Here is a 72089-nt window from a genome sequence, read left to right on the forward strand (position 1 = left end):
TGTGTGTGTGTGTGTGTGTGTGTACCTGCTGGTAGGCCGTGTTCAGCAGCAGGTACCTCTCAGACCTCCTCATGGGCAGACACAGGCTGTACACCACGTGCACGGCAGCCAGGAAGAAGCTGAGCAGCCCCAGCTGCTTGCGGCTCTGCAGCCATCCCTCCAGCCAGCGGGGGAAGTGCCGGTACTTGGTCCCGTAGTACAGCTGGTGGGCGGCCGCCAGCTGGCCCGCCAGGTACACCAGGGCCAGGAGCGTGATGGCCACGGTGGGCAGGGTCCGGTTCACCATCTCCATGGGGATCTTGTAGAAGTCGCTCTGCTTGTGCTTCACGTACGGGTGGATGATATCGCGTACGAAAGAGTACGCGAAAAAGAAGATGGAGAGGGCGACGGCGGCCAGGACGGGACCCTTCCAGCCCGGGAACAGCTGGATGGGAATGTTCTCGATGTCCCGCGAGGAGGACAGGGGGCCCATGTCCACTGGCAGGAAGTTCAGCTGCCGGGCTAACTCCATGATCTGATGGCGAGCCTCCACCGAGTCACTGCAGATAAACACCTGCAGAGAGGAAGAGAGGAACAGTAGCAGAGAGGAACATAGGAAGAGAGGAAGAGCAGCAGAGAGGAACATATGAAGAGAGGAAGAGCAGCAGAGAGGAAGAGCAGCAGATAGGTAGAGTAGCAGAGAGGAAGAGAGGAAGAAAGGAAGAGCAGCAGAGAGGAAGAGTAGCAGAGAGGAAGAGGGGAAGAGCAGCAGAGAGGAAGAGTAGCAGAGAGGAAGAGCAGTGAGGACATTGTGGAAGAAGTGTCTCCTGTTTGAGGGACAGATGCAAAAACATGTTTCTGGCTGTTTTAATGACTACAGGTAGAAACAATAACTTGTTGTTAGTCATGACCCTGCATGGGATTGTTGAGAAGAAGATAACTATAGACTAACTCATATAAAAGCTACTGTCATGTCTTCTAACAGGTTGGCCTGTAGGTGCTGAACCGTTAGAAAGCAAAAGAGATGTTACAAGTTATCAGTATAGTATTATGATTACATGTATTAGTATAAAAGTTATGTACATTAACTATACATAACTTGTACCTGTTAGTGTATTAGTTGAGTAGTAGAGTACCCGTTAGTGTATTAGTTGAGTAGAGTACCTGTTAGTGTATTACTTTAGCAATAGAGTACCTGTTAGTGTATAAGTGAGTAGTACCTGTGTGCTGGCGTCTTTGGGGCAGCTCTGCTGCATGGCCCAGGCTGAGATGACATTGAAACCTTTGACAATGATGGAGTTTGGCAGCAGTGAAGCCAGATACTCGGCGTTGGACTCTGGGTACTGGTTCACCCTCCTGTTGTTACTCACATCCACCAGGACCTTTCCTGCAGGACAAGACTCATGATTTATATTCCTTCTTCCGAACGCCCCCTCCCACCACGCTCATCATTGGGGACTCCATCGTGAGGAACCTGAAGAGAAAAGCTACTTCTAGTTGTCTGGGTGCAAAGGTGTCGGACATACTTGAAAGGTTTCCAGCATCCTGGCCAAACACCCAGGGGCCCAGGACGTGGTCGTACATGTGATGCAATGACACTTCCAACCAGTCCTCTGAATTACTGAATTACTCCAGCATTCTCCTGGACTCCCTTGAGGTCCTTGGCAGACAGGTCTTCATCAGTGGACCTATCCACCCACACAACCTGATGGGCCGGGTCAGCCGCTCCCTGAGTCTCTATTCGTGGCTCAAGTCCACAGCGTGAAATGTGTTTTTATCCATAACTTTAATCTTTTTTGGAAACGTCCCGCCCTTTTCCGCCCTGATGGCGTCCACCCAAATGGCTTAGGGTCACACATATGTTCTATTCCCTCCTGACCTCACCGCGCATTGACTACCCCGCCCTGCGTTCCCTCAGCTGGTAGCCGGTCAACAAGCTCTCCCCTACAGTAACACTAGCGCCCCCTGGTGGGTCTCCTGCTACTACTCTCGCTCGTCTCCACTTCCTTTAAACATTCCGGTCAGGATCCCCGGCTCCAGCTCCCTTCTCTTGGTCGGGTTCACCGTGTTGCTTGAGTGTTTCGTCTAATCACAAGTAGCCCTGAAGCCTCCTGTGCTGATGACGACACATTTAGATGTGTCTGATTAATGCACCTCTGTAGCCAACAAGGCTCACTTTTAAAGTCATCATTTTGATTTTGTATTTCTGACTGAAACCTGGCAACGGGAAATGGAAAGCATCATCTAAATGAACTTTGCCCTGAGAACTGTTCTTTTATTGGGACCCCGTGCTTGACAGGCCGTGGCCCGTGGTGGAGGTCTCGCCGTGGTCTGGAAGAATCTGTTTTCCTGTCAAACGGGGAGCACAGAGTGTAAATGTGTGCTGCACCATCTTCATTGCAGTGTGTGTGTGTGTGTGTTGGTACATTGGAGTGGAGAGAGTGTGGGAACACAGTGTCTCAGTGAGATGCCGGTACCTACCCTCCAGTAGATGCTTGAGGTCCCACAGGACCGAGTAGTGCTCGCGGCGCAGAGCCAGGAACACGATGCTGGCCTTCCTCACGGCGTCTTCGTGGTGGGTCACGTCCACCACGTGAGGGAAAGACTGGGCCGCCAGCTTGGGGTGGCGGCTGCCCACCACCACGTGGAAGCCACCGCGCAGCAGGCGCAGCGTCAGGCACCGGGAGAAGTCGCCCGAGCCCAGGACGGCCACCGTGGAGCGGGCCGGCCGGCAGCCGGGCTCTGGGCCGCCAGCGCCGGCCTTTGTGCCATTGGGCAGGAAACCGGCCTGGTGGGAGGCCGGGGGGAACAGAGGGCTCCTGCTGCCGCCCGACACGGAGAGGGAGGCCATCTTCACCTCTTCTGTCCACTCAGGAGCTCCGGGGGTCTAGTCAGAGGAAGGGAAGAGCGGGTTGGTCTTCTGCGGTCCCACAGGCTGAAATAGCTCACTCAGCACTCTGATGAGCTCTCAGCTGGTGCTGCTCCTCTAGTGGAGACTGGAACCCGAACAGATCAGTAAGTGCTGCAGGAGTCACAGTCACTGTGTCTTTGAGAAGTTCTTGGTTCCATACATGAAATAATGTATGTGGATAACGCGCTTCACACATTTAAAACATGTCAGTAAATAATAGATTTACGAGTCTGAAAGGTGCCATATTGTAAAACTGGGGTTTTCCTATCGGCTTTATATAAAGAAGAAAGTGATATATAGATACTGTGAATACATTGAATTATAAATTAAATATATTACATATTCAGAAACTGTGCCTTAAAACCAACCGGCAGGTTTCCAATCATATTTTGATGTCACAACTACACGATACACCTTCACCGTTTATCTGTGGACCCAAACTGTTGCCTGGCAACGCATTTCCATTTAACGCACTAAAACGTTTCAGAATATGAGAATATTCTGACATGAGAAGAATAAAGAGGTTTTTAACATGAAAGTGTGTAAACATGTTCTACACAAGTGTGAACCTGTAAAAGACCCCCCCCCCCCCCCCCACACACACACACACACACACACACGAGGCCTACCAGCCAAGGACTCTCAGAGCCCACATGATGATGTCATGATGATGTCATGATGATGTCATGATTGGGTTATCTCAGCTTGAGCCTGGACTTGGAGACCACTTTTAGTGCAGAAGCCCAAACACTGTTTGGTGTAGAAGTTTAAAAGGAGGGTCTCGTGAGAAGAGTCCAGCTGCATTATGGGAAATGTAGGATCCAGTGTGTTGGGATCTCAACCTTTGATGGCATTACAACATCTCAGTTTCACTATCATCTCAGTTTAACTATCATCAACTATTTCTTATGTTAATAACTCAGCTATGCTCATAGATCATACTCATGTTTTAACTCAGTTATGCTCATAGATCATACTCATGTTTTAACTCAGTTATGCTCATAGATCATACTCATGTTATAACTCAGTTATGCTCATAGATCATACTCATGTTATAACTCAGTTATGCTCATAGATCATACTCATGTTATAACTCAGTTATGCTCGTAGATCATACTCATGTTAATAACTCAGTTATGCTCATAGATCATACTCATGTTATAACTCCGTTATGCTCTATAAGCATGTCGGGTTGCCAGGTCGTGGCGCTGAACAGGTAAAGCAGCTCGTGTCTTCCTCTGACCTTCTGTCTGCAGAGCGTCTTGTGAAGGACACGGTCGCGCGTGCGTGCGCGCGTGCGTATAGTGAGTGCACCTGTAGGGTGCAGCGCGCACGCTGCTCTGCAACACACAGCTAACGATGACAACACGCACACACACACATACACATACACACACATATATACAGACACTCACACACACGCACACGCACACACACGCGCGCGCGTGCACAGTGACGGCATGTTACAGACCTGGTGCTGCTCCTGGACAAGCTGCTAGCTGCCTCTTCATCCTCTCCTCTTCCTCACGCTCCTCTACCTCCTGTCTGCACACATGCTGCGTTCAGGTCCCGTGGGGAAGATCGGAGATAGCAGCTTCCGTTTTAAAATATCGCGTGGATAGTTTTTGCACAACCAGTAAACCGTTTTTTACTAACATAACTAACATTACAAAAGCGAAAGCACATGCAGGTCTGCAGTGTATCGGAGCAGAAACACATAATACAACACATAATAGAATACTTACTAATACATGTAATCATAATACTATACTAATACATGTACTCATAATACTATACTAATACATGTAATCATTATACTATACTAATACATGCTACTAATACATGTAATCATAATACTATACTAATACCTGCTACTAATACATTTAATCATACTAATACATGCTACTAATACATGTATCATAATACTTACTAATACATGCTACTAATACATTTAATCATACTAATACATGCTACTAATACATTTAATCATACTAATACATGCTACTAATACATTTAATCATAATACTATACTAATACATGTAATCATAATACTATACTAATACATGCTACTAATACATTTAATCATACTAATACATGCTACTAATACATTTAATCATAATACTATACTAATACATGTAATCATAATACTATACTAATACATGCTACTAATACATTTAATCATACTAATACATGCTACTAATACATTTAATCATAATACTATACTAATACATGTAAGCATAATACTATACTAATACATGCTACTAATACATGTAATCATAATACTATACTAATACATGCTACTAATACATTTAATCATACTAATACATGCTACTAATACATTTAATCATAATACTATACTAATACATGTAATCATAATACTATACTAATACATGCTACTAATACATTTAATCATACTAATACATGCTACTAATACATTTAATCATAATACTATACTAATACATGTAAGCATAATACTATACTAATACATGCTACTAATACATGTAATCATAATACTATACTAATACATGCTACTAATACATGCAATCATAATACTATACTAATACATGTAATCACAATACTATACTAATACATGCTACTAATACATGCAATCATAATACTATACTAATACATGTAATCATAATACTATACTAATACATGTAATCATAATACTATACTAATACATGCTACTAATACATGTAATCATAATACTATACTAATACATGCTACTAATACATGTAATCATAATTCTATAATAATACATGCTACTAATACATGTAATCATAATACTTACTAATACATGCTACTCACGTACATGTAATCATAGAAGAAGAAGAAGAAGAAGAAGAAGAAGAAGAAGAAGAAGAAGAAGAAGAAGAAGAAGAAGAAGAAGAAGAAGAAGGGACCAAAACCCATGAAATGATACGCAGACAAAAGGAAGATGTAACTCATACCATGAGCTCGGTCTAAAGCTAATAAATAATAACACAGCGTTCCTGCACATAGACACTGGTCGTTACGTCACGATGCTGTTACACAGTATTCATCACCTCTGAGAGACATGACCAAAACATAAAGATCTTGAATACATATTTCTATTCATGGGATCAAAAGGTGTCTTACATCACAGATGTAGACAGTTTGGACATTCACACCCTGAACATGAACATGATCGCTTAGTGAGATCTCATGATCGCTTAGTGAGATCTCATGATCTCTTAGTGAGATCTCATGATCTCTTAGTGAGATCTCATGATCTCTTAGTGAGATCTCATGATCTTTGAGGAACGTTGACCAAGCAGCAGAGTGTTCATCCTTTTGGTCGGAGAGAGAGATGACGCAGTTTATTATGCACATTTATTTGTTTTATTTCGGAATAATTTCCACATCATCATATCTAACATAGCATGTTGAAGATAAGCATGTTGAAGATAAACATGTTGCAAACCAAAACTCACTTCTGTTAAAGAACGCAACATAAATGACATAAACATGTCAGTTGTTCACACTCCAGCCTGGTGATGCACTGACATGAGAACTCTTCTAACCACAGATACCTGTAATCCCTTTGGAGTCCTCGCCTGGGTCTGTGATGGAGAAGATCCAGAGTAGATCCAAAGAAGATCCAGAGTAGATCCAGAGAAGATCCAGAGTATATCCAAAGAAGATCCAGAGTAGATCCAGAGAAGATCCAGAGTATATCCAAAGAAGATCCAGAGTAGATCCAGAGAAGATCCAGAGTATATCCAGAGAAGATACAGAGTATATCCAGAGAAGATCCAGAGAAGATTCAGAGTAGATCCAGAGTATATCCAGAGAAGATCCAGATTAGATCCAGAGAAGATCCATATAAGATACAGAGTAGATCCAGAGTATATCCAGAGAAGATCCAGAGTAGATCCAGAGAAGTTTCAGAGTAGATCCAGAGAAGATACAGAGTATATTCAGAGAAGATCCAGAGTAGATCCAGAGAAGATCCAGATAAGATAAAGAGGAGATCCAGAGTAGATCCAAGGCACTGCAGGCACTGTGGGTCCAGGATTCTGATCAGTTTAACCCTCTTCACAGGCTCCTCAGTGCTCTGATGCAGTACAGACAACAGACAACAAACAACAGACAACAAACAACCGACAACAAACAACAGACAACAAACAACAAACAACAGACAACAGCCTTCAGTGTTGGCACCTTTCTGAAAGTATAGCAGAGGATAAACTACAAACACAGAACACATGTTTGTAAGCTCAACATGACCATAAACATAGATTATGTATTTCTACCGTAGACGTTTATTTTCTATTAAACTGAGCTAATTGTATTAACAGCAACATTTGCTCAACACACGAGAGAATACAGAAGAGTGATATATCACCCAGACTGAACACTAGAGCTCAACACATGAGAGAATACAGAAGAGTGATATATCACACAGGCTGAACACTAGAGCTCAACACGCCTCAACGGTAGAGGAGCAGAACCTCTGCATCAAGAAGAGAGAAGAGAGGAAGAACAAGAGGCTGGTCATGAGGGTGAATCTGGACCAGTCTGTAGAAGTCCTGGACCAGTCTGTAGTAGTCCTGGACCAGTAGTCCTGGACCAACCTGTAGTAGTCCTGGACCAGTCTGTAGTAGTCCTGGACCAGTCTGTAGAAGTCCAGGACCAGTCTGTAGTAGTCCTGGACCAGTCTGTAGAAGTCCTGGACCAGTAGTCCTGGACCAGTCTGTAGTAGTCCTGAACCAGTAGTCCTGGACCAGTCTGTAGAAGTCCAGGACCAGTCTGTAGAAGTCCTGGAACAGTAGTCCTGGACCAGTCTGTAGTAGTCCTGGACCAGTCTGTAGAAGTCCTGGACCAGTCTGTAGTAGTCCTGAACCAGTAGTCCTGGACCAGTCTGTAGAAGTCCATGACCAGTCTGTAGAAGTCCTGGAACAGTAGTCCTGGACCAGTCTGTAGTAGTCCAGGACCAGTCTGTAGAAGTCCTGGAACAGTAGTCCTGGACCAGTCTGTAGAAGTCCTGGACCAGTCTGTAGTAGTCCTGGACCAGTCTGTAGAAGTCCTGGACCAGTCTGTAGTAGTCCTGGACCAGTCTGTAGTAGTCCCTGTCCTGGACCAGTCTGTAGAAGTCCTGGACCCGTCTGTAGTAGTCCTGGACCAGTCTGTAGAAGTCCTGGACCAGGCTGGTTCAGGTTTATAGTTAGGACTGGTTCAGGTTTATAGTTAGGGCTGGTTCAGGTCTATAGTTAGGACTGGTTCAGGTTTATAGTTAGGACTGGTTCAGGTTTATAGTTAGGGCTGGTTCAGGTCTATAGTTAGGACTGGTTCAGGTTTATAGTTAGGACTGGTTCAGGTTTATAGTTAGGGCTGGTTCAGGTCTACAGTTAGGACTGGTTCAGGTTTATAGTTAGGACTGGTTCAGGTATATAGTTAGGACTGGATCAGGTCTATAGTTAGGACTGGTTCAGGTATATAGTTAGGACTGGATCAGGTCTATAGTTTGGACTGACTGAGGTTTATAGTTAGGACTGGTTCAGGTCTATAGCTAGGACTGGCTTAGGTCTATAGATAGGGCTGGTTCAGGTTTATAGTTAGGCAGGGGTGGATTGGCCATAGGGAGTACCTGGAGTTTTCCCGGTGGGCCGGTCAGTAATGGGCCGGCAGTGGCTGACCTTTTTTTTTTATTTTCATGTAAAGACGCATAAGAGGCCCAGTGGCCCTATGACAGGCCCAGTAGTCCCGCCCACGCATTTTCCAGACCCCCCTCGTCCAATTACCTTTAATGATGAGCTAATGACACATCATTAGCAATCTGTGAGAGAGAAGAGAAAGCAAAAATGGAGAAAAAATGAAAAGGCGGTGCAGAAAAACTGAGGGAAAAGAAGAAAAAAACCTCTTGCAACTGATGCTGCTAAGAGCAGAAATATAATAAACATGTTTGCTTCTGCGGGGCCGGCGGCTGTGGCGTAGCCTCCGGCTCCGGGGCTTTGGCTGCGCCGGGCGCGGCGGGTCCCTCTCAGGTGTCGTCGGACAGTGAAAGTGAGGCTCCCGCTGCCATGGTGGCACAGTGACATGAAGGGGAACTTCTAATGAGGTCAAGACACGTCTGTATGAACGGACTCCCTCTACTGGTGAACTGCAGTATTACAACTGTTAAAGCATTGAGAACGCGCTCTTGCACCCGACATGTATATATTTTCCACACGTAACATTCAACATTAGTTAGCGTCAACAAGCACGTATCATTGTACTTTCTGCCTTCAAAGTAAAAGCACTTCCTGTTTCCATGCTCTTAACAATAAGAGTAAATAATGTAATAAAACAAGTTACAACATACAGGAGGGGGAGGAAGAGATTGGTTGATGTTGTGGATAAACACTCATTCACTAAATGTTCAGAAACGTTGTCTATGAACTTTACTTGAATAAATCTAGTTCTAAAGTGTTGGAAAATGATATACTATCCTGATTAATTAACCACTATTTTATGGTGCTGTGGTTTGAGCATGCAGATCTGCTTGTTCACATTTTTTGTAATTAAAAATCAGGTCACCAGAGTTAAAGTGTTTTAAGTATCAATATACTTTCTTTAAGCCCCAATTTGTTCAAATATGCTTTACCTATTTTTTCTGTCAGTGTTTATGGTTTATTGTCCATGCTTTTCTTTTTTTGGAACACTTATTTATGGAACTTTTCAGATTAAATTACATCAAATAAGAGACAAGGAGACAATGACCCATTTCAGTATAGTAGTGTTATTAAGGGCTTGTGTGATTATATGTACAGTACATCAAGGGACAGAGTTGGCATAGTATCTGCGCGCGGATTGTGTTGGGTCAGTCTGGACCAAAAAGTCCAGGGCCGAATTTTTGTCCCAGTCCAGTTCCTGTAGTTAGGACTTGCTCAGGTTTATAGTTAGGACTTGCTCAGGTTTATAGTTAGGGCTGGTTCAGGTTTATAGTTAGGGCTGGTTCAGGTTTATAGTTAGGGCTGGTTCAGGTTTGCCCTGGTGCACAGTAATGATTCATTATATGAATAATAATATAATAATATTCATGTAATGTGCTGTAACTCTGTCACGTTGTTCATTCTGGTCACGTGACATCTATCCTTCTTCATCCTGATGGAGGATCCTCCTCTCTTGCTCTCCTGAAGGTTTCTTCCTTTTTCTCCCTGTTAAAGGTTTTTTAAGAAAGTATGTTCCGTATCTATTTATGTCTCTGTGTCTGTGATGCTATAACTATGAAATATCTAGCTGGTGATCCAGCAACGTTCATCTTTCACAGTAAGTACTAACAAGGGAGAACGTTAATACCTCTTGAGGAGGATTCCGCTTGAAAGCCCGCACTCAGGGTGATAAAACCCTTTTGGTCCTCCGCAGCCACCGTAGCTGTCATGGCGGTCCTGGTCGGCGCTGTGTTCGCTCTCTCATTTGTGTGTTTGTCTTTTATTCTCCGGTTATACCATGTCGTGAAGACCGGCTCCACCTGTAAGCCTGGAGCCGCAGGTCCGGTCTCGGTTCTGGTGGTCGCAGGTTCAGGTACGATGTTATGACGAAGCCTAACTTTAATAAACTAAAGCTTAGCTTTAATAAATACAGCTTTATATTGTTACAGTGATCTCAATCAACCGGACTAACTTGAACCACACGGGATGTAACAGTTTAACAGAGTACTTTACTGTGAAGCACGTTGTTTACTAGTACGAGTATTACGGTAGAGCGTGTACTAGTATTACGGTAATACTGTGTACTAGTATTACGGTAATAGCGTGTACTAGCATTACAGTAACGACTAGTACACACTCTACACAGTAATGACTAGTACACACTCTACATCAATACTAGTTCACACTCTACACCAGGGGTATTCAACTAAAATTCTGCAAGGTCCAGTTCAAGAGAGTTTCCTCATGCAAAGGTCCGGAACATCACAATAATGTCAAATTTGTGCTATATGATTTTGTGCCATATGTATTGAATTAGCCAACAGTTGTATTAACGTCTGTATGTCAACAACTGACTGTCAAATTAAAGAAAGTTCAATTAATTAACATCTAAACAATATTTATTATTACAGATTTCTAATTTAAATGGAATAATAATAAATAATACATACTCTAATAATACACATTATCTTCTCTTATTTCGAGTAAAATAAAGGCTGGATTTAAAACAGAAAGCTTTTGAATAATGTGACTAAATAAATTAAATAAAGTCCTTAATTTTAGAAAAAATAATTTAACTGAATTGTCATGCAGCTTCAAATTCAGTTTATTCAGGCATCAAGTGATGTCAATCAAAAGAGCCAAGATGTTATATTCTTGTCATCTAAAAAAGATAAATGTGTGTTCAGGGACTTTACCTGATTATGAAACCACTTGTTTCAGCTCATTTCTCCTCTCTGTTCACATCATTGTTGGTCAGTTAATTCATGTGTTAGGGTCCTGATCATAATAATTCATGTGTTAGGGTCCTGATCACAATAATTCATGTGTTAGGGTTCTGATCATATTAATTCCCGTGTTAGGGTCCTGATCATATTGGCCTCTGAGGTTTATTTTTCTCTGCCTTAATTTCGGATGTGAGTCGGTCCGTTTGCTCTAAAGATGTGCCTTGTCTCGTAAGGTGTGCCTTGTCTCGTCATGGAGCTTCACATCGCTGCTTTTAATATGGCTGAACATGAGACATACTGCTTTCGAACTGGTTGTGGGAATAATAAACATATAATAGTCTGTCCAGGCTCTGGTTAAGCAGGCCGCATTTATATTTTTGGAGCGAAATAACTTCTCTGACTCACGTACTTTTTCCAACTATCTGGTCTCTCTCCTGTCGCTCGTGTGTGTGAATATATCACTCGAGTCGAGGGCGGGGCTTAACGGAATACACACAAGTGATTGGCCGAATAGGATCACGTGAGAGGCCTTACAAGGCGTGTGATTGGTTGGTGTGTCTCCAGGACTTCTGAACGAGAGCCGTGAAGACAGGTAAAGCTGCGCCGGTGAAATAGAAGCGATCCATCAACAGTTAATAATTCGGGAATAATAATTGGTTTTCGGTCTAGGGTCCAGAAACAACGGCGTCTGGGTCCGGACCAGCCTGTTAGTGACCCGTGCTCTACACAGTAATAACTAGTACACACTCTACAGTAATACTAGTACACACTCTACAGTAATACTAGCTCTCAGCAGAAGACACGTGATGTTGTGACGGGTTGTTAGACTCACTAAAGTAAAGTAAAGATACAAACCTCTACATTGTTCCAATACCTTCCACCTGAGAGTCTCAGTGTAGGAAGCTCATCCTCTTCCAGGTGACAGGTGGCATGTGACAGGTGGCAGGTGACTGGTGGCAGGTGACTGGTGGCAGGTGGCAGGTGACAGGTGGCAGGTGGCAGGTGACTGACGTGCGTCTGCTGTGTCTGCAGGTGGTCACACCTCAGAGGTCCTGCGGCTGATGGAGAGCCTGTCTGCAGCCTACTCTCCTCGCCACTACGTGATCGCCGACACCGACCGGATGAGTGAGGAGAAGATCTGCTCCTTTGAACGCTCTAAACACTCAGGCTCTGAGTCACAGGTACACAGCTGTCCACAGGTGTTCTTGTTCGTGTGGATCAAGGTGGATCAGCAGCATGTTCAGCTCACACATGTCATTCCACCAGACAGGTGTCACGAGGCAGTATGTCCCCAAAAAGCAAATGATGGCAGCCGCTCCTTTTTTGAGAAGAATAAAGTGTTGCATTCATTAGAATTCATTTCAGACGTCATCTTTGACATTAACATTTATGACTAACATGTATTGGAGAATCTCAGACAGGTGAGGTACAGACTCTCAGACAGGTGAGGTACAGACTCTCAGACAGGGGAAGTACAGACTCTCAGACAGGGGAAGTACAGACTCTCAAACAGGTGAGGTACAGACTCTCAAACAGGTGAAGTGCAGACTCTCAGACTGGTGAGGTACAGACTCAGACAGGTGAGGTACAGACTCTCAGACAGGTGAGGTACAGACTCAGACAGGTGAGGTACAGAATCCCAGACAGGTGAGGTACAGACTCTCAGACAGGGGAAGTACAGACTCTCAAACAGGTGAGGTACAGACTCTCAAACAGGTGAAGTGCAGACTCTCAGACTGGTGAGGTACAGACTCAGACAGGTGAGGTACAGACTCTCAGACAGGTGAGGTACAGACTCAGACAGGTGAGGTACAGAATCCCAGACAGGTGAGGTACAGACTCTCAGACAGGTGAGGTACAGACTCTCAAACAGGTGAGGCACAGACTCAGACAGGTGAGGTACAGAATCTCAGACAGGTGAGGTACAGACTCTCAGACAGGTGAGGTACAGACTCTCGAACAGGTGAGGTACAGACTCAGACAGGTGAGGTACAGACTTTCAAACAGGTGAGGTACAGACTCAGACAGGTGAGGTACAGACTCTCAGACAGGGAAAGTACAGACTCTCAAACAGGTGAGGTACAGACTCAGACAGGTGAGGTACAGACTCTCAGACAGGTGAAGTGCAGACTCTCAGACAGGTGAGGTACAGACTCTCAGACAGGTGAGGTACAGACTCTCAGACAGGTGAGGTACAGACTCAGACAGGTGAGGTACAGACTCTCAGACAGGTGAGGTACAGACTCTCAGACAGGGGAAGTACAGACTCAGACAGGTGAGGTACAGACTCTCAGACAGGTGAGGTACAGACTCTCAGACAGGTGAGGTACAGACTCTCAGACAGGGGAAGTACAGACTCTCAGACAGGGGAAGTACAGACTCTCAAACAGGTGAGGTACAGACTCTCAAACAGGTGAGGTACAGACTCTCAAACAGGTGAGGTACAGACTCTCAGACAGGTGAAGTGCAGACTCTCAGACAGGGGAAGTACAGACTCTCAAACAGGTGAGGTACAGACTCTCAAACAGGTGAGGTACAGACTCAGACAGGTGAGGTACAGACTCAGACAGGTGAGGTACAGACTCTCAGACAGGTGAGGTACAGACTCTCAGACAGGGGAAGTACAGACTCTCAGACAGGGGAAGTACAGACTCTCAGACAGGGGAAGTACAGACTCTCAAACAGGTGAGGTACAGACTCTCAAACAGGTGAGATACAGACTCTCAAACAGGTGAGGTACAGACTCAGACAGGTGAGGTACAGACTCTCAGACAGGTGAAGTGCAGACTATCAGACAGGTGAGGTACAGACTCAGACAGGTGAGGTACAGACTCTCAGACAGGTGAGGTACAGACTCTCAGACAGGTGAGGTACAAACTCAGACAGGTGAGGTACAGACTCTCAGACAGGTGAGGTACAAACTCTCAGACAGGGGAAGTACAGACTCTCAGACAGGGGAAGTACAGACTCTCAAACAGGTGAGGTACAGACTCTCAGACAGGTGAGGTACAGACTCAGAAAGGTGAGGTACAGACTCTCAAACAGGTGAGGTACAGACTCTCAAACAGGTGAGGTACAGACTCTCAGACAGGTGAGGTACAGACTCTCAGACAGGTGAGGTACAGACTCTCAAACAGGTGAGGTACAGACTCTCAGACAGGTGAGGTACAGACTCTCAGATAGGGGAAGTACAGACTCAGACAGGTGAGGTACAGACTCAGACAGGTGAGGTACAGACTCTCAGACAGGTGAGGTACAGACTCTCGAACAGGTGAGGTACAGACTCAGACAGGTGAGGTACAGACTCTCAGACAGGTGAGGTACAGACTCAGACAGGTGAGGTACAGACTCAGACAGGTGAGGTACAGACTCTCAGACAGGTGAGGTACAGACTCTCAGACAGGTGAGGTACAGACTCAGACAGGTGAGGTACAGACTCTCAGACAGGGGAAGTACAGACTCAGACAGGTGAGGTACAGACTCAAACAGGTGAGGTACAGACTCTCAAACAGGTGAGGTACAGAATCTCAGACAGGTGAGGTACAGACTCTCAGACAGGTGAGGTACAGACTCTCAGACAGGTGAGGTACAGACTCTCAAACAGGTGAGGTACAGACTCTCAGACAGGTGAGGTACAGACTCAGACAGGTGAGGTACAGACTCAGACAGGTGAGGTACAGACTCAGACAGGTGAGGTACAGACTCTCAGACAGGTGAGGTACAGACTCAGACAGGTGAGGTACAGACTGACAGGTGAGGTACAGACTGACAGGTGAGGTACAGACTCTCAGACAGGTGAGGTACAGACTCAGACAGGTGAGGTACAGACTCTCAGACAGGTGAGGTACAGACTCTCAGACAGGTGAGGTACAGACTCAGACAGGTGAGGTACAGACTCAGACAGGTGAGGTACAGACTCTCAGACAGGTGAGGTACAGACTCAGACAGGTGAGGTACAGACTCAGACAGGTGAGGTACAGACTGACAGGTGAGGTACAGACTGACAGGTGAGGTACAGACTCAGACAGGTGAGGTACAGACTCTCAGACAGGTGAGGTACAGACTCAGACAGGTGAGGTACAGTCTCTCAGACAGGTGAGGTACAGACTCTCAGACAGGTGAGGTACAGACTCAGAAAGGTGAGGTACAGACTCTCAAACAGGTGAGGTACAGACTCTCAGACAGGTGAGGTACAGACTCAGACAGGTGAGGTACAGACTCTCGAACAGGTGAGGTACAGACTCAGACAGGTGAGGTACAGACTCTCAGACAGGTGAGGTACAGACTCAGACAGGTGAGGTACAGACTCTCAGACAGGGGAAGTACAGACTCAAACAGGTGAGGTACAGACTCTCAGACAGGTGAGGTACAGACTCTCAGACAGGTGAGGTACAGACTCAGACAGGTGAGGTACAGACTCTCAGACAGGGGAAGTACAGACTCAGACAGGTGAGGTACAGACTCAAACAGGTGAGGTACAGACTCTCAAACAGGTGAGGTACAGAATCTCAGACAGGTGAGGTACAGACTCTCAGACAGGTGAGGTACAGACTCTCAAACAGGTGAGGTACAGACTCTCAGACAGGTGAGGTACAGACTCAGACAGGTGAGGTACAGACTCAGACAGGTGAGGTACAGACTCTCAGACAGGTGAGGTACAGACTCTCAAACAGGTGAGGTACAGACTCTCAAACAGGTGAGGTACAGACTCAGACAGGTGAGGTACAGACTCAGACAGGTGAGGTACAGACTGACAGGTGAGGTACAGACTGACAGGTGAGGTACAGACTCTGACAGGTGAGGTACAGACTCTCAGACAGGTGAGGTACAGACTCTCAGACAGGTGAGGTACAGAATCTCAGACAGGTGAGGTACAGACTCTCAGACAGGTGAGGTACAGACTCAAACAGGTGAGGTACAGACTCAGACAGGTGAGGTACAAAACAAGCAAACAAAGAAAAGAACAAAGGACCTCCTCATGCTGCCTCTCCTGTTAAAAACACATAGGTCACCAGGGTGCATGCTGGTCCTGTACCCATAACCCCAGGTGCATGCTGGTCCTGTACCTATAACCCCAGGTGCATGCTGGTCCTGTACCCATAACCCCAGGTGCATGCTGGTCCTGTACTCATAACCCCAGGTGCATGCTGGTCCTGTACCTATAACCCCAGGTGCATGCTGGTCCTGTACCTATAACCCCAGGTGCATGCTGGTCCTGTACCTATAACCCCAGGTGCATGCTGGTCCTGTACCTATAACCCAGGTGTCCACAGCGTTACCAATGAATAAACACCTGAACAACCAAAAGTATATCTAGACAACAACAACAAACACTTAAACTAAACTAAAAACTATTAAAAGAAAAGCTATCCTAATATATCAAAACATCTAGAGTAATGAAACAATATACTTGTGAATTAAAATGAGTAAATACTAACATTAAACTAATAGCTTCTACAATGTAAACTATTGTATAACTAGTGATAGTCCGCTATTCAAACGTTCACTTCAAGTAAAGCTGCAGAAGTATGATCAGTGTGAACTATTAACCCACATGTATGTAAAGAGGTACTTTACATACATGATGTGTTTCATCACATCATGTATGTAAAGAGGTACTTTACATGCATGATGTGTTTCAATAAATCTGATGTCATGATCATTGTCAGTGAGAGTTCCACGTTGACATGATGGTACCTTTTGACTCTTTAGATGTGTTTAAATAACAACTGATCTCAGTCTCAGGTGTATCTTCATGGTTATATATATATATATATATATATATATATATATATATATATATAATCAAAATGAAGTGAAGCAGAATATATCAGAGTCCATGTGACCCTGTGTGAATGTTGGTGCTATAGAGCAGCTGCAGTGCTCATGCTCACCAGCAGGGGGCATGGCATCTGCTTCTCTGCTACTTATGACATCATCACAACACCAACTCATCCCTACTTTCCATCTCTCTAAGTATCAGAGCATGACTGTGATGAGCAGGAATATGAAGCACTGCATGTATTTAAATAGAATGGATTTGACTGGATTCTAAATATTGTTGATAAAGACTCCGTTACTCAGATCAACCTTTGGCCAGGAAGTATCTCTCGGAGTGTGGATTATACCGGAGACTCTTTGAGTTCTCATGTTTATAATGTATGTTTATAATGAGCATCATGTTGAGCTGCTGCTGGTGAAGTCTCCACTAAATAAACAGGAATATAAGTGAACCTGTTATTGTTGTAGTTTAGTTCACATCTGAGTCTAAAGCTCGTCTAAATCAGATGCAGCACAGCAGTGTCGTCTCCTCCCTCCTCTGAAGGATGTTCCCTTGTTCCCTTGTTCCTCAGTTCACCGTCTGCCGGGTCCCACGCAGCCGGGAGGTGCATCAGTCCTGGAGCTCCTCTGTGGTCAGCACCCTGAGCGCGCTGAGGTTCTCTGTGCCGCTGGTCTTCAGACTCAGACCGGACCTGGTGGGTGGAGCGGACCTGCAACACATGCACACACACAGTCACACACACACACTCACACACGCACGCACGCACACACACACACAGTCACACACACAGTCACAGTCACGCACACACACAGTCACACACGCACACACACACACACACACACACACACACACACGCACACACACACACACAGTCACACACACACACACAGTCACACACACACTCACACACACACACAGTCACACACACACAGTCACGCACACAGGTCATTCCCTCCAGGCTTATTTGACCACCAGTAAATATTTGACTTGACGCCAGTCCTTCTGTGGCAGCTGATTGGTTGGAGGTCTATGCCGAACAGAATAATATGACTCTCTAGTGTGTCTATAGACCCTCTAGTGTGTCTATAGACCCTCTAGTTTGACCTCGTGTCCCATTGTCTGTAGACCCTCTAGTGCAGGGGTGGCCAACCAGTCAGAGACTAAGAGCCACATTTTTTACTGTGTTACCGCAAAGAGCCACATCACCCCCCCCCCACCACCCGTGAGCCAAAAATTAAAATGTCTCTGTTACTACGACATAAATCCATTTAATTTAGGGTTAAGAAACCCACATTACTCTATCACAGATCAAACTTAACAGATGAAAATAACAAAGACAAAGATTAAACACACGTTATTATATTAACTTTGTTCAAAGCTTTTTTGTCACAGTTGAGAAGAACATAAGTCTAATAAGAACATGCATGTGGTCTGGGGCAGTGGTTCAACTGGTCTGGCTGCAGGACTCACCATGAATGACAAGCCACGAGGAACATTTTCAACTTCTCAATTTGATTTAATGAAAATATGGCGCCGTTTGAAAGTGAGATAGTGTCAGAGTATGCCAAACACAGAAATATTCTCTTTCACGGAATGAGGCGAACTATCACAAATAGTCTAATGTGTAAACTCACGCAAGTATTGCAGTGCAGCATTGAGGAGTGTGTGAATATTCAATTCAGTTTATTTTATATAGCCCAAAATCACAAATTAAAATGTGCAATCTGTAACATAACATCCTGTTCCGGGACCTCACATCAGATCAGGAAAAACTCCCCAAATAAAGATAGTAAAAACCCTTTCACAGGGAAAACAGGAAGAAGCCTTTATAGAGCAACAGAGGAGGATCCCCCTCCCTGGATGGACAGAAGAATAGATGTCATGTGACCAGAATGAATAACATAACATAGTTACAACACGTTACATAAATATGACTGAAATTGAATAAATTGCACTCTGCCGCATTAAAAAAATCCCTTCAAAATAAAAGCACAGGATTTTTTATTTATTTTTTTCATGTAAAATGACCGTACTGACGGACTGAAAACGGGTTCGTGATTTCATGGCTTTCAAGCTGTCGTGCCTTGAGTTTGACACCAGTGGTCTAAAGTATTTGCAAAATCAATAAAAAAAAAATCAATAAAAAAAATTCCATATGAATGCAAGAGCCGCATGAAACCAGGCAAAGAGCCGCATGCGGCTCGGGAGCCGCGTGTTGGCCAGGCCTGCTCTAGTGTGTCTATAGACCCTCTAGTGTGTCTGTAGACCCTCCAGTGTGTCTGTAGACCCTCCAGTGTGTCTATAGACCCTCTAGTTTGACCTTGTGTCCCATTGTCTATAGACCCTCTAGTGCAGGGGTGTCAAACTCATTTTCACCCCGGGCCACATCAGCATCATGGTCGTCCTCAAAGGGCCGGTTGTAACTGTAACACTGTATACATTTAACTCCTCCCGAACATAATGTTAACTGTCTTTGTATTAGATTATTGTTTATTCAAGTGTAAAAATAGTGTACATGCATTTATATAACTGTAAAAATGTATGTAAGCAAATTTCTCTGTTACTATGACAGAAATCCATTTAATTTAGGGTTAAGAAACCCACATTGCTAAATTATAATAAATATACAATTATAAAAGATCAAACTTAAAACAGAAGAAAATAACAAAGACAAAGATCAAACGCATGTTATTATATTAACTTTCTTCAAAGCTTTTTTGTCACCGGACATAACTGGTCCAACAAATAATTGTGAGCAAATAAAGACATGCATGTGGTCTGGGGCAGTGGTTCAACTGGTCTGGGGCAGTGGTTCAACTGGTCTGGGGCAGTGGTTCAACTGGTCTGGGGCAGTGGTTCAACTGGTCTGGGGCAGTGGTTCAACTGGTCTGGGGCAGTGGTTCAACTGGTCTGGGGCAGTGGTTCTACTGGTCTGGGGCAGTGGTTCTACTGGTCTGGGGCAGTGGTTCAACTGGTCTGGGGCAGTGGTTCTACTGGTCTGGGGCAGTGGTTCAACTGGTCTGGCTGCAGGACCCACCTTGACCCCTTAATGACAAAGCTGAGATCCAATGCGAGGAACATTTTTAACTTCTCAAATTAATTTAATGATATGGTGCAGTTTGAACCTGAGAAAGTACACAATATCACAGTGCCAACACAAAAAAAATTGTTTGAAATATTCCCTCTTACACTCAATTAAAAACCCCAAAGTGCATCTTAAGGACATGAGGTAATACAACACACATAATATTTTTATAACTTCAGCCTTTTTTAACAGACTCAGTGTTTTCATGCACAAACATGGAATAAAAAAGTATCTATCACAAATAGTCTAACGTGTAAACTCACGCAAGTAAAGCTTGACGCAGCATTGAGGAGTGTGAATAGATTGCGCTCCGCTGCATAAAAAATCCCCTTTAAAATAAAAGCACATTAAAAAGTTTGACCTTGTGTCCCATCGTCTATAGACCCTCTAGTGTGTCTATAGACCCTCTAGTTTGACCTTGTGTCCCATTGTCTATAGACCCTCTAGTGTGTCTATATATATATATATATATATATATATATATATATATATATATATATATATATATATATATATACACTTCTACTTCTTCTATTTCTTCTCCTTATTCTTCTCCTTCTTCTACTTCTTCTCCTTCTTCTTTTTCTTCTTCTTCTACTTCTTCTACTTCTCCTTCTACTTCTTCTTCTCCTTCTACTTCTTCTTCTTCTTCTTCTACTTCTTCTTCTACTTCCCCTCCTCCTCCTCTTCCTCCTCCTCTTCCTCCTCCTCCTCCTCCTCCTCCTCCTCCATCCTCTGTCTACTGGAGGATTACACCCTATACAGTTCTGACCGAGCTGAGCAGCAGAGTTTATTCGCTCCAAAACAAGTAGATGGAGATGTGCCTAAATCTAAATGATCTTTAAATTCCCTTCTCCATTGAGTGGAAGTAGGACCTGTCCCATCCGAGCATGGCGTGTGGAGCCTAAACATACTCAATGAAATGACCACGTCAGCGGATCTGATAGTGATACTGCAGCTTCTCTCCGTCTGTGTGACTGTATGGTGAGCGTCGTCCTGCAGAACCCTCTGGTTATTGGCGCCAGGTTTGAAACAAAGCCGGACTTTCAGCCAGTCATGCCAGGAATGTTGCAGCCAGGCTTATGGAGCTTGAGCCGCCTCATGACCATGATCTGACTGTGCCTCAACCAGGCAGCAGTAGAGGAAACCATCATGAGCTGTAAGACTGTGAGAAAGACATGTGTTTTAGATGAACTATGATGCCTGACACATGAGTAAATAAAAACATAGGTAAGCCTTTTTTAAATGTATCCCCAAATATTTTTTTTGTATTAAATTGTCAAGTCACGACAATCTTATTTATGTAGCCCACAATCCCCAATTCTACATTTGCCTGTGTATGCAGTGTATAGATGGCTGGTTTTCTTATTTTTAAGGTGTAAGACGCCACGTTTCTTGCAGAAAGCTGACAATAACCAGATAATGTAAGGATATGTAATTCACTAGACATCCATGGAAATGGACGTTTTACAGTTTTTTGCAATTGCTAAAATAGAATTTCTAGAGTACTATGTACTGCAGATCTAGAGTACTGTGTACTGCAGATCTAGAGTACTGTGTACTGCAGATCTAGAGTACTGTGTACTGCAGATCTAGAGTACTGTACACTGCATATCTAGAGTACGGAGTACTGCATATCTTGAGTACTGCATATCTAGAGTACTGCATATCTAGAGTACGGAGTACTGCATATCTTGAGTACTGCATATCTAGAGTACTGAGTACTGCATATCTAGAGTACTGAGTACTGCATATCTAGAGTACTGAGTACTGCAGCAAGAGGAGTGTAGGTCAGGAATCTGCAGATGTATATGGCAGACTGTCCTGCATGTGTTTAGTTGTATTTCCTGCACAGCACAAACAAAGTAAGCTGACCACGTAATGTTTCCAGTGAAAAGTGAGATAGTAATGATCCCATGATGTCGTGGGTGTGAAGTTGTCTGCTGCTCTGCTGTGTGAAGCTTTCTGTCCAGAGCAGAGCTCTGCTGCGTGGCTGTTTGATGACTTCTCCAGACTCCAGAGCCTCTGTCTGGTTTCCTGTAAACCAAACTCCCTCAACTCCCTGTGCTTCACCCTGAGGCCTCTCAGCCCCTCCCCCGCTGCTCACTGCTGCGCTGCCACTGAAGCACTCACATCTCCAGACCTCAGCTCTGCAGTCTGGTGTTGAGGGACAGTACACTTTCAGTTGTTCATGTTCATGTTCAGCTTGAAGCATACTCATAACTCTCTTATCACACAGCAGAGGCTGTGGGGAGCAGCATGGTGGGACAGGATCCCAAACTGAGCTGTGTTCAGGTGTCCGGCTGCTTGGGTAGCTTTAGCTCTAATCACTAGCAGGCGTTCTTTAAAGCACGTGAACATCAACTCTGGTGTTCTCTGGTGATACCGAAGGACTTTCCCGGACTCTGGTAACTCTTTACAGCCGTCTAGAGACAGCCGGTATTTGTTCGTCTGTGGTAACTCTTTACAGCCATATGTAGGTATCTATGCAGGTATCTGTTTGCCTGTGGTAACCACGTGCATCAGGAGCATGTGGACACACTGCTGGTCACTGTGTGTCCAGGCTAGCATTATCATAGGCGGGCACAATAGAGACTGACTCATCACATTCACTACTTTCACCTCCTTCAATCACAAAGCTACGTGTTTGTCTTACTTCGTTGTCATAATAAAGGCACATATATATATGAATGCTCATCAGCATGAGGAGGGCGCGTGTGGATTGGGTTTATTGGTGGGGAGCGGACATTAAAAGGATGAGTGAGTGAGTCGCTAAGCTGGCTGCTCTTCCACCGCCGTATGTCCACCTTCACACAGTCCCTTGTGGATCAAGTACTTTAGAATAGAGAGCAGGACTTTGGTGCTCAAACACAGTTAGAGTTGATCAGTGTTCCCCTGAAGTGTTGCTGCTGTTTACGTTCCTTATGATGCCAGTTCAGAAGTGAACTTCATGAAGGCACTACTGACTGCATCCTGTTGATAAGAAAGGATCCCTGAACCCCTGAATGGTGTTGCTCATGGCAACCTGTAGGATATCATTATGAACATGGAGCCAGATGAAAGAGTAATGAATCAAACCAAAGGTTGGATGGACACATGAATACCTTCTGTTACCTTACAGCTCAACATGTAACTAACACTTCTGCCATGTGTCATTTGGGATTGACAGCAGTTAGAGAGAGTGTGTAGATATGTACACTTATCTCCTGCTCTAATGATCAAAATGAACTAACTTAAATCATTGAGGCCAGAACTATACCTGGTGTCTATGGACGGTTCTGTGGAGAGGACAGATGCATTGAGACAATGAGACTTTCTACGTCAACACACAATGGACAGACGTGAATGGAGAATGGACTTGAACTCATAAAGCACCTTTCTCTTCTGACCACTTCTCATAAAGCACCTTTCTCTTTCTCTTCTGACCACTTCTCATAAAGCACCTTTCTCTTCTGACCACTTCTCATAAAGCACCTTTCTCTTTCTATTCTGACCACTTCTCATAAATCCTGATCCGTCATCATTCTACCAGTGTACTGGCCTATAGAGATACTGGTTGGTGTGGTTCCTGTCCCAGTGTACTGGCCTCACTGGGCCTATAGAGATACTGGTTGCTGTGGTTCCTGTCCCAGTGTACTGGCCTCACTGAACCTATAGAGATACTGGTTGGTGTGGTTCCTGTCCCAGTGTACTGGCCTCACTGGGCCTAGAGATACTGGTTGGTGTGGTTCCTGTCCCAGTGTACTGGCCTCACTAGGCCTATAGAGATTCTGGTTGGTGTGGTTCCTGTCCTAGTGTACTGGCCTCACTGGGCCTATAGAGATACTGGTTGGTGTGGTTCCTGTCCTAGTGTACTGGCCTCACTGGGCCTATAGAGATACTGGTTGGTGTGGTTCCTGTCCTAGTGTACTGGCCTCACTGGGCCTATAGAGATACTGGTTGGTGTGGTTCCTGTCACAGTGTACTGGGCCTAAAGAGATACTGGTTGGTGTGGTTCCTCTCGCAGTGGGTCACTCCTGGATGTTCTCCCCCTCCCCCTGTGTGTTGTTTCAGGTGCTGTGTAACGGCCCCGGGACCTGCGTTCCCCTCTGTGTGGCAGGACTCCTGCTTGGCATTCTGGGAATGAAGAAAGTCCTGATAGTTTACGTGGAAAGCATCTGCCGGGTGGAGACGCTGTCGCTCACGGGGCGGATCCTGTACCCGGTATCAGACTATTTCTTTGTGCAGTGGTCGGCTCTGAGAGACAAATACCCCAAGTCCATCTTCCTGGGAAGACTAGTGTGAACACATTAGTAAACACAAATGTAGGATGAAATATGTTGTCATGATCATGAATAAATGCTGCTTTATTTTTCAGTTGTGTTAACGCGTTGTTGTCATTTGATAGTTCTGTAAACGCAGTGCAGAAACTTTAACCTGCACTGCCTGTCTTTCTGCTGCTGGTTGAATAAGAGGAAACACGTTAGTGACAGATGCACCATAGACGTCTACTCTAGATAATATAACCACTTGAGTGGTCTATCTAGATAATATAACCACTTGAGTGGTCTATCTAGATAATATAACCACTTGAGTGGTCTATCTAGATAATATAACCACTTGAGTAGTCTAGATAATATAACCACTTGAGTGGTCTATCTAGATTATATAACCACTTGAGTGGTCTAGATAATATACCCACTTGAGTGGTCTAGATAATATAACCACTTGAGTAGTCCAGATAATATAACCACTTGAGTAGTCTAGATAATATAACCACTTGAGTAGTCTGTCTAGATAATATAACCACTTGAGTAGTCTATCTAGATAATATAACCACTTGAGTAGTCTGTCTAGATAATATAACCACTTGAGTGGTCTAGATAATATAACCACTTAAGTGGTCTATCTAGATAATATAACCACTTGAGTAGACTATCTAGATAATATACCCACTTGAGTGGTCTAGATAATATTACCACTTGAGTAGTCTAGATAATATAACCACTTGAGTGGTCTATCTAGATAACATAACCACTTGAGTAGTCTAGATAATATAACCACTTGAGTGGTCTAGATAATATAACCACTTGAGTAGTCTAGATAATATAACCACTTGAGTGGTCTAGATAATATAACCACTTGAGTAAACTAGATAATATAACCACTTGAGTGGTCTAGATAATATAACCACTTGAGTGGTCTAGATAATATAACCACTTGAGCGGTCTAGATAATATAACCACTTGAGTGGTCTAGATAATATAACCACTTGAGCGGTCTAGATAAAATAACCACTTGAGCGGTCTAGATAATATAACCACTTGAGTGGTCTAGATAATATAACCACTTGATAATATATTGCTAAATTACAGACGTAATTTAGCAATACCTTTAGTCTCCGGCATCCAATAATTGTTAAACACTAACAGTATAAAGATCCATGTATGGCCAGCTTTGGCCCCGGAGGCTCTCACATTGGTACACCTTCATTTATGAGGCGATCCTCGGTCTGCTCCCAGACTCCCTGTGTGTCTCCATCATCAGAGACAGACAACACTGTGAGTTCTCATGACTGCTTCATGTTCACTGTCCCAAAGGCCAGAGCGGAGATGTGAAAAAGGTCTTTTGTGTCCTCTGCCCCTCATCATGAATATGGTGCAGAATGATTTAAAGCTCAGAACTGACTGCTTTTACATCTAGAATGAAAGAAATAGAGGCAGGTTCCCAAACATGTGAATGTTTCTTAAATTGACTCTGTTACGTCACTGTCTCTTAGCTTTTAGGTTCTTTAACTTGTTCTGTGTTTTGTCTGTAACTATGTGTTTCTATGCTGCTGCTATCTTGGTCCAGGTCTCCCTCCAGAAAGAGACTCTCCTGGTTAAATAAAGGTTTTAAAAAAAAAGAAGTACTGTCACGTGTTACACCCTGGCTGCAGGTGGCTTTGGGAGCTAAGAAGGGATGGGATGACGTTAGAGAACCACAAAGAAGGATTTCAGCTGTCACTTTCACACTTTATTTCTTCACTGTTTGTTATGGGATATGAAGAGTGTATGCATATGTACCCGTGGCATCATGTATTAACAGAACAGCAGGGGCCCAGGATGGAGCCTTGGGGAACACCACATACCAGCAGGGCCCAGGACGGAGCCTGGGGGAACACCACAGAACAGCAGGGGCCCAGGACGGAGCCTTGGAGAACGCCACATACCAGCAGGGCCCAGGACGGAGCCTTGGGGAACACCACATACCAGCAGGGCCTAGGACGGCGCCTTGGGGAACACCACATACCAGCAGGGCCCAGGACGGAGCCTTGGGGAACACCACATACCAGCAGAGCCCAGGACGGAGCCTTGGGGAACACCACAGAACAGCAGGGCCCAGGACAGAGCCTTGGGGAACACCACAGAACAGAGTAACATTGGACCCGCTCTAGGGAAGTATCCCTGATGCCACGTTTCAAGTACATTACAATAATCAACCATTTGTTCAACATTAATAGATCAATTTGTTTTTGTTCCCTGAGGAATGTGAAACAACAACTATTCCATTGTTCTTTGAGTGAGCCGGTCCATGAGAGGGGTTGTTTCATACGTAGCATTGTCACAGCTCTGTTTGTCTTTCTTTGGTCTGCGTCTCCTGTTCCTGGATGGAGACCCAGAGAGTTCTGAGACAATGTGTTGAACTGAAACTAAAACTCAAACACTCCCGGACACGGCTCTGACTCGTCTGTATTCCTCTGCTTTTTGTTTGTAGAGTCCTCTTCACAAATAAATGTTATTTTTATGAAAGGGTTTGTAAAAAAAAGTAGTGTTTTGTACATACAGAGCAACACGCTACACCACACTGACAAGGGAGGAAGAGAAAAGATCCTGTGAGCAACAAGAGAACAGAAGGAATCACTGGTTAAAGGAACTGAAGCTGAGCATCAAGTGCAGACTATAAGAAAGGAATACGTTCCTGTTTCTGTTTCTGTGCACAAACATGTCTGTACAAAGATGGAATATTAACAGTATTAATATTAACAGCTATTCTTAAAACCTCACAATAGAAACAGAAGGTTAGTTAGGGTTAGCCGTGTTGGATCAATGGATATCAGATGGACAAAATACGGAGAAATAACCTCGATGTAAAACTGTTCACTCCTCCACTGAGCGGACATGTTAAGAGCAGCGTCGTGTTTCAGGAACGAGCTCAGGTCATTTATGCAAGTTATAAAATGATGGGTGTTTTGGGGGAAATAAAGTTAAACTCAACACAGTGCATCTAGTTAGTGTGCATCGATGTTGCACTTCTAATGCCCTGACGTCCACCTCATATACAGTCAACAGTATTCTGCCCTGACGTGTAACACTGAGAGACCTTTGAGTTTCATTCAAGTAATTCTTCTTCTTCTTTTGGGGCCAAAACTATTACACATGTAAATAATAAATATAATGTCTGAATTATACTCTTTTTGTCTCTAGTCATCATTGAAGGAAAGAAAAAACATCAACATATAACACACTTTATATATATATATATATATATATATATATATATATATATATATATATATATATATATATATATATATATATATATATATACATTCCGTTTTTATCAGTCACTGTTTAGCTCGTGGTGGAGGAGGATCTATTGATAACTGAAAGCTCGTTGATGAAGATCAATTTCAGTGAAGTTAGTTTCTGCTCTTCTGTTGACTCATCCTTGAAGAGCAGAAGGGGAGGAGCCTGATGCACACCGGCTGCTGTGATTGGCTGCTGTGGTTGGCTGCTGTGATTGGCTACTGTGATTGGCTGCTGTGGTCAGTCAATCATTTGTCAACGTGTTTGGAGCCTCCGCCACACACTGTCCGTCTCTGTTGATCTAGTGACTAGCGGACTACTTTCTCTAGTGACTAGCGGACTACTTTCTCCTGCGCTGCTTCCTCCAGGACCCGCGGCTCTTCCCTGGACCTCATCACCGCTCCACTGGACCCGATACCGAGGATCTTCATCTGGGCTCGAGCGAACTCAAGAAAATGACCCATTTTAACAAGGGGCCATCCTACGGACTATCTGCTGAAGTGAGGAACAAAGTAAGTGTTCAAAAAAGTGTTCAAAAGAAAGTGTTCCTGCGGGTCCCTCCGTGTCCCAGACCTCTCAGACCCGAGGGGAGCAGATCCCAGACCCGCTCCGAGGGGAGCAGATCCCAGACCCGCTCCGAGGGGAGCAGATCCCAGACCCGCTCCGAGAGGAGCAGATCCCAGACCGGCTCTGAGGGAACAAAGGACCCGGTCTCTCCACCAGTCCGTTAGTTCGCTGTGTCTCAGAGGAAAGCAACATGCCGACCACTAGGAGACTTTAAGTCCACTAGCAGGAGACTTTAAGTCCACTAGCAGGAGACTTGAAGTCCACTAGCAGGAGACTTTAAGTCCACTAGCAGGAGACTTGAAGTCCACTAGCAGGAGTCTTTAAGTCCACTAGCAGGAGACTTGAAGTCCACTAGCAGGAGACTTGAAGTCCACTAGCAGGAGACTTGAAGTCCACTAGGAGACTTTAAGTCCACCAACAGGAGACTTTAAGTCCACTAGCAGGAGACTTGAAGTCCACTAACAGGAGACTTGAAGTCCACTAGCAGGAGACTTTAAGTCCACTAGCAAGAGACTTGAAGTCCACTAACAGGAGACTTGAAGTCCACTAACAGGAGACTTGAAGTCCACTAGCAGGAGACTTGAAGTCCACTAGCAGGAGACTTGAAGTCCACTAGCAAGAGACTTGAAGTCCACTAACAGGAGACTTGAAGTCCACTAGCAGGAGAGAGAGTCCCGACCTCCAGAACCTCTTTTCATGCTGGTCAACCAGAGCTGAACCAGTTCAGTCCAGCTTCTTAACTTTGAGGATGTTTGACTGTAACTCTACGCCGCCCCCCCTAGTCCTACCCCCCACCCCCCCTAGTCCTACCCCCTACTCCCCCTCCTAGACCAACCTAGTCCTACCTCCCTCCTAGGCCAACCCCCTCTAGTCCAACCCCCCTCTAGACCAACCCCCCTAGTCCTACCCCCCCCTAGACCACCCCCTCTAGTCCAACCCCCTCCTAGTCCAACCCCCTCCTTGTCCTACCCCCCCTAGTCCAACCCCCTCCTAGTCCTACCACCCCCCCCCCCCCTAGTCCAACCCCCCCTAGTCCAACCCCCCCTTAATCCAACCCCCCCTAGACCAACCCCCTCCTACACACCCCCCCCTCCTAGTCCAACCCCATCCTAGACCAACCCCCATCCTAGACCAAGCCCCCCTAGTCCAACCCCCACCTAGTTCGACCCCCCCCAGGCCGAACCGGTGCATCAGTCACTGATTTGATTGATCGATGCACCGTGTGGTTGAATTGTGACCTCACTACATGATGTTGTGTTGTGACCTCACTACATGATGTTGTGTTGTGACCTCACTACATGATGTTGTGTTGTGACCTCACTACATGATGTTGTGTTGTGACCTCACTACATGATGTTGCATTATGACCTCACTACATGATGTTGCATTATGACCTCACTACATGATGTTGTGTTGTGACCTCACTACATGATGTTGTGTTGTGACCTCACTACATGATGTTGTGTTGTGACCTCACTACATGATGTTGTGTTGTGACCTCACTACATGATGTTGTGTTGTGACTTCACTACATGATGTTGTGTTGTGACCTCACTACATGATGTTGTGTTGTGACCTCACTACATGATGTTGTGTTGTGACCTCACTACATAAGGTTGTGTTGTGACCTCACTACATGATGTTGTGTTGTGACCTCACTACATGATGTTGTGTTGTGACCTCACTACATGATGTTGTGGTTGCGCTGTAAACAAACACACAGACTCTTATTGGCATATGATAATACAGGTGATTTCTTTCTAACAAAACCAGTGTTTCCACTATGATTTTCTTCCTGCAGCGGTCCTGGAGTGTGTGAATATTAATATTATCTTACACTGCCGGAAGAAGTTGTAAATGCCAAATTATATTTAATAAAATGCTTCAAGAGTTATCCAAATATAATCACATCAGATCCAATGATGTCAAATCAATGTTGGAGTGTTTGCCAGCTTGCAACCAATCTCTGGCCTTTGGTTGCCAATGGACAGAGATACCAGGAACTGAGGGTGGACTTATGAACTGATAACACTTCAGGCTCCAGTTCAGTAGAGTACACAGTAGAGTACACAGTAGAGTACACAGCAGAGTACACTCAACCCGGATCAGATCAGCACAAAACAAAATAGGGAAACTTTTAGAGATCCACAATCATGTGTTTTGCTGCTGGTACTAAATGCAGATCATTAATGATACGATTCTGATTCAAATAATTGTAGTTTTATCCGAGAGAACGATGCACTGCATGACGGATGAACTGGTGGCCGAGTGGTGGCAGGATGATGGTGAGCGATGGACTGGTCTGAGTGCTGGACTGTTTCTTGTTGATCATAAGGAAGTAGAGATAAGTGACCAACTAGTTTATGACATGACTTTTAGCTGAATCGTCAAATATTTAGAGAAATTCTGACAGCAAATTGATGTAATGTTACGGGGAACTCATCACTCTTCGGTGTGAGTTGGCGCAGTGTGGAATTCAATATTTTGGTATGATCCAGATTAGTGGTGCTTAAGATATCGGATCCTTTTGATGTTCTATTTCTCTGATGTAGTAAATACCAGACTTTCCACCAAGGCCAAGTGGGTACCCCTAGATGAAGAGACGTGTTTCCTGTCGTCTCTCCATCTTTGCAGAACTTTATTGGAATGGTTAGGTTAAGATTGTTGCCGCCAACTCTGCTTGCAATTATTAGCAAAACTGTGTGTGTGTGTGTGTGTGTGTGTGTGTGTGTGTGTGTGTGTGTGTGTGTGTGTGTGTGTGTGTGTGTGAGGAAAAGATCACTCATAGCTGGCAGTTTTTTCCTCATCAACGTTTCACATGAATTCCTCTGAATGTATCACAAAGGGTTTTGTTGCTCCGGTTGCCTCCGTGCTATCCGCCTGAATACTTACTGATGTTTCATGTGACTTCTGGTTGCAATGATAAAGTCAACTATCAAAGAAATCAAGTACAGATTATTATACTATGTACATTATTCAAATAGTAATTTTCCTCTCAGAAAATGACTGAAAGTTGCAGAAAACATCTCATCTGATGACCTGGACCCCCTGGGGAGCGCTCCTCTTCCAGGAGCCTAAAGGCATTCTCTATTGTAGGACATGTTCCATGAAGATGATAATAATTTACAAGTATAGAAGGCCTAAAAACAACCCACTTCCAAGACAGATCCCACACGGCCTTTTTCCTAATTATTAAATTCTGCTTCTTGCAAAACATCTGGACTCAACATGGCAACCATTGACCAATGTCTTATCGGCCTCTTGCCACTTATGTTGGCCTTCCTGGGACCATTGGGGGCATTACTATGCAGGGACTATAACCTGCACATCTGCTGTCGATGTGGGCAGTGTGCACTCATAATGGGTATTTCTTAACACACAAATGGTCTGTTTAGTTTGTATCCTGGAAAAAATTACCTCAGAAGAATGGAAAAAAGGAACAGTTGTGACATTATGCCAAATACGTGCTGTGCTGTAAAGATATCTACTGCTAACCAGCCAGGTCCGGCTGGTCATGTCATCCCTGTTGCTCCTGTAGTGCCAGTCTGCAGAATGAAGAAGCAGAGCTAGTCAATAATGCCTCCATGGTCCGTGTGTGTTTTGATAGTTTTGTTTTTTGGATTAAATCCAAAGTAGCAGAAACAAGAAAACAACCTTGTGGGTGGGTGGATTCACTCACTTGAGTTCTGGGTTTAGAGATGAAACCCTCTGGTCCACTTTAAGGCATCTGTAGTCTGACTCCATCTGTACAGTAGACTCACACAGGCCCAGTCCATTGCAGGGCCTCTGTGAGAGAGTGCAAGTGAATAAAAGGAGGTCAGGCAGGGGCCCTTCTGGGTTGCATTGCATGTGGTGTGATCAGTAGTCCATGCTCTTCTCTGCTGCATACATCACATTCCTGAGATCCTTTGGTGAAACCCCCTTGATGAGCCGTCCACTGGCCTCCTGCCACTGGACTCGGTCTCTGTCTCAGTGGGCATCAGTGTTCTGTAGCAGACAGACGTTTCAGGTTACGCTCCTTCTGTGATCATTGTGGAACAAAATAAAACATGTTACAATTAAAGTAGATATGTTCAAATCACAGGGTGTTCTGGTGTATAGGATTATTTAGATAAACAAATTACAGAAGTGAAGCATCTAATTGATGAATATTGTTTTGCACTCACAAACACTCCCAAGCTTGTAAGCCTTATTTGAGTTTGTGACTGATAAACAGAGTAGTTATGAACCAGTTGTGTTATTGCATGATAAATATAACTTGTATTTGAAGAGAAAGAAAATAACCTCTTATTGGTGGATTGGTAGGCTTTGCATTGGGAGATCATCCTGGTTTTAGCCGGGGACAAAGATCCCGCTGCTTTGTATTCCCCAACCGGTACGTCCTGAAGGCCTCAGCTGAGGGGGCATGTGCTGGAAGGTCCAGACAGCCACGATCCATGGAAACCTGAGTAATATGGGTAATATGATACTATAAGCTCTCTAGTGGGGTAATATGGTACTATAAGCTCTCTAGTGGGGTAGTATGGTACTATGAGCCCTTTGGTGGGGCAATATGGTACTATAAGCTCTCTAGTGGAGTAATATGGTACTATGAGCTCTCTAGTGGGGCAATATGGTACTATAAGCTCTCTAGTGGGGTAATATGGTACTATGAGCCCTTTGGTGGGGCATTATGGTACTATAAGCTCTCTAGTGGGGCAATATGGTACTATAAGCTCTCTAGTGGGGTAATATGGTACTATGAGCCCTCTAGTGGGGCAATATGGTACTATAAGCTCTCTAGTGGGGTAATATGGTACTATGAGCTCTCTAGTGGGGTAATATGGTACTATGAGCTCTCTAGTGGGGCAATATGGTACTATAAGCTCTCTAGTGGGGTAATATGGTACAATGAGCTCTCTAGTGGGGTAATATGGTACTATGAGCTCTCTAGTGGGGTAATATGGTACAATGAGCTCTCTAGTGGGGTAATATGGTACTATGAGTTCTCTAGTGGGGCAATATGGTACTATGAGCTCTCTAGTGGGGCAATATGGTACTTTGAGTTCTCTAGTGGGGTAATATGGTACTATGAGTTCTCTAGTGGGGCAATATGGTACTATGAGTTCTCTAGTGGGGCAATATGGTACTATGAGCTCTCTAGTGGGGCAATATGGTACTTTGAGTTCTCTAGTGGGGTAATATGTACTATGAGCTCTCTAGTGGGGTAATATGGTACTATAAGCTCTCTAGTGGGGTAATATGGCACTATAAGGTCCTTAAGATATGATGGTGCATCACCAGTTAAGGCTTTGTAGGTAAGGAGAAGGATTTTAAATATGATTCTCAATCTTACAGGAAACCAGTGGAGAGCAGCTAGTACAGGAGTAATGTGATCTCTCTTCCGCGTCCTCGTTAGTACATGAGCTGCAGCATTCTGGATCAACTGGAGAGATTTAAGAGACTCACCAGAGCAGCCTGATAATAAGGAGTTACAATAATCCAGTCTAGAAGTAAAACATGTGCGAACAAACTTTTCTGCATTGCTTTGACACAAGATGTGTTGAGATGTTCCGTAGGTGAAAAAAGGCGGTCTTTGAGATCTGTTTCACGTGGGAGCCAAAGGACAGGTCCTGGTCAAAAATAACTCTGAGATTTTCATCTGGCTTCCTGGCCCCCAATGGTCCCAGGAAGGCCAACATAAGTGGCAAGAGGCCGATAATACATTGATCAATGGTTGCCATGTTGAGTCCAGATGTGCCAGAATAAAATTAGTCCAAGCACAGAACCATCACTCTGGTTGAGTCGCTTAACATATTTATTTAAATGTGAGCAGTTCTGTCCTGTCATCAAGAAATGCTTTTGGGGACAGATGCAATGGTTATGGGTGTATCCTGCTCCCACTTCTAGCTGGCTCAAATCATAACCTAGCAGATCAGTTTAATGCTTTCATCAAAATCATTAAATCCCTTTTTCCAGTGCCTGATTTTTTTCTTTTTCTTTCTGAGAGTTATTGTCAATCTTCCTCAAAAGTAACTGCTGGGAGAAATGAAGAAAGGAAATCCCCCTCTCTAATCCTTCCAGCTCTTGGCCTCAGTGGGGTTCCTCTGTGTTGTCCAACTCTGTAGACGTAGAGCACCTCATGAATTCACAAATGACAGTTTTCATGCCTGATATCGAGAAGCTGTAACGTGTAACTCCAAGCTAAAGGTTACCTGTATGATCATCTGTGTCTGTGTAGAGGCCTGGCTAGAGGCCTGGCTAGAGGACTGGCTAGAGGCCTGGCTAGAGGCCTGTTAGAGGCCTGGCTAGAGGCCTGGCTAGAGGCCTGGCTAGAGGCCTGGCTAGAGGACTGGTAGAGGCCTGGGTAAAGACCTGGCAGAGGACTGGTTCTGCAGGGTTTATACCGGATGTTATGTTGAATCCTGTTAAATTGTCATATTCATTAACAAAATAATTTAGTGCCTTCAAAGCATCAAATTGATTTAATATTGGCATATAATTAATTATGAAATATATTTCCACATCCCCTCACTGTGCTTCTCATCTCTCTCTCTCCTGTTAGCTGAATTTGATGAACCCCACTTCAGATGGGAGGCATTGACCAATCAGAGGGCTGTTTGTGTGTAGCACCTTAAGAGGATGAATATTGAACAATGTGGAGGAAACGAACACACAAAGCTAAGATCTGCAGGTTCTGAGCTTCATTTGGATGGAAAGCCTGTGATTACACCAACAATACAGCGGTAGCCATCTTGTGTTGAGCCTACAGCTGACTAGCTGTTATTTAAAGGATCACGTGTTTAAGTTGTTTTCTTGAGACAAGAAGTAGCTGGCTGTTGTTGTTGCTTCAGACGTCCCATAGATTGAATGATTAATCAGTTTGCAGGACCGTAACAATCAGTACTTCCTCATGAAAATAATCACTAGTTGTTGACTGGCCTGTTCATTTAGTCCACAGGGACACATTCCTGTTGGAAGTCTTGAAAAAGGTACTTGAAATTGGGTAATTTCTAATAATGCATCACGATAAGGACGTTTACTATGTTCAGAGATGGGAGGAGGGTTCCTGCACAGGTCACCTTTCCTCAGTCAGTCACCTTTCCTCAGTCACAGTCACCTTTCCTCAGTCACAGTCACCTTTCCTCAGTCAAAGTCACCTTTCCTCAGTCAGTCACCTTTCCTCTCACAGTCACCTTTCCTCAGTCAGTCATCTTTCCTCTCACAGTCACCTTTCCTCAGTCACAGTCACCTTTCCTCAGTCACAGTCACCTTTCCTCAGTCAGTCACCTTTCCTCAGTCACAGTCACCTTTCCTCAGTCAGTCACCTTTCCTCAGTTACCTTTCCTCAGTCACAGTCACCTTTCCTCAGTCACAGTCACCTTTCCTCAGTCAGTCACCTTTCCTCAGTCACAGTCACCTGACTGACGAGTGCAATGTTGACCAGGGGAAGCCCGTAGAGGATCTGATGAGGGGTCCGTGTGCCTGAACAAGTAAACATGTCCTCAGTCATCTCAGTGTCAGTGTCTGTAGTCTTGATGGGATGAGTCATACCACGTTAAACATTACAATGCACATGTTCAGACACTATGTCTCCAGGGCTGTGCTTGGTAAGCTTGTTTGTAATATAAATGGGGATCTCCAGAGAACACAGCTTTATGCATCTTTCAGACATGAAAATCCCTCACCTTTCGGCGAAATTCGCCGTTTTGAAACCAAAATATGTCATCCACGTGAATCACGTAGATCCGAAGAGTTTTTGTTCTTGGGCGGGGGGCGGGGGGGGGGGGGGGCTAACACGTTAGCTAACGTTGTTGGAGAGACAGCGAGTGAGATTACTGGCAGCGGAGAGTCTGTGGCAGCGTGTGACGTCAGACAGGAGAGCGGAGAGTCAGCGGCGCTGTTAGTTCTACCTACCGACACCTGACTACATATAAGTTCTACCTACCGACACCTGACTACATATAATGAGAGGACAATGGAGATTTTATCCAACTTTTATTTTAATAAAAAAAACGAAATGAGGTTCCTCCGTAGGGTGGCCGGGCTCCTGTTTATATTTAAGGGTTTAAGATCTACGTGAAGGAAAAAGTGTATCCTCTAGTTAATTATAATCTATATAGTTATGCGGTTATATTTGCTGTCACACAGAGAGAGATGCATGTTCAGGTTTACTGGTGGAAACATTATTCAGTGTTCTAGACTAACAGTGACGTCTCCTCAAAGTAAAGTGGTATAACCGTATGACATCATATGGTCAAATAAAAAGGCTGGTACATTATACATATTATGGCATATAAGTGTAATATCATGAAGTGAAATGTAGTCGTAGCAAAACAAGATTCAGTATAGTATAGCAGTATTGCATATTGTAAATATTAAGTCTACAAAATATATATACACACACACACACACTACCGTTCAAAAGTTTGGGGTCACTTAGAAATTTCCTTATTTTTCAAAGAAAAGCACTGTTTTTTTTCAATGAAGATAACATTAAATTAATCAGAAATACACTATACATTGTTAATGTGGTAAATGACTATTCTAGGTGGAAGCGTCTGGTTTTTAATGAAATATCTACATAGGTGTATAGAGGCCATTTCCAGCAACTATCACTCAGTGTTCTAATGGTACATTGTGTTTGCTCATCGCATAGAAGACTAATGGATGATTAGAAAACCCTTGTGCAATTATGTTAGCGCAACTTAAAACAGTTATGCTGGTGAGAGAAGCTTTACAACTGGCCTTCCTATGCATAGCATCACATGTGTGGGTTCATTATACTCTCAAAATGGCCAGAAAAAGAGATATATATATATATATATATATATATATATATATATATATGTACACTTGGGTATTGACAAAAGAATAATTAAAACCCATAATGATCATAGTTTGTCTGCTTCTCGACGAGTGACGCTGTTCGGCATTGACTCAGATATTACCTTCTCACCTTTTTCACCCCTGACCCGTTTTTATGCCTGATCTTTGAATCTTCTGGTCAAGAGAGAACAAAGCTAAGAAAGAGGTGTTAAGCTTTTGCTGTTTCTGGTTTTGTTGCATTTCTCTAGATTTATAGACGTAAAACACATACATTATACTTATAATAGAGAATGAGTTAAGTCTAATGAGCTTGGATGTTTATCTAATGAGTTGCAGTCTAACCAGGTCTTGTCAGTCTGTAGAACACCAGGTGGATCAGAGCAGGTCTTCCTTTCATCACAGCATCGGTGGATTGGATTAATCAGTCTGTTGATATTTACTGTTTTTGTTTCAGATGTGGAATGCAAATTAAACATTAAAAACCTTATTTTTCAGATTGCTCAGAAATATGACTCTCAAAAGGAGGAGGAGCTCTGCTTCTGGATAGAGGAGGTGACGGGAATGTCCATTGGAGAGAACTTCCAGAAAGGCTTGAAGGATGGAGTCATCCTCTGCGAGTAAGATGTCTGTCTGTACGTCTGTCTGTCTGTCTGTCTGTCTGTCTGTCTGTCTGTCTGTACGTCTGTCTGTCTGTCTGTACGTCTGTCTGTCTGTACGTCTGTCTGTCTGTCTGTCTGTCTGTCTGTGCGTCTGTCTGTCTGTCTGTACGTCTGTGCGTCTGTGTGTCTCTGTCTGTCTGTCTGTCTTCCATCTGTCTGTGTCTGTCTTCCATCTTTCTGTCTGTCTGTACTATTGGAGTGAACGGAGAACAGCTGAGGTCGTGATCTTCGCAATAGAAGATCTTTGATGTGTCGAGTCTTGGCCAATCAGCGTTAAGATGTCCACAGTCAGGCACTGTCAGTTCTACCTACCGACACCTGACTACATATAAGGAGAGGACAATGGAGATTTTATCCAACTTGTATTTTAATTAAAAAACAAGTGCCCGAAATGAGGTTCCTCTGTAGGGTGGCCGGCTCCTGTTTATATTTAAGGGTTAAGATCTACGTGTAGGAAAAAGTGTATCCTCCAGTTAATTATAATCTATATAGTTATGCGGTTATAATGATGTCACACAGAGAGAGATGCATGTTCAGGTTTACTGGTGGAAACATTATTCAGTGTTCTAGACTAACAGTGACGTCTCCTCAAAGTAAAGTGGTATAACAGTATGACATAATATGGTCAAATAAAAAGGCTGGTACATTATACATATCATGGCATATAAGTGTAATATTATGAAGTGAAATGTAGTCGTAGCAAAACAATATTCAGTATAGTATAGCAGTATTGCATATTGTAAGTATTAAGTCTACAAAATATATTATTTATTTATTTATTTATATATATATATATATATTTGTACACTTGGGTATTGACAAAAGAAGAAGAAAAACCATAATGATCATAGTTTGTCAGCTTCTCGACGAGATTTGTTTCTCTCCCCTCAGACTGATCAATAAGCTGCAGACTGGCTCCGTGAGGAAGATCAACCTTTCCCAGCTGAACTGGCACAAGGTGAGCTCAGTGAACTGGAACCAGTAGCAGCCATCAGACCAGTCCCATCAGACCAGTCCCATCAGACCAGTCCCATCAGACCAGTCCCATCAGACCAGTCCCATCAGACCAGACCCATCAGACCAGTCCCATCAGACCAGTCCTATCAGACCAGTCCCATCAGACCAGACCCATCAGACCAGTCCCATCAGACCAGTCCCATCAGACCAGTCCCATCAGACCAGTCCCATCAGACCAGTCCCATCAGACCAGTCCCTCAGACCAGTCACTGCTCCTCTGGTTGTGTTGCTCTCCCTTCACTCCTTTTCTTCTTCTCTCTGCAGCTGGAGAACCTTGGGAATTTCATCAAAGCCATCCTGGCCTTTGGCTTGAAGCCCAATGACATCTTTGAGGCCAATGACCTGTTTGAAAACGGGAACATGACTCAAGTCCAGACCACACTGCTGGCGCTGGCCAGCATGGTGAGTACAGATACAGAGGGTCATTGTCTGCTGCTCTGGAACCCACGATGTCCTGTGACCTCATGTCTTCTCTGCCAGGCCAAGACCAAAGGTATGGACACCAAGATCGACATCGGGGTGAAGTATGCAGACAAACAAGCTCGGCATTTTGACGACGAGAAGATCAAGGCCGGTCAGTGTGTCATCGGACTGCAGGTAACTAAGAGCTTCTTGACTACTGGCCCTTTATCTCTATGACGTCACTGAGCTGATGTTTTGTTTGTAGCTCTAAATAAACCCACTTCAGTTCCAGAGAAATAAACACATTCAGCTTTTCCCCCTGAGTCCTATTTCTGTGCAGTGAGAGTCACTGAGCTCTTAAAGGTCATGCAGCAGGAACACTTCCTTCAGAGCGGCTGAACCAGTGGACTGATGTGCGACCGCATTGGCTGAGACCTCATTGCTGTCTCTTCCCTCAGATGGGGACCAACAAGTGTGCGAGTCAAGCAGGAATGACTGCGTACGGAACCAGGAGGCATCTGTACGACCCCAAGACTCAGACGGACAAACCCTTCGACCAGACCACAATCAGCCTGCAGATGGGAACCAACAAGGGAGCCAGCCAGGTGCACACCTCTCTAATGCTGACATGGTCTACTGTTCAAGACACCTTAAAGAGACAACACTGTTTACACTTAATATGACAACACGTGTGTTCTCTTCTGTAGCAGCCTGACGAGCTCCATGTTTACGCTGCTGGGTCTGTTCCTCCTGAACTTTGCTCTGCCAGGTTTCTGTCTCTGACCCATGAGCAGCTACACCTGGAGGCTGTTTCTGTGTCTGTCCATCACATAGTTTAGCTTTATGACTCCTTGTTGAGACATTTCTGCACAAGTTGAAGGTGAAAGAAACTTAGTTGTGCTAATAATGGTATTGAAAAATTACAATTGGTAAATGTTCTTGTGTAGGGCTTTTCCTGTCCACTCAAAGCTCTTTGACACTCCTTCTCATCATTCATCAACAAGGAGCTGCTGTCAAAAGCCTGTGAGACATGAAATAGGATCCCGGGGACCAGAAGGAGCAACAGAGCCATGAACATGAGGGCCTATTAGACGCAGGACTTTATAACTCCGTTTGAACTTTAGTCGGGAGTGAAATCCCTTCAGTTGCATATGAATCTACCAGGAATGGGCTCTGGCTTGTATGTGATTGGCTCTGCAGCAAAAGTTCCATTTATTTGTAAAGCCCAACCCATAAATGTGCCTGAGGGCTTCACATGTGTACAGCATCACTCTGACCCACCGGCTCACAGCACAGCTCTGATGGGGAGGAAGACGCTGCAGGGGAGAGCGTCCTCCCAGGAATAATACAGTATACACATGATGGAAGTAATAATAATGACCCAATCATATCAGCAGCAGTGGATATATTAGAATAAAGCTTAAAAGTACCTGGACCGAATAGAATCTGGTGGTCAAAGGTCATTGTGACTTTTTTAGTCAGAATAATTGAAACGCTAATTTCAACAAGTTCACACAAATATCTAAAGTTACAAATGAAGTGATGCCATCTTGGACAGACGTGGGTGGAGCTGGTTGGTGGAGGCGGTGACTCTAATGCATGTCATTTGTCAAAGCTGTGAGCGACACAAACTAGATTCCTTTCACCCGTTTGGTTTTGGGTTGAAGGAGAATCCTCACAGACGGATATCTCGAGACCTGGACCGGGAAAACACAAAATGGATTCTTAGACCAGGAGGAAGTTAAATGTGTTTTATTACCATTCACAAAAAACATTTCTCATGTTGCAACGATGTTTAAGATGTTAAACTGATCCTTTGAGTTGTAATATTTAGTCTCTGCAAACGAGTGACTACATTCTCACATGTATAATGTGTTGACAAACACATCTCTGATGTGTTCATCTAGAGTGTCCAGCCCTCACCGTGTGACCTTTCTGCAGGCGGGCATGTCGGCCCCTGGGACCCGCAGAGACATCTATGACCAGAAGGCAGCGCAGCAGCCGCTGGACAGCTCCACCATCTCCCTGCAGATGGGCACCAACAAGGCGGCGTCCCAGAGGGGCATGAGTGTGTACGGGCTGGGGCGGCAGGTCTACGACCCCAAGTACTGCGCCCCGCCCACGGAGCCGGCCCTGCAGGCCAACGGCAGCCAGGGCACCGGCCCCAACGGCTCCGAGGTCAGCGACAGCGACTACCAGGTGGAGTTCCAGGAGGATGAGTACCCCGGACCCTACCCCGACGACTACAGCGCCCACTACAACGACCAGGGCATCGACTACTAGGGCAGCGCTGCAGCTCCAGTAGTAACTAGTGGTCAGCCTCACAGCAGAGCAGTGTCTGTGCCCTCACTAGTCTCTCTTCTCTGGAACAACACAATGAAACTGTTTCCTCCCTCACCTCCACTCTGATCTCAAGCGTAGTGCCATAGAATAATGAGAGAAAGTGATGGAAAGGTTTTGAGCTTCAGAGTTTTCTTTTTAATACCCACGTTTTAAAGATGTGTTAATAATGGACCCCTGACTGGTGGAGCGGTGTGTGTTCCTGGACTGAGTCTGGCTGATGATGAGGGACTCAACACCGGCTGCTCCTCAGTGTCTTCAGCCTGTTCTCCTCCAGCAACACCTGGTGATCCTGCTTCACTACATGTATTCACTAGGTAGAGTTTCTTTTCTCTTATTGATGAGCATGGCGGCTGCTCAGACCAAACCCAATGACTTCCTGTTCCATTAGATGAACTATATTTTCATATCATTCCCTTGTATTCCTAAACTGTATTTATTGCAATGTTTCTCATTGTAAAACAGTCCACTGTTATATGTAAAGAGATGCTATGTTTTAAATAAAGCCTTACATTCTTACATGCTGGAAGCCTGTCTGCACACTACATTCAGTTCACAATGTTTACATAGTCAAATCATGTGTGTGTGTGTGTGTGTGTGTGTGTGTGTGTGTATATATATATATATATATATATATATATATATATATATATATATATATATATATATATATATATATATACTGTTACCCATTCACATACTGAATAGGGAGCCACCTGTCCATCAGGACTAACATTCATACACCTACGGGAGCAACTTGGCGTTCAGTGTCTTGCCCATGTTGATGCATCACCATGGATGCATCAACAAGGACTAGCCGAGCCGGGGATTGAACCGCTACAATCACCGAGCATAGTGTGGGTTTGAGTACATCTGGGATAAAACAAATCTATTTGTGTAGATGCTTTGCTAGGATTGAAAAGTAAAGATATGGTAAGTTCCCACTGTTAGATGAGCTTTCCTAAGCAAGGTCACCAGTCTACATGTCTAATGGGAAGAGTGAAACACGGCTTCACAATAACCTCTTCACTGCTTTATGAAGAGCCAGTAACGTAACCCTAGGTTCCAGGTCTGGACTGGGACAAAAATTCGGCCCTGGACTTTTTGGTCCAGACTGACCCACCACGATCGGAACCGCAGATACTATGCCAACTCTGTCCCTTGATGTACTGTACATATAATCACACAAGCCCTTAATAACACTACTATACTGAAATGGGTCATTGTCTCCTTGTCTCTTATTTGATGTAATTTAATCTGAAAATTTCCATAAATAAGTGTTCAAAAAAAAGAAAAGCATGGACAATAAACCATAAACACTGACAGAAAAAAATAGGTAAAGCATATTTGAACAAATTGGGGCTTAAAGAAAGTATATTGATACTTAAAACACTTTAACTCTGGTGACCTGATTTTTAATTATAAAAAATGTGAACAAGCAGATCTGCATGCTCAAACCACAGCACCATAAAATAGTGGTTAATTAATCAGGATAGTATATCATTTTCCAACACTTTAGAACTAGATTTATTCAAGTAAAGTTCATAGACAACGTTTCTGAACATTTAGTGAATGAGTGTTTATCCACAACATCAACCAATCTCTTCCTCCCCCTCCTGTATGTTGTAACTTGTTTTATTACATTATTTACTCTTATTGTGAAGAGCATGGAAACAGGAAGTGCTTTTACTTTGAAGGCAGAAAGTACAATGATACGTGCTTGTTGACGCTAACTAATGTTGAATGTTACGTGTGGAAAATATATACATGTCGGGTGCAAGAGCGCGTTCTCAATGCTTTAACAGTTGTAATACTGCAGTTCACCAGTAGAGGGAGTCCGTTCATACAGACGTGTCTTGTCCTCATTAGAAGCTCCCCTTCATGTCACTGTGCCACCATGGCAGCGGGAGCCTCACTTTCACTGTCCGACGACACCTGAGAGGGACCCGCCGCGCCCGGCGCAGCCAAAGCCCCGGAGCCGGAGGCTACGCCACCGCCGCCGGCCCCGCAGCAGCAAACATGTTTATTATATTTCTGCTCTTAGCAGCATCAGTTGCGAGAGGTTTTTTTCTTCTTTTCCCTCAGTTTTTCTGCACCGCCTTTTCGTTTTTTTCTCCATGTTTGCTTTCTCTTCTCTCTCACAGATTGATAATGATGTGTCATTAGCTCATCATTAAAGGTGATTGGACGAGGGGGGTCTGGAAAATGCGTGGGCGGGACTACTGGGCCTGTCATAGGGCCACTGGGCCTCTTATGCGTCTTTACATGAAAGGTCAGCCACTGCCGGCCCATTACTGACCGGCCCACCGGGAAAACTCCCGGTACTCCCTATGGCCAATCCACCCCTGCTAGGTTCTGTGATGCAGGAGCACTGGTGCTAGGGGACCTCTTGTGTTGGCCCCAGGCAGAGGGACCCAGAGTCACAGTATGTTGCCGACTTGTTCCAGTGGTTAGTATTTACCCTCACAGCCTGGACTCTGATTCATATACAGTAGCTGTGCCAACTGACAGCTATTTTTCCTTAACATTTATTGTAATTCTGTGTTAGGAGGACCCAGCAAAATAAGCTTTTCATTGTACAGAATAACTCCGTTATCTGTGTGTGACCACGGGCCGCGACGAGGCCTTGATCCGGTTCAAATTATACTTGTACTGCACCTTTAACACAGCTAAACTAAACTAAAGTAAACTCTTTACAACTAAAGAGCTTGCCGTTTAAAAGGATCCACGTGGCAGTGGATGGCTTAATGAGACAAGGATTCTCTCAAGATTATCACATTTATTATGATAAACAACTTTGACAATATATTAAAATACAGGACGTCCAGCACATCTAAAAAGTTAAAACGAATAAGTGTGTATATATATATATAAAAAATATACTTGTGAAATACAGATGCACAAAACAAAAAGGTAACTAAATGAACTAACTAACATAAAACAATGCAACACAAAACAAAACTAAGTAAAACAAAACCATAAATATAAGTGAATTGGCGAGTCAAACAAAACAGCAGCAGCAGTCAGCGTCTCTAGGCGCTCGCTGCACAACCCCATCCAGAAGCTCTACGGGGGGGAGGGAACCTCTGGAGCTGGACCGAGAGTAAAAGACAGATAGGGAGCTACTGTCCACACCTACCGAAGCCTGGGAGGCAAAAAGAGAAAGAGGCAGCTCATGGGGTGGCTCTTTATATGGTGGCCAATCTAATTGGGAACCAGGAAGTAGGAGGGGCTAAGGCCTATTCAGCCCTACAGAAGCCCAGGAGGAACATTTCCTGAGACGGCTACATGCATATGACAATACAAATACATTGAATCTTGAATCTATTTCCACTGGTTGAAGAATTCATTGTAAAAGTACAGGATCCAACATGTTCTATAATCATGTGATACCATCGTTCACACACCTGCATATGACCTCATATTTTATTTTAACTCCACAAATGATGACAGCAGAATTAATGTTATTAATGTGGAGCTTCAGGCTAAATCATATTATTTAGCAGAGACAGAAGTAGCTTTCCGTCATAACTATAACCATTTATCTTGATACTCCATTTATCTTAATACTCAATTTATCTTAATACTCCACTTATCTTAATACTCAATTTATCTTAATACTCCAGTTATCTTAATACTCCAGTTATCTTAATACTCATTTTATCTTAATACTCCAGTTATCTTAATACTCCATTAATCTTAATACTCCAGTTATCTTAATACTCCATTTATCTTAATACTCCACTTATCTTAATACTCAATTTATCTTAATACTCCAGTTATCTTAATACTCCAGTTATCTTAATACTCCAGTTATCTTAATACTCATTTTATCTTAATACTCCAGTTATCTTAATACTCCATTAATCTTAATACTCCATTTATCTTAATACTCCAGTTATCTTAATACTCCAGTTATCTTAATACTCATTTTATCTTAATACTCCAGTTATCTTAATACTCCATTAATCTTAATACTCCAGTTATCTTAATTCTCCATTTATCTTAATACTCCAGTTATCTTTATACTCCATTTATCTTTATACTCTATTTATCTTAATACTCCTTTTATCTTAATACTCCTTTTATCTTAATACTCCTTTTATCTTAATACTCCAGTTATCTTAATACTCCTTTTATCTTATCTGCTGTCAATTTAATTCAGTTTATTTGATATACATCAATGGTTTGTATTGTGTTCCTGCTGTTAAGTATGTTTGATTTCTAATGAAATAATGACAGTTTGAAGAGCCATGAAGTTGTGTTGTGTTGTGATGTGTTGTGAAGATGTGTGTTGTTGTGTTGTTGTGTTGTGTTGTTGTGATGTGTTGTTGTGTTGTTGTGTTGTCAGCAGTAGCTCCTCTCTCCAGTGATGAGTGGATCTCTCTCTCTCTCCAGTGATGAGTGGATCTCTCTCTCTCTCTCCAGTGATGAGTGGATCTCTCTCTCTCTCTCCAGTGATGAGTGGATCTCTCTCTCTCTCCAGTGATGAGTGGATCTCTCTGTCTCTCTCCAGTGATGAGTGGATCTCTCTCTCTCTCTCCAGTGATGAGTGGATCTCTCTCTCTCTCCAGTGATGAGTGGATCTCTCTGTCTCTCTCCAGTGATGAGTGGATCTCTCTCTCTCATAGAGAGACACAGAGAGAGCAGCCAATGGGCTTCATGAGAATGTGATGCGTTCATTCAAAGCCCCCCCTGCTCAGGAATAATCAAGGCTTTGTCCAGCCGGTGGAATCTAGAACCCAAATCTCAATTATAGAGAGAATCTCAAAACGCATGGTAACTGTGGCAACCACAGAGGCCCTTAAAGGGCCGGCATAGAAACAACGCAGGCCTCACTACACATGCTGTATACACACACATCCTCACTACATATGCTGTATACACACATCCTCACTACACATGCTGTATACACACATCCTCACTACTCATGCTGTATACACACACATCCTCACTACACATGCTGTATACACACATCCAAACTACACATGCTGTATACACACACATCCTCACTACACATGCTGTATACACACACATCCTCACTACACATGCTGTATACACACACACACACACACACACACACACATTCTCACTACACATGCTGTATAAACACACACACACACACATACACATCCTCACTACACATGCTGTATACACTCACACACACACACACACACACACACATACACATCCTCACTACACATGCTGTATACACACACACACACACACACACACACACACACACACACATTCTCACTACACATGCTGTATAAACACACACACACACACACACACACACACACACACACACACACACATACACATCCTCACTACACGTGCTGTATACACATGTCAGAGGTATAATAAATGATCCGGTTTCTTCTTCTGCTGCGTCAGTCTACAGCTTGATAGCTCCTCCTCAAAGGGACGAAGTGGAGGTTTGGGTTTTATGTGACGGTGTTCAAACTCTTCAGAATGAAACCGCTGATCGGTTTTCTTGAGAGACGCTTTCATCAATGCCCACATTTCAACTATTGGAGAAGTTGAAACGACGAGTTGAAACAGAATGTTGAACTCGTGGTCTTTTGGTTGGCAGGGTGTCCTGTTTCAGCTGGGATGTAATGATGGTAGAACCCAGCAGCTGCCCGTCCTGCAGGTAAAGAGCACTGCAGTCTGTGGAGGCGCTCTGAGGCTGGACGGCATGAGCACGGGACAGGAAGTGAGTGCAGTGTTCTGGCTGGGACACTGCGAGGTCACTCACCTCGCTCAGTGGAGGAAGACTCAACATGGCCGAGCAGCACAGTGATGACGTCACTGAGCTGCTTCTGATGAGAACACATAAGGAACGTATCTTTCACTAAATCACAACCTCTCTATTAAGCCCTTTCCACTGCTGGGCCCTGAAGCTTCCCATAGCCAGAACTTTTAGGAGCCTTACTATTACTGTATTAACTTGTGTTAATAGTATTACAGTATTGTAAGAATATAATTAAGTAGTTAATTTGGTTACAATTAATCAGATGAAGTACAGAACCCGACGCGTCTCATTCAGTGAGCAACACTGACAGGTCTTGAAAATAGGAAATGAAAGGCTGCCACTTCTTCGTGAAATGGTCATTACGGCCTCTAAGTGTATTTTTTTTTTGAGACTCAAGAAAAGCATTACACCCTTAAGCCAGGCAGACTGAGATGGTGGACCTGGAGACTTCCAAGCAAGAAGTAATCTGAGACGAGCCAGAAGAGTAAAGGCAATGACATCGTTCTCTTTGGTATATGGATGGGTTTGGCTGTGATTTCAAAGATTGCCAGAAGAGGGCACGGTTGTACCGTGATCCCTAAAAGTGTTCACCCTCCTCGGTACACCCTCCAATTCTCTGTCAGGTTCATATTCAACTCACTTTCCCGTTGGGTTTTGATTGTAGAAAAGGTTTCTATTGTCGTTATGATCTGGTTAATGATCAGCCCCTTCTGAGTTGGATCCAGTAGGCTTTCACAAAGTGTTTTGCATTGGAGGTCAGGGTATGACTGGAAGTGTTTCATTGCAAAGTGAAGGACCTGAAAGTATCTGAAAAGATTTGAACGGTCGGGGTCACATCTCTTACAAAGAGAGTCAAAGCTAGAGAAGAGGTCATCGTCATAAAGATCCCTGAAACACTTCAGTCCTTCTTTTCCACTGTGAGAGAGTTGTGTCCACTAGTGACGGTGGGAATAGATGATTTCTACTAATCGGACCCAGAGAGGAAGCGGTTTGAAATTTATAGTGGCGACGAAATTGAATCCAACTTCTAAGTGTAGCGAGGACAGTCGGGTTAGAAGAGCGGCTGAACAGTTTTATCAGAAGAGATGAGTACACCAATGCAGGAAGAGAGGAAGAGATGATTACACCAATGCAGGAAGAGAGGAAGAGATGAGTTTATCAATGCAGGAAGAGAGGAAGAGATGAGTACACCAATGCAGGAAGAGAGGAAGAGATGAGTTTATCAATGCAGGAAGAGAGGAAGAGATGAGTTTATCAATGCAGGACGAGATGAAGAGATGAGTACACCAATGCAGGAAGAGAGGAAGAGATGAGTACACCAATGCAGGAAGAGAGGAAGAGATGATTACACCAATGCAGGAAGAGAGGAAGAGATGAGTTTATCAATGCAGGAAGAGAGGAAGAGATGAGTACACCAATGCAGAAAGAGAGGAAGAGATGATTACACCAATGCAGGAAGAGAGGAAGAGATGAGTTTATCAATGCAGGAAGAGATGAAGAGATGAGTACACCAATACAGGAAGAGAGGAAGAGATGAGTACACCAATGCAGGAAGAGAGGAAGAGGAGCAGGAATGAGCCTCCAAAAGACACCAGTCAGTCTCTCGCTAAACTCTCGTCACTTTAAATGTCAAACCGCTTCCTCTCTAGGTCCGATTAGTAAAAATGCTTGCATTGTGTGTGTGAGTGAGTGAAACAAACACAAAGTCCTTTAATTGTCTCTATAATACCGCCAATGACTGCCTGCGGACTTCTCCCTTTTTACTGGCCGCTAGCGGTAACACAACTCAGTCCATCGCCACCTAGTGGGGGAAAAGAGTTAGCTCACTTTCATTGTTTTGGACATTGCGTTTCACTTAGAGCTAACGACTAACAGGCCTGCAGGTGCCTCTCCACCAGTCAGCCGCTGCTCTACTCAGGCAGACAGATGGGTGGGTTTCATGGTTTTAGGTAAGATTGTATGAGGTGTTAAATAAGACAACATCATTCTATCACAAGATAAAGATAGAGATAGATAGATACAGACATATATAGAGAGAGATATAGAGAGATAGAGATACAGATAGATTTATATATATATAGACATATAGAGAGAGATTTAGAGATACATAGATATAGATAGAGATATATAGATATAGACATATAGAGAGAGATTTAGAGATACATAGATATAGATTTATATATATATATATATAGACATATAGAGAGAGATTTAGAGATACATAGATATAGATAGAGAGATATAGACATATAGAGAGAGATTTAGAGATACATAGATATAGATATATAGATATAGACATATAGAGAGAGATTTAGAGATACATAGATATAGATAGAGATATATAGATAAGATAGACAGATATAGACATATAGAGAGAGATATAGAGATACATACATAGATACATAGATATATATATATATATATATATATATATATATATATATATATATATATATATATAGCTAGATATAGACATATAGAGAGAGAGATATCGAGATATAGAGATATAGAGATGTGTAGAGATATATAGATAGAGATATAGAGATTGAGATATAGATAGAGATGTAGGTATAGATATAGAGATATTGATAGAGATAGAAATATATAGATAGAGACATATAGATGTTGATCTTTATTTCCCAAGATGTTGACGTGTTCTCCTAAAAGCTGCTGATATAGGTGATTAGTTATCAAATACATATCAAATAGCTTGAGAAATAGAGTGAATAGTACAGTACCACAGTATTCACCTCTTACGAGCTGAGTTTAGTGTTTTTTTGTGTTTTCCCATCGGGTTTGTATGCAGCATTAGAAGCACATGTTGTTAAAGTCTGATGGGAGGAACACTCACAATGGTTAGTGCCATCCCTGACTTGCCCATGAAAGGAGGTGGCAGCACAGTGAGGACAGTCCACATGGACCAGAGGGAAACACTTCAGCTCTCTGAGGACTCAGCAGAGGAAAGTCCTGCAGTTCACAAAGCCATGACACATGGAACAGGCCCTCACATTGTTTATGAGGAGCATGAAGGGGCCAAGGCCAGTGTCAGAGTCATACTAACAGAGTCAAACTAACAGAGTCAAACTAACAGAGTCAAACTAACAGAGTCACACAAGATCTCCATCACAAACCTCATGGCCAGCAGGCCTGTTTGAAGGCTGGTGTACAGTCAGACCATGATGGAGACTTGTTAAGTAGTGTTAGTGTTCTTTGTTGCTGATGAACTGGATGTGATAGAAATCCCACTATTTTCAAATGGAGATGGTGTGATGAACACAGTCAGCAGGGACTCTGTCAGTATGTGTGGTCCTTTCACCTCTTGAGAAGTGTTCATCTGATCTACATCATGCCCAGGGGACCAAGGGACCAAGGGAAAAGAACATTGTTATATTTATATTGTTGCTAAATAAAATCCAATAACTAATAGTTGCCTGTGTCACATGGCCTTCTTAGTCCTGTAAGGGGAAACTGTTAATGTTTTTGCTACGACTACGTATTTAATTACTTCATATTTTACTTTGAGCAATTTGAACTTGAAAAGACTTTCAAAAGTGATTTGCTGAGCCAGTGGGAGCGTTTCATCAGAATAACTACAGCCCAGCGCCCTCTACTGGAGGGTTTCATCAGAATAACTACAGCCCAGCGCCCTCTACTGGAGCGTTTCATCAGAATAACTACAGCCCAGCGCCCTCTACTGGAGCGTTTCATCAGAATAACTACAGCCCAGCGCCCTCTACTGGAGCGTTTCATCAGAATAACTACAGCCCAGCGCCCTCTACTGGAGCGTTTCATCAGAATAACTACAGCCCAGCGCCCTCTACTGGAGCGTTTCATCAGAATAACTACAGCCCAGCGCCCTCTACTGGAGGGTTTCATCAGAATAACTACAGCCCAGCGCCCTCTACTGGAGGGTTTCATCAGTACTACTACAGCCCAGCGCCCTCTACTGGAGGGTTTCATCAGAATAACTACAGCCCAGCGCCCTCTACTGGAGGGTTTCATCAGTACCACTACAGCTCTACTGGAGGCTCATTCCCATCACGCGTTGCTCACCTCGGGAGAGAAGCTGCAGACCTCCATGTCTCATGCAGCCGAGCCTCCAGAGCAAAGACATCTCTAACTATCTTCCAAAGGGTCTGATATAAATTGCACAGTTTTGCATCAGTCTGGCTTATCTCAAACAACCCCAAAGTCTTCTGGGAAATCATCAGATTAAAACAGCTTTGCTCTAAAGAATGCGTTGTGTTGTCAGCAGGCCAGACACACACAGGGAGTGTGGGTCTGCTTCATGTTTCAACCCAGTGGACTACTTTCTGCTTGGTCACTGCAGACGTCCTGCAGGATTCACCTTCTTAACCATGTGATGCACACAGTGATCTTATGCTGACATCTTTATAAAACAAGACCACGAGGCTGGAATGCTTCACTGTTCTCGGTGTGTGTGTGCGCGTGTGTGTGTGTGTGTGTGTGTGCGTGTGTGTGTGTGTGTGTGTGCGTGTGTGTGTGTGTGTTTTCCATACATACATTTGCCATGATCATTGTATAAGTCAGAATGTTTATACCGCATTACCGACTCAACCTTTATCACCAGGTTCACCATCTTGCACAGAAGAGAAGAGAAGAAAGAGATTGTTTGACTAATAGTTTGAATCTACAAGTGGATCAAGAACAACGTGATTACTTCTGAGACTGTCAAATGACAAAATAAAATTGGATTTAAATGTGATATGTATTATCATGAAAGTAAAGTAGAGCATTGATCTCATCCAGTATCGTAGCTATGCAGCAAATAATGCATCTTATTTTGTTCGTGTCCGATGAAATGCTTTGGTATGAGATGATGTCATCAGAAGGAGGACGTGTGAAGTCAACCTGGATTTATTTGTCACATAACAATAATCTTTCCTAAACTTAACTCAGTAGTTGTGCTGCATGAACCTGGCTGAGTCGCGTCCTGTGAGGTTTATGTTGTGACCTTTTGTAACGCCTGTTAATTTTACTCTGACTCATCTATTAGAGCTAGACATGATATCCAACATGTCCGTAGCAGCACTTGCATGTCTCTTACTGAGAGCACTTTGTAGTTTAACTTTATTGAAGAAATTGTACTTTCTTGATTCTTGTTGTTCTGAGTTTGCCCTCATGGTTGAATCACTTATTGTAAGTCTCTTTGGATAAAAGCGTCAGCTAAATGTAATGTAATGTCTGTACACAGCAGAAAGAAAATGGCATTTTCAGGATTTGAAGTGTTTGTTTTGGAAAATGTTTCCTTTTAAGTGTGAGAGCGGACTCCAGCACGGCTCTGGGTCACAACCCCGACCGAAGCTCTTAGATGTGTGATGATATGAAAAGCATGAGAACTGAGATGATCTAAATGTCTGGACACATTCTTTCCAAACAGCTACAGAACTATTCAAATGACCCGAGCAGCCCAGATTAAGGCTGGACTCTCACAGCAGCAGCTATTATTGTTTCACAGCTAATTTAGTAATCCAACATCTGGAGCAACAAACAACCTGATAATGAAACTCTGCCGGACTGCAGACTGTGAGGAGCTCTCAGGGTGAAGAGCTGCATCTCAGCCTCCTGCTGAGGCCTTCAGTGATAGAGTGTAATGCAGTCCAGAAGGAACCAGTTCTGTTGAGCAACTTGTTGAAGAACCTGTTTGGACGGATGAAACGTCAGCACAATATAGTTAAATATTTAACAGGAATACATAATACAATCTGATCATTCTGTTTGTAGAAGGTCCCTTGATTGTTTGGGGAGGCATTGACTTTTGACTTTTGACTCTCAATTGCAAGCTCACTCCCATGTGTGTGGTCTGTTTTAATTATTGACTACCTTTCCTCATGCTTTCCAGAAACCAGGCCCCTGCAGGTCATTCCATGCACTGCAGATCCATAAACACATGCAACAAGTCAGTACAGGGTTTACAACATTGGCTTGTTTGTATTATTTCTATTGACAGTCTTCATGAGATGGAGTTTGTTTAAGTTGTTGCAATGCCTTTATTCACAGGTGTTCTATATCTATACAGAAGGCTATAGCCAGCACAATACCTCCCATCAATGTGAAGGCATTGAAATGAAATGTTATGAAACAGTTTGATGAGTCTGCCTGCTGTAGGAACTTCTTCAGGGTGAATTGAACATGAGAGTGACATGCCACATTAAAATGACAGGAACTCTATTACTTTCATGATATTACAGATAAGAGGAGTATCATTAAATATCCATGTTCAGAACGCATTCTTGGAATTAATGGCGTGGAACGTGTTTTCCTTGTTTCAGAGGGACCTTGTTGTCCCTGAACCTCTCAGCGGGGCTGAAGCCTCTGCAGTCCTAGAGAAAACAAACACTTCCCTTCATGTCGACTTGAAGCAGCATTTCTGTTGTCCCAGAGGACTCGGGGCAGCAGACCCAGAGGGGAGGTCTCAGTCTGAATTATGGACTTCACTTTAGCACAGACTGAGAAAGAGAAGATGCCTTTTAGTTTCCAGTGAGGGATACAGGACAGAGCGGTGCCTCTGCAGGTAGAGGACAGCAGAGTCTTTCCCCCAATGCTGAAGGGCTCAGCCACATCACTCTGTCCTCTTCGTCTGACCAGTGATCTGATCATGAGACCTCCGCGTTCCGCTGCTGAAAGCAGAGATATGCATGCTGTGTACCTGTGTGTTTCATACTTGTGTATCGACTGAAGCGCCTCCAATCCTTATCTCCACTACCACACAACGTACTGCAGGAGCTACATATGAAGTCTGACCTGGACATGTTTTCATCATGTTCTATAACTGGACCAAAGTTCCAGCTGCAGCTGTTTTTTCTAAAAGCAGCTCAGAAGATGAACGGAGATAAAAGTCAGAACTAAAACAAATAATGTTCTGCCCTCCCTCTTTTCCCTCCACCCTATGGGAACTCGCTTTGCACTTTGTTAAGGGTCGTCTGGCTCCGCCCCTTGGGGGTCTGTCACAGTCTTTAGTCTTTTTGTTTATAGTTTCCTGTTTTAATTTGAAGTCCTTAGGTTCATCCCAAGTCTCTAAACTACATCCCATGTTTCCCTCACTTGAGTCCTTTCCTTGCGTCCTAGTCCCTCCCACCAGGGATGCATGGAGAGACGCAAGGAAACCAATCGAGGAGAGAGGACGCAAGGAAACCATGCAAGGAGAGAGGACACAAGGAAACCATGCGAGGAGAGAGGACACAAGGAAACCAAGCGAGGAGAGAAGACGCGAGGAAATATGTTTTAACAGACATGAGACGTCCTTTCCTCTGAAGCGTCACGTGAAGCGACGTTGGTTTCTGATGACTGCGGCCGACTGACAGCTGATCACATCTGATCACAGCTGATCACATCTGATCACAGCTGATCACATCTGATCACATGTCGTATATTGTTTTCAGTTGCTTTAATGTGTTAAACTACTACTTATATTAATAAAGACAAAGTTATCATGATGTCAGAGTGGAGATGTTTTCTCTGTCGTCTGTTACCGTTTAACAAACTGCATTGAGTTTATTTATTTCTACACAGAGTGTGGTATTTATACACAGTGTGTGGTATTTATACACAGTGTGTGGTATTTATACACAGTGGTAGTATTTATATACAGTGGTAGTATTTATACACAGTGGTAGTATTTATACACAGTGTGTGCTATTTATACACAGTGTGTGCTATTTATACACAGTGTGTGGTATTTATACACAGTGGTAGTATTTATATACAGTGGTAGTATTTATACACAGTGGTAGTATTTATACACGGTGTGTGCTATTTATACACAGTGTGTGGTATTTATACACAGTGGTAGTGGTAGTATACACAGTGGTAGTATTTATACACAGTGTGTGCTATTTATACACAGTGTGTGCTATTTATACACAGTGTGTGGTATTTATACACAGTGGTAGTATTTATATACAGTGGTAGTATTTATACACAGTGGTAGTATTTATACACGGTGTGTGCTATTTATACACAGTGTGTGGTATTTATACACAGTGGTAGTATTTATACACAGTGGTAGTATTTATACACAGTGTGTGGTATTTATACACAGTGTGTAGTATTTATACACAGTGTGTGGTATTTATACACAGTGTGTAGTATTTATACACAGTGTGTGGTATTTATACACAGTGGTAGTATTTATACACAGTGTGTGGTATTTATACACAGTGGTAGTATTTATATACAGTGGTAGTATTTATACACAGTGTGTGGTATTTATACACAGTGGTAGTATTTATATACAGTGGTAGTATTTATACACAGTGGTAGTATTTATACACGGTGTGTGCTATTTATACACAGTGTGTGGTATTTATACACAGTGGTAGTATTTATACACAGTGGTAGTATTTATACACAGTGTGTGGTATTTATACACAGTGTGTGGTATTTATACACAGTGGTAGTATTTATACACAGTGTGTGGTATTTATACACAGTGTGTGGTATGTATACACAGTGTGTGGTATTTATACACAGTGGTAGTATTTATACACAGTGTGTGGTATGTATACACAGTGGTAGTATTTATACACAGTGTGTAGTATTTATACACAGTGTGTGGTATTTATACACAGTGTGTGGTATGTATACACAGTGGTAGTATTTATACACAGTGTGTAGTATTTATACACAGTGTGTGGTATGTATACACAGTGTGTGGTCTTTATAAACAGTATGTGGTATTTATACACAGTGGTAGTATTTATACACAGTGTGTGGTATGTATACACAGTGGTAGTATTTATACACAGTGTGTGGTATGTATATACAGTGGTAGTATTTATACACAGTGTGTGGTATTTATACACAGTGTGTGGTATGTATACACAGTGGTAGTATTTATACACAGTGTGTGGTATTTATACACAGTGTGTGGTATTTATACGCAGTGTGTGGTATTTATACACAGTGGTAGTATTTATACACAGTGTGTGGTATGTATATACAGTGGTAGTATTTATACACAGTGTGTGGTATTTATACACAGTGTGTGGTATGTATACACAGTGGTAGTATTTATACACAGTGTGTGGTATGTATACACAGTGGTAGTATTTATACACAGTGTGTGGTATTTATACACAGTGTGTGGTATGTATACACAGTGGTAGTATTTATACACAGTGTGTGGTATTTATACACAGTGGTAGTATTTATACACAGTGTGTGGTATTTATACACAGTGGTAGTATTTATACACAGTGTGTGGTATGTATATACAGTGGTAGTATTTATACACAGTGTGTGGTATTTATACACAGTGTGTGGTATGTATACACAGTGGTAGTATTTATACACAGTGTGTGGTATGTATACACAGTGGTAGTATTTATACACAGTGTGTGGTATTTATACACAGTGTGTGGTATTTATACACAGTGGTAGTATTTATATACAGTGGTAGTATTTATACACAGTGGTAGTATTTATACACGGTGTGTGCTATTTATACACAGTGTGTGGTATTTATACACAGTGGTAGTATTTATACACAGTGGTAGTATTTATACACAGTGTGTGGTATTTATACACAGTGGTAGTATTTATACACAGTGTGTGGTATTTATACACAGTGTGTGGTATTTATACACAGTGGTAGTATTTATACACAGTGTGTGGTATGTATACACAGTGGTAGTATTTATACACAGTGTGTAGTATTTATACACAGTGTGTGGTATGTATACACAGTGTGTGGTATGTATACACAGTGTGTGGTATGTATACACAGTGTGTGGTATGTATACACAGTGGTAGTATTTATACACAGTGTGTAGTATTTATACACAGTGTGTGGTATGTATACACAGTGTGTGGTATTTATACACAGTGGTAGTATTTATACACAGTGTGTGGTATGTATACACAGTGGTAGTATTTATACACAGTGTGTAGTATTTATACACAGTGTGTGGTATGTATACACAGTGTGTGGTATGTATACACAGTGTGTGGTATGTATACACAGTGTGTGGTATGTATACACAGTGGTAGTATTTATACACAGTGTGTGGTATGTATACACAGTGTGTGGTATGTATACACAGTGGTAGTATTTATACACAGTGTGTAGTATTTATACACAGTGTGTGGTATTTATACACAGTGTGTGGTATTTATACACAGTGTGTGGTATGTATACACAGTGTGTGGTATGTATACACAGTGGTAGTATTTATACACAGTGTGTAGTATTTATACACAGTGTGTGGTATTTATACACAGTGTGTGGTATTTATACACAGTGGTAGTATTTATACACAGTGTGTGGTATGTATATACAGTGGTAGTATTTATACACAGTGTGTGGTATGTATACACAGTGTGTGGTATTTATACACAGTGGTAGTATTTATACACAGTGTGTGGTATGTATACACAGTGGTAGTATTCATACACAGTGTGTGGTATGTATACACAGTGTGTGGTCTTTATAAACAGTATGTGGTATTTATACACAGTGGTAGTATTTATACACAGTGTGTGGTATGTATACACAGTGGTAGTATTTATACACAGTGTGTGGTATTTATACACAGTGTGTGGTATTTATACACAGTGGTAGTATTTATACACAGTGTGTGGTATGTATATACAGTGGTAGTATTTATACACAGTGTGTGGTATGTATACACAGTGGTAGTATTTATACACAGTGTGTGGTATTTATACACAGTGTGTGGTATGTATACACAGTGGTAGTATTTATACACAGTGTGTGGTATTTATACACAGTGGTAGTATTTATACACAGTGTGTGGTATTTATACACAGTGTGTGGTATTTATACACAGTGGTAGTATTTATACACAGTGTGTGGTATGTATATACAGTGGTAGTATTTATACACAGTGTGTGGTATTTATACACAGTGTGTGGTATGTATACACAGTGGTAGTATTTATACACAGTGTGTGGTATGTATACACAGTGGTAGTATTTATACACAGTGTGTGGTATTTATACACAGTGGTAGTATTTATACACAGTGTGTGGTATTTATACACAGTGTGTGGTATTTATACACAGTGGTAGTATTTATACACAGTGTGTGGTATTTATACACAGTGGTAGTATTTATACACAGTGTGTGGTATTTATACACAGTGTGTGGTATTTATACACAGTGGTAGTATTTATACACAGTGTGTGGTATTTATACACAGTGTGTGGTATGTATACATAGTGGTAGTATTTATACACAGTGTGTGGTATTTATACACAGTGGTAGTATTTCACTTGACTTCATGTGTGTGATGTGGACATCACAATGGCATCAGGATTAGCACACACACATCTACTGTATACACAAAGGACAAACCAGAGGCACTGAGTTGAGTCTATATAGCGAATGCTAATTCCACAGGTACACACACTGTGGTATTTATACACAGTGGACGCGCAGGATCGATTTCTACCGGCGGAATGCGTCTTATTTATTTATTATTAATTAATTATTTATTTATTATTTATTTACGTTTTTTCTGATTGTGACTCCATTATAAAATAACCCAGAATATGATTATGGTTTCTCTTCAACACTGGAATCATTTTCATGATAAACTTAAATTAAATAACTCATCAAACCGACAGTTTGATGAGTTATTTAATTTAATAATAGTCAGGAGGATCCGCCTCACGTGATGAATGAAAGATACTTGTTGTAGAAAGTGTTTTAACCAGATGGTGAATCAGAAAAGATATAATATATAACTTGAGTTTAATCTGTGATCGTCTCTGGTATGAAACTCCAGCGATCAGTCCATCAGCTGCAGCGTCCAATCACATAACAGATGAACAGTGAGGGGGCGTGTCCAGCGTTAAAACACTTCCTGGAAGCTAAACTGAATTGAATTGAATCATCACAGATTTGGGAGTGCTTCAGTGGTTCAGTTCAGGAGAAATGCAGCAGCAGTATTTACAGGAAGTCAAGCAGCTTACAATCTACTACTGGATGTCACCGTCTGGGCATGTGAAGGAACCACAAACTCTTCCATACAACATTTCACATCTGGAGCTCCAGTCTGAAGTTTGATTACTTTTACAGATGCATGGGATTGTACCGTGCTGGTAGAGTAAAAGCCACCAGCATGGTGCTGAATAAAGAGACAGTTTAAATAAGAATACAATATATTTGTACAACTGTGGGATTTTTAGGCCTATTGGTAACTGATCAATACAGCCTAAGCTTTGAAAAACACAAGGAACAACTGAAAATGGAGGCAACTTCTCGAGAAACTTTACAAATAAATATATAATAAATATAATTGATCTGACAAAAGACTACATTGTTTCTCTCCCTGAGTCTAATGTATCAAACATCAATAGCAAAACTTTGTTCCCTATATTCTGCACCACGACCAGTGAACTCATCAGTTAATGCGTCACTTTCCACACACCAACCGTTTTCTTAGTCACATCCGTTGGTTATGAGTTCATAGTGCATAAGAAGCAGTGGTTTTACAGCAAGTCACAAAGTTCCCAACATGAATGGTCAATAAAGATAACAGATTCAAAGAGGTGTTTGAGGCGCCCACTGTAAACACGTATATCTCTGTCTGTATCAGAGCCCTCGGTGGCTCAGCCCGCCATCACAGTGCAGATGTGTTTGCATTTACTTCTAGACTTGGATTTGAGCGTTGATATGACCACATGGGTACAGTACGCGGATACACCCTGAGTCATGTGTAACCCTCACCCTAACCTACACAGCAAGATGCTGTGATGTATAGCCAGGCCAAGTTCTCTCAATAAGAATATAGGTTGAGAATTCGTGTAGGTTACTTTTGTTATTGGTGAGGACAAATGTCACAGATCATCAGTGATTCATGTTCATGGAATGCAGCCAGTTCCCATCAGTATGTTGCATGCTGCTGGGATACTCCCCATCGATGACTGTCCTCAAATTACACAAAGCATTAGGCAAAGGTAGACTATTGCTTTGGACTTCATAACCACAGAGACTCAACACATTGCGTGTACATTACATTCATTTAAAAGATATCTGTCACCGTTGAGTGTACAGCATTTTTACTGTACACTCAACGGTGTCATCCTCCCATCAGTGAACGGGTGAATGACATGTAGCAGTAAATCACTTTGAGTCATAAGACTAGAAAAGCGCTAAGCAAGTACAAGTCCATTTACCATTTAAAACACATGATAATACCTTGTGGTCCTATCTATTGTCAAGAAAACAATAGAAGAATCAACATCTCACAATGGTTGGACCATCGAACACGACACATATCAATAAACAACAATCAGCTTTGAAACAATAAAATATATTCAACAATTCTCAGATCTATCCTGCTGCTTGTGCTACAACTCAAATATAAATGTAAATATAAGCATTGGCAAAACATGTATGTGGAGTTGAAATAGGAAGTTTCATAATGGAACTGTTAACCTTTGTTTCCTTTTCCAAATAAATCTTTCTGACCAACCCGGTGTAACAGGCCGTCGTATTACATTAACTATATTAACTTACATTAACGTTATCTGTTTGTCTGAGCACTTTATCTTATACTTGATTTAATATCATTGCACTGTTGTTGTTGTTGTTGTTGTTGTTGATTGTTGTTTGTCTCGTCTAACGTCTCATGTCTAATGTCTGCACCTTCCGCCTAGAAACATTTCTCGTTTGTGTAAACATTCCTGGCAAATAAACGGTTTCTGATTCTGATTCTGATTCTGATTCTGATTCTGATATACCCTCAGTCAGGACTATACCTGGTGTTAAAGGGGCCTAGACTAGATTATGCCCTAGGTAAAGTATGGCCTATGTCAGATTATACCCCGCAAACCAGATTATACCCCCATGATATCAGTAGTGTTGAGTGATATACACAATAATTACTTAATGTTTCAACATTCTATTGGGGGTTCAGCTTTGGCAGGTAAGTTAAGTGAGAAAGCTACCTGACTTAAATCTTAAAACTCTAAAACATAGACTTTTATTACTTCAACCAGAAAAAGAGAAACAATATTAGACTTCCACAAGGATCAAAGATTACTACGTCCTGAAACTTCCACTTCTAAGACTAGCAAGCCCTTGCTACTATATAAATGTTCAACGTTAAACACTGATAACAGCAAAACATCCACAAAGATCAAAGATTACTACCACACTTCTCAGTAGTGTTACACATTAAAATAAAAGCACATACCCGAAACATAATGTAATTGTAACATAATGTAATACAAGTCATAACGTCCTGAAACCTGACCACCAACCTCATGGTTAACCACTGAGGCAAATTTCCACTTCATGACAACAAAAATGACGCAAACTGCGGTACAGCAGAACATGGCTATGTTTAGCTAAAAATAGCCTGATGACAGTTTCGACTGAATAGCAATAACGAATGTCACACCCCTTCACTGGCTAGCTAACGTTAGCGAACTATCAAGATTACCTGACATTATGATCCCTTATAGAAAGGACCGGCCCTGCCTGGAGGGGTATAGTCTGGCCAAGGCTATTTTACACCCCCGGGTATAGTTTGGCCTAGGACAGTTTATTCCAGGGGTATTCTCTGGCCTGGGCCAAAGTATACCCAGGTTTAATCTGGGTATTCTCTGGCCTGGGCCAAAGTATACCCAGGTTTAATCTGGGTATTCTCTGGCCTGGGTCAAAGTATACCCCTGTTTAATGTGGGCGGGGGTAATTTGGTCTGTTACACCTGTAGACCCGTCAGAAAAGTGATGTCATCGTGTCCCCAATCTCAGCTATTAACTGCAGAACAACATTATAAATTACCTAAATTCTAATAAACTGAAAACTGAACAGAACTGAATGTATTTTTCCATTTTCCTTAATATATTGTTTAGCAGTGAAGCAGTGTTGCTTCACTGGCTGAGGGATACTTTGTGATCATTTTAATGTTAACTTTAAATGTCAACTCTTCTGTCTAACCCTCTTCCTGTTTGCCTGTGAAACAAGTTTATTGTGTATCCACAGCATGCCTTTTTCCCTTCATCCCCCAGGTTGGCTGTACACTTTGTCCTCACCTCTTTGGAAAAGCTCATTCAGAATCCCTGCACGTAATCCCTTCTATTATTTATCAGGAACCAACGTCTGCACATGTCAGGGCAGTAATGCCAAACCTCTCTCTCCTATCTGATCCCACTGCTGCTTTCATCCTGCTTTTGGAAATAAGGTGCAGACAGTCCTGTTTCAACAGGTGAATATGCTACCTTTGCTCTCACAGCAACCTGCATACCAACACACCAAACAACCCCGCTGCACATTCCTGGGCAAGCTGGGGCGCCGTGCACCAAACCGTGACTGTGAAAATGGAAATTCGCTGCTGCAGTATTTCACACAACGCTATTTGTTTTAACAGACACCACATGTACAGAAGACTATTCAGTTAACCTGAGCTACGGTTATCTGAAGAATGTTCCAACACATTTCAGTGGTCCTGACCGAAAGAACAAAAGGTGTATTAGCACAGAAATGCACAAACAAAAAACCTTCAAGAGATGACCCTTCCGTTACTGTGTTTGTAGGATTTAATGAGCACAATTGTTAATCAATTGGCAAGATAATGGTACTGGATGGTTTGCCAAGTATGTTTTTACTACAGTGTGACATTACAGGAAGGGATGTCTCCATGAATCTCATTACTGGCACTGAATTAATGGCACTCCAGCTACCAATATTTGTGTCAGTGGTGAGAAGTTTCAGATCTTTTATTAAAAGTGTAGAAATACTAATGCCAAAAGGCCTTAACCATTCAAAAGTAGTAACTGATTGACGAATTGAATATATTTTCTATGAATAATCTAACTCAATATATAAAATAAACAATATTTTATAAATAAATTTATAAATTTTATAAAAATTCATTCCAACTTTCTCACACAATGCACCAGTGTTTGGTTCAGTGCATTTCTTTCACATCTGGTGTTCAAGTTTTATTTTTGGAAATTTATTGGAATGAATAGTATTTTATAAACAAATATTTTTTTACTAAGTAGAGTACAACGAAACACTCAAGTAAAATATTAGAACCTCAAATTTGTCCTTAAGCGCAGTACTACCAAACGGCAGACACTATCAGGGACTGTCTAAAGTGGTCGTTTCCTGTTAGGTGAAAAACAGGAAAGGCATGTTTGACAGACACATTGGTTCAATAACATCCTTGAGATTTGATTTATTTATTTGGGGGAGTTTTTCCTGATCCGATGTGAGGTCCTGGGACAGGATGTTATGTTACAGATTGTAAAGCCCTCCGAGGCAAACTTATATTTGTGATGTTGGGCTATATAAAATAAACTGAATTGAAATTTAAATGAATTGAATAGATTGACTTCTTCACTTCTGGTGACTGCCGGGCGGCTGTCGGTCAGTGGTAGCAAGGTCGCCTTCAATCAGAGGATCGGATGTTTGATTCCTGGCTCCGCTAGTCCACGTCAATGAGTCTTTGGGCAAGACACTTAACCCCACATGTCTGTGCAATGATTGGGTATGCATGTTAGTTAGTCCTTCAGGGTATGAATGGATGAATGATGACATCAGCACTTTGAGTGGTCGTAGGTCTAGAAAAGTACTACAAGTACAGTCCATTTACCATTGATCTCACACTGGCTATTTAAAGACAGCGGGTTTGTGCAAGATATCCTGTGTTGACGATTCTCTATGAGCAATCACTGGACTGTAGTGATTCAGACATCAGCTGATCTAATATTCGCTCAGCTCTTTTTGAACATCTTGCTGAGGTGATTCCAAAATGTTTCGTCTTATTTGGTTAACAAATGGACAATGCCAGTCAAGTTGGATCAAGCCATGCTGTGAAAATGCTGCAAATCCCTCGCTGACATCATTATCTATCTGAGAAACCTGTTAAGTTCCAGTAATACACAAAATGACTTTGGTTTCACCATTTACTTCACAGGCAAAGAGATAAGTGAGTGTGCTGGGTATAAGTACCTATGCTACTATGTTGCTTTCCTCCCCTGTCCATTCTCCCACATGTGTTGGGCGGCTGTAGCTCATGGTGGTGAGTGGTCGTCCTGAAACCACAAGGTAGCCGGTTCCATCCCTGGTCTCCCACTCAGCTGTTTGCAGACCGCTTCAGGATGTGGAGAGAGTCCTGAGTCTGTTGCAAATGGAACGTATTGACTTGCAGTGCAACAGTGATCTGAAAGCTAAATTCAGAGAGGAAAACCAGACATGATGGACCATTTCTGAGAGAATTGCCTCCATCCTTCCCTGAGCTGACAAAAGTGATCAGTCGGGTCATGTACCTTTATGGAAGCATATATCTGTGAGAAACCTTTCTCCTCTATGAACTTTAATAAGTACAGGTCCAGGCTTAGTGATGCATATCGTGAAGCTGTACTCAGGGTTTCACTGTGACCTGGATCAGGTTTCACTGTGACCTGGATCAAGGTTTCTATACTGTGACCTGGATTAGGGTTTCCACTGTGACCTGGATCAGGGTCCATGTGGCTCAGCTGTGTGAGGAGAAGCGCTGCCAGGTGTCTGGCAAGAAATAGAATGAAGTACAAATGTATTTTAAGGATTGGATTTGTTGGTTCGTTGCAGTTTCAATAAGTTATTTTAAAAAATCTAATATGTTTGCACTGTTAAAAGCTAATATAAATATGTATAGAAACTGCTGGTTGCCTTTTTTTGTTAAGGATGCCCGTCAGTGGCACGAGTGTTTAGTATCTTTAATAGTTTGCTGGCACATACATATGATTGTTTATGAGTATTTAGCTAGCTAGCTGTGACTTGTTTGCTTGCTAGCCAGCTAGCAAGCTCGTCACTAACTAGATGTCCTAAGACAAGAACGCATCACCAATCCAGGTGATAGCTAAATACTCATAATCAATAATATGATGTGCCAGCAAACTATTAAACATACTCACCACTTGTGCCACTGGCGGGCATCACATCACCTGGCCGGAGATCTTTCTGGCCCGGACCACGTTGGTGACGTCATCACCGTGGGACACACCTTAACTCCAGGACTTAAGGATATTACACATTATTATTCTCTCAACTGAATTTCCAACTTCAACTTCTCTCTTCAAGTTGGAGATGTTGGTATTGTTTAGATTTTTTTTAAATTAAGTGTTGTTAGGATTTTTATTTTAATGTATGTTACGATTGTACCTTAAAACAACTTGTCTAAAGCATTTAAGAGATATGCAACACAACCGTAGACTTACTATGTACTTTTACTTTAGAGAAAAACATTTACCTGACAAACAAATGTTCCTGCTTTTGTTGCAGTTTGCGATGTTATTCCTAATGTATAGGATGATGAAAATGTAATTATGAGAATATCATTAATTATGTATTATGAACTTCTCCAGCATTGTAAACCTCGTTCACTCTCCACATTTGAGTGCAGGACTTTTACTGTGCAGTGTGAATAGTTTTACTATTAATAGTTAGTAGTTTTACTTCACAAGATAAATAATAAAAGCTGTTTATATGTCATATGTTTGATAAGTTTTCATGTGAGAAAGTAACCATTTTGATTCCAAATCAGTGGTCCGTTTATCCAAATAACGCCTGTTTGGAAATGAGCTGAGATTCTTTTCAGAAATGTGAGAGCTGTTGCCTTGAGATGACCTGGATGCTAGTCTTCTGCAGACTCTGCACTGGGCTCAAAATGGTTCATACGTCCTTTATTACGTTTTTAGTGATCAGTAAATTGCCGTATGTATGCCGCAATATAGTATTCAGTACGTTAAAATGCAGTCATGTGGTATGCAGTGCAATATGCACTGACTTGGATTGTGATTACTTTATCCCATGCATAATTCAGAATGATTCAGAATGAAGTTATCTAAGTTACTGAGTAACACTAAAACACACCTGTTCTGCTGCCATTAGGCTTTACAGCGGTATGAGTGGCCTGTCTCCAAGCTTCAATCTCAGGAATACAAACACAGTAGTTATCTCTTATCAGCCATCAGCAGGTTGCTAAGAAACTCTCTGTTGCTCAGCTCATGCACAGTCTCCTTCTATACCAAGGCAGACTCAACAGCTGACTGAGTTTATGACAAATCATCCAATTATGTTTTTTGAAGATATTTTAGGAGGATAACAAATGTACCTTGTGGTCATGCACATTTTAAAGCTGATGTTAGAGCCCCTCAAGCATGAATAACTCATGGAGGGAAGACTTTGTATTCTGCACACTGCTCTTCAAAAGTCCACTCACACAAAGCACAAGAGCCTTTCAGTTCAAACTGGCCTCCAGTCAGTGGCATGGTCAACAACTACATTGTTTTCTTACTTGTTCATACCAACAAGGCCTCAATTCTTTCTTCAATATGGTAAATATTGTACATTTTGAATAAACACATTATTTGTATATCATTCTTTATTTTTATTTCTTTCTCCAATTAAATCGGAGAACCCGCCGACTCAGACCTACTCAGGTGTGCTGTCTCTTTAAGAACCGACACAAAATGGTTCCACAAAGAACTCCAACTCTGACAGGTTAAGACTTTAATGACAAGTAATATGTTTTTTAAGAAATAAACTTTGTTCTAATGCTAAGTATTTTTTAATTGATGTTGTAACGATAGATGAAATAAAGAAAACTGTGTGAGAGAACGTCCTCCTTTCTTAATTGCTACCTCACAATGACGTCATTCATTTATCCAGTACTCATCCAACATATTGCTTTAGGTGCTAGATTCAGAGCATTAATGTAGCATCAAACTATGTAAAGATATAGTGGAGTAATGTCTACCTCAGCAGAGAATGAAGTCTCTCTCCCTGTGTGTGTTTGTTTAATCACAGCATCTCTGTGCTGTGTTTACATAGTGCCTTGTAGTTCATGTGAGGCTCACTGGCTAGTTAATGCTGCACTGGGCTCATGGTAAATGAACTTGCATTTCTGTAGCACCTTTCTAGTCTTCTGACCACTCAAAAAGCTTTAACCCGACACGTCATTCACCCATTAACACACTGGTCCAACCGTTCTTGTTTCAACTCTAAAAGTCAAAACCAGTGCAGTGACTTCCTCAGACGTGGACACAGAGAGAGGACGCTGGCTCAGGCTCTCAGTAAATATTATATAACTGACAAGCTAGCAAAACAGGAGGAGTAGGATGACGCCCATCTCGCAGGCTTTTGTGCCCCATGAATCAAGGACACATTTACTGAAGCCTGGATCTCAACTATCTTACTAACAATTCATTCCTGTCATTGGCCACTTTGTGTGCATTAATACAGTAACTGTTAAAGATGGCTGCTCCTCTCCTTTCTTCCAGGAATAGGCCTGGGAAAGTCAGGGTTTTTTTCAGAGACGTTTGGTTTAATCTAGTCATCCTGTCATTTATGTTAATCAAATGCCAAAAATTAGCCTTTAAAGTTTTGTTAGATTTTATTTTTTCATCTGCTGAAAGGTTATTGACTGTCTCTGCTCTCAAGTGTCCAAGAGACTCTGACTGCTTTTATAAAGTGAACAGAATCTGCATTCAGTTCTTCCCATCAGAGGGTTCCTTGGTATTCAAAGCCACAGTAGACTGTGGGGGAGGGGAGGCAGACAGTCACCTCATTAAAGAGTAGGCCTAAAACTTCCCCCTTTGATCGCTTATAGTTAGGGCTGGTTCAGGTCTATAGTTAGGACTGGTTCAGGTTTATAGTTAGGACTGGTTCAGGTTTATAGTTAGGGCTGGTTCAGGTTTATAGTTAGGACTGGTTCAGGTTTATAGTTAGGGCTGGTTCAGGTTTATAGTTAGGACTGGTTCAGGTTTATAGTTAGGACTGGTTCAGGTCTATAGTTAGGACTGGTTCAGGTTTATAGTTAGGGCTGGTTCAGGTTTATAGTTAGGACTGGTTCAGGTTTATAGTTAGGGCTGGTTCAGGTTTATAGTTAGGACTGGTTCAGGTTTATAGTTAGGACTGGTTCAGGTCTATAGTTAGGACTGGTTCAGGTTTATAGTTAGGGCTGGTTCAGGTTTATAGTTAGGACTGGCTCAGGTTTATAGTTAAGGGCTGACTCAGGTTAATAGTTAGGACTGGTTCAGGTTTATAGTTAGGACTGGTTCAGGTTTATAGTTAGGACTGGTTCAGGTTTATAGTTAGGGCTGGTTCAGGTTTATAGTTAGGACTGGTTCAGGTTTATAGTTAGGGCTGGTTCAGGTTTATAGTTAGGACTGGTTCAGGTTTATAGTTAGGACTGGTTCAGGTCTATAGTTAGGACTGGTTCAGGTTTATAGTTAGGGCTGGTTCAGGTTTATAGTTAGGACTGGCTCAGGTTTATAGTTAAGGGCTGACTCAGGTTAATAGTTAGGACTGGTTCAGGTTTATAGCTAGGGCTGTTTCAGGTTTATAGTTAGGACTGGTTCAGGTTTATAGTTAGGGCTGGTTCAGGTCTATAGTTAGGGCTGGTTCAGGTTTATAGTTATTGCTGACTCTGTGCTTCCTCGCCTCAAGTTTCCATGGATCGTGGTTTTGTCTGGAGCCGGTCCTGCCTCCTGGATCCTGGATCCTGCCTCCTGCTTCCTGCCTCCTGGATCCTGGATCCTGCCTCCTGCCTCCTGGATCCTGGATCCTGCCTCCTGAAACTGGATCCTGCCTCCTGCCATAGCCCTGCTGACACCCACTTTTCATGTCACAATAATACACATTACTAACTTTGCTCTTTCTCCAGAGTCGTTGTGCTCTCTGTCTTCACAGGTCCAGCCCCTAGATATGCTGCTATAGGCCTAGACTGCTGGGGGACATCTCAGGATACACTGAGCTCCTCTCTCCTCTTTATCTCCTTCTGGGTAAATGTATGTATCTTCAATGCACATTACTAACTCTACTTCTTCCTCAGAGTCTTGGTGCTTTCTCTCCTCACAGGTTTACATGGATCATGGTTTCTATCTGGACCCTCGTCCTGCCTGACACTTTATAATAACTACACACTATTTAACATTAGTAAAGCATGAGTAAACACTTAGTTCATTATTTATAAAGAATTGTTCCAGCATGAACACTCATTAGTAACTCATTAGTATGTAATTCATAAACACAGTTATAAGTGTTTTACTCTTACTTAAATAATAACTTGACTATTATGTGTTTCATGACTGGGTTTTCATACTTCAAATGATGGATTCCCAATTTGTAAATAAGTAATATATATTGCAAACCAATTATTAAGGACTTATAGTTAACATGTGCTTTATAAACATGTTTTAATACTGCAATTCACGATTTTGTTAGAAACCAAAAGTATTAGTTGTCATTAATGCTGGAGCTTCCTGTTTACTGTAGTCAATACAGTAAAACTCTTCTATAAACACTTCATTCCACAGATTAAACTCTTTTTCTGTTGTCTGGAGATTTAGCATGTCTCTAAACAACTGAGTCTAAAAATAGACCCCAGTTCAGTCTGTCGAGTGGATGACTCATGCACCAAGCTGCCGTCTGATAGATCCATAATAAGACTGCCACCACATCCATACGGGCCTCTGAGGGGTCACTACGGTGTAGTGGTCTGAGGAGTCACTACGGTGTAGTGGTCGGAGGAGTCACTACGGTGTAGTGGTCTGAGGAGTCACTACGGTGTAGTGGTCGGAGGAGTCACTACGGTGTAGTGGTCTGAGGAGTCACTACGGTGTAGTGGTCTGAGGAGTCACTACGGTGTAGTGGTCTAAAGAGTCACTACGGTGTAGTGGTCTGAGGGGTCACTACGGTGTAGTGGTCTAAAGAGTCACTACGGTGTAGTGGTCTGAGGAGTCACTACGGTGTAGTGGTCTGAGGAGTCACTACGGTGTAGTGGTCTGAGGAGTCACTACGGTGTAGTGGTCGGAGGAGTCACTACGGTGTAGTGGTCTGAGGAGTCACTACGGTGTAGTGGTCGGAGGAGTCACTACGGTGTAGTGGTCTGAGGAGTCACTACGGTGTAGTGGTCGGAGGAGTCACTACGGTGTAGTGGTCTGAGGAGTCACTACAGTGTAGTGGTCTGAGGAGTCATTACGGTGTAGTGGTCTGAGGAGTCACTACGGTGTAGTGGTCTGATGGGCTGTTAGGACTCATACTGCATGCGTAGAGGAATGGGTGGGTGGATCCACAGACGATCCATCGCTTCGTCCATTTTTAGATGTAGGATGTCCTCACTGTCAAGATGGTGATGGCAGTAAGACTACTTCAATATTTTTCTCAGTCTATGATCTCATGATTTCCTTGACAGATGATAAGTTATCATATTACATTCCTGCCCATCCTCAGGCTGTTGGCTCATACACCTGTGCCTCGCCTTCACAGCGCTGGGAAGCCTTTATCTCAGGCTATTGTGTAGAGATGTGAATGCATGAATCGTAACATGACTACGTTATTTAATAAAAGGTCTTCAGACCAGGTGTCAGTTACTGCAGTGCAGAGACACCAAAGGGATGCAGAGAGAAACTGAGAATAACCCTGAGGATCAGCCCAGTCTCATACTAATTTCTTCCTTTAACGCAGGATAGTCACACATGCATCTATTGGTCTCGTGTACATGGACACAAGATATATATATATATATATATATATATATATATATATATATATATATATATATATATATATATAGACGGTCTTCAGGTCTCTTAGGCCAATAAATAAATACATTAGGAACCTTTCATAATCTTATTGTCATCAGAATGCAACATTAAAAAAGGCAAAACATGTGTCCCTGTATATTGAAACAATACATTGTGAGATTATACATGTTCTGATCATGTAAAACTAATTTCTCATTGGCTGCAGACTTGTGGGTCATTCTACATAATACATTGATTTGTACGATTATTTGTAAAACATGCGTATTAATCTCGCTGAAACCATTGGTCCAGACCAGAAACTACATGGTCAGGTGCTTTGAGCTTCTTTGTGTGGCGGACATTGCTGTAATCCAGGAGAAACCCTCCACTCATCCGCTGCATGACCTCATCGGGACAGGCACGCACTCTAGTAGCACGTCTAGCAGTAGCATAGCTGCACGTATCATAGCTGCTCCAGCCGGTGACGTCACAGCCGGACGCTCCTTATTTGGGGAAGCTTTGCACTCTTAGAGCGCTGGAACCAGAGCATCTGAGTCAGTCTACTAGAGCGAGAGGGAAGGAATCTACTACAGCGAAGAGAGAGAGAGAGAGACATACAGACAGAGAGAGAGAGAGAGAGAGAGAGAGAGAGAGCTGCAGCACACGTTACTTCCATTGGAGAGGACTTTACCACACAGCATTACTGAGAGGACTTTACCACACAGCATTACTGAGAGGACTTTACCACACAGCATTACTGAGAGGACTTTACCCGCCATGCTGACAGCAGGACTCCCAGCAGCTCTCTTCTTCCTCCTTCTCTTCTTCCTCTCCTCACACTCTGCCTCAGGTGAGTCTCAACCCTATGAGCAGTGTTTAGTTTAGTTTCTCTCAGATTACTTTCAGCATCTCAGCGTCTTTAAGGTTCAAAATATAAATGTAGAATGCAAAACATGGAAACAGTAGCCTACAGTAGAGGAAATATGATATAAGAAATAGACTTATAGCAGCTCTATGAAGGTTATTCTGTAGAAGCATCAAGTCACAAGCTTTTGTGTTCAGATATGTTTTTCTTTGCTGATGCGTGTACTCTCATGAAATATGTATCAATTTAAACTGAATGTTCTTTACAGAAGGACATTCTTCTCAGCTCCTATTGTTAAGAAGTGATGATCCATACTAGTATGTTATAGTAATTAATATTACATAACATATTTGTATGTAATATTGTCTCACTGTAATCCTACCAATGTAATGAAGATGATCTGTAACACTTACATGTTCCTGTTCACCTTAAACACCATCAAACTGCTCATCACTGTTTCCATCACGTTAACAGCCAT

General features: G+C 42.6%; 4 protein-coding genes across 5 annotated transcripts in view; 3 read left to right on the forward strand and 1 right to left on the reverse strand.

Annotated features, from left to right (window-relative positions):
* The window catches only part of steap2 (STEAP family member 2, metalloreductase), a gene marked incomplete at both ends in the record, with an annotated part of 5449 nt that extends 2619 nt beyond the window's left edge, over positions 1 to 2830 (reverse strand). Inside the window, 3 exons of the mRNA XM_079234474.1 lie at positions 26 to 553; positions 1200 to 1366; positions 2461 to 2830. Of these exons, the coding sequence (XP_079090600.1) occupies positions 26 to 553; positions 1200 to 1366; positions 2461 to 2830 (1065 nt within the window). The remainder of the gene's footprint in view (positions 1 to 25; positions 554 to 1199; positions 1367 to 2460) is intronic.
* A 7442-nt stretch (positions 2831 to 10272) lies between these two features.
* On the forward strand, positions 10273 to 24475 carry alg14 (ALG14 UDP-N-acetylglucosaminyltransferase subunit; the record flags this gene model as incomplete). Its single annotated transcript, XM_079234475.1, has 4 exons — positions 10273 to 10417; positions 12303 to 12451; positions 17624 to 17746; positions 24191 to 24475. The coding sequence occupies 4 exons, from the start codon at positions 10273 to 10275 to the stop codon at positions 24419 to 24421; spliced, it is 648 nt and encodes a 215-aa protein (XP_079090601.1). The 3' UTR covers positions 24422 to 24475.
* Positions 24476 to 28139: 3664 nt separating this feature from the next.
* On the forward strand, positions 28140 to 41983 carry cnn3a (calponin 3, acidic a; the record flags this gene model as incomplete). Of its 2 annotated transcripts, XM_079233990.1 has the most annotated exons (7): positions 28140 to 28196; positions 37555 to 37676; positions 38610 to 38676; positions 39000 to 39137; positions 39216 to 39332; positions 39596 to 39742; positions 41079 to 41983. In XM_079233990.1, 7 exons carry the CDS (start codon positions 28140 to 28142, stop codon positions 41418 to 41420), a joined length of 990 nt encoding a protein of 329 aa, XP_079090116.1. In that variant the 3' UTR covers positions 41421 to 41983. The 2 variants fall into 2 exon arrangements, with proteins under 2 accessions (XP_079090116.1, XP_079090117.1); XM_079233991.1 differs by lacking the exon at positions 39000 to 39137.
* Positions 41984 to 71329: 29346 nt separating this feature from the next.
* f3a (coagulation factor III, tissue factor a) overlaps positions 71330 to 72089 on the forward strand; it is a 5956-nt gene continuing 5196 nt past the window's right edge. The window contains exon 1 of the mRNA XM_079234602.1: positions 71330 to 71596. Within this exon, the coding sequence (XP_079090728.1) occupies positions 71524 to 71596 (73 nt within the window). The 5' untranslated portion in view covers positions 71330 to 71523. The remainder of the gene's footprint in view (positions 71597 to 72089) is intronic.

Source organism: Taurulus bubalis (genome assembly GCF_910589615.1).
Source record: "Taurulus bubalis genome assembly, chromosome: 18".
In the NCBI taxonomy this organism is placed as follows: domain Eukaryota; kingdom Metazoa; phylum Chordata; class Actinopteri; order Perciformes; family Cottidae; genus Taurulus; species Taurulus bubalis.